Source organism: Nicotiana sylvestris, chromosome 8 (genome assembly GCF_000393655.2).
Source record: "Nicotiana sylvestris chromosome 8, ASM39365v2, whole genome shotgun sequence".
Classification (NCBI taxonomy): domain Eukaryota; kingdom Viridiplantae; phylum Streptophyta; class Magnoliopsida; order Solanales; family Solanaceae; genus Nicotiana; species Nicotiana sylvestris.
Window position 1 is genome coordinate 81781778 of NC_091064.1, and position 72089 is coordinate 81853866.

The following is a 72089-nucleotide window of genomic DNA, read 5'->3' on the forward strand; positions in this document are numbered from 1 at the left end:
GGACGAAGAGAAAAAGAGTGCAGCACATACTTTCAGTATCGATTAGGATCTTCAATAGTAATACCTTTTTATATGAATCACATTCTAATTGCTTGGTAATTTTGCTCCACCTTGATTTTCCTATTAATATTAAACTTTATCGGTTATAGCAAAAATCTGGTAAGGTCCTTCCCACATTAGTCCTAGCTTCCCAGCCTCTGGTGTACTTTGAGTCACCTTCAGAAAATCTAATACTCTAAATTTGAAATATCGAAGATTTACTTTATGGTTATAATATTTTCTGTCCTTTATTTTTGTGCCACCGTCCTCACATATGCTAAATTTTGACACTTTTCAAGCAAATATAGCTTAATCTGCATTGCTTCATTATTTGCCTCCTTGTTTACCCAGGAATACCTTATGGTTGGTTCCCCAATCTCCACCAGAATCAAAGTTTCCGCACCACACTCCCGTACTTGACTTTACTATTGTTCGATATGCCCATAGCACTCCCCATCGCTCTTCTAGCCAATTGCATTTAGCGTCCTCTAATTTCTTTTTGGTGTTCTAAATTATCACCTTGTTGGTTGACTTTGGTTGTCCATTAGCACTTGGGTGATATGGAGAAGATGTAATCTTTTTAATCTTCAATCCTTCCAAAAACTTTGTGACTTTGGAACCTATAAGTTGTGGCCCATTGTCACAAGCAATTTATTTTGGTACTCCGAACCGACAAATAATATGATGCGAAATGAAATCAATCATTTCTCACTCTCCAATCTTTTTGTAAGCACTTGTTTCAACCTAATTAGTAAAACAATTAGTTAAAAAAAATTACCTGTCCGGGCCCTTGAGGCAAAAGACCAACTATGGCCATCCCCCATTTCATGAATGTCCATGGTGACACCACCAAATGCAGAAGCTCTGCCGGATGATGCACTAATTGCGCATGACGTTAAAGCTTATCACATTTTTGTATAAATGCCTTTAGGTCCTGCTCTATCCGAGGCCAATAGTAACCAGCCATTATCAATTTAAGAACTAATGAGTCCGTACCAGAATTATTTCCACAAACTCCCCCATGAACTTCTCTAATCACATAATCAGCCTATAATTTCCCTAAGCACCAAGTCAATGGTCCTTGAAAAGACATTTGATATAATTGATGATCAACAAGATAATAACAAGTAGCCTTAGTCCGTAGCGCCCGAGGAGCTTTATGACCTTCAGGAAATTTTCCATGACTTAAATACTCTACGGCAAAGGATCAATATTGTCCCCGTGCAATCGAATATTATTTAAAAGTGCCCTCTGATATACTATTTGGTCAATTATGACCCTACCATTATAATTTTATTCAGATCTACCCCTTATTCAGAGGGCTGGCCACATGTCACTCTCAAATTCAATTAGCCTATTCCCAATTTAAAATACCCGATTCCTCTCTTACCCAACCCATTATCCAACCCTAAAACTCCCACCAAACATAACTCTACTAAATACGAGCAGGTTCCGATGTTGTTCCAAAGCAATCACCAAAATAAATTTTTCGCATTGTTCCTAGCAATTATTATTTGAGGTCATCTTTTTTCTAAGTAGAGGTTAGAACAAATAAATAAAAATGAGATTAAGTTGAGATAACAATTGAATAGATAGTTTATCACGTGATTGTGCTTCCTTGTTAGCTAAAGTCTAAATCAAAGTTTTGCACAGTGGTAACATGAAAAAATTTCTAAAGGTCACCGGAAAATATTTTTATTAACATGAGAAGATATCTAAAGGTCACCGAAAAATAAAAAATAACGAGAAGATCCGAGACGAGGATCCATTATCCGACTAAGTTCATAAAGTTCTGGAACCTCCTAAGTTGTTATATCTAATAAACTGCAAAGAAGAAAGAGAAAATGAGTAGAAAAAAATGATGGAGGAGGGGGATAAGGCAGTGATATTTTGGCAATTTATGGTCAAGATCTATAATGGATCTTGTCAGTTTTCATGGTGGTTGAAAAAATAAAACGGGAAAAAAGTGAGAGAGAGAGTAGAGGAAGACGATGGTGGTGGACTTGTGTTTTTTCTGCTGACTTTTGCCAGTTCTGTTTTCTGGTATGATGAAACGAGGTTGCTGTTTGGATGACAAAACATAAACAAGAAGAAGATAAAGAGGGGATGGTACAATGGAGGTTAGTACTTCCTAGAGGATTTTTTGGGGTGGTTAAACTGAGCCAAAGATATGGCATAAACAAAGGTGACAGACTTCACAGAAGGGGGAGATAATCAATTACTGCTTATTGAGTTTAGTACAGCCATAAAATGAGGATCACGAAAAACAAAATTTAAGCCTGACAGAATAACTTATTGCGAAGAGTGGCAAAATGGATACATTGTCCTTGAGATAGTTTGAACGATAGAATTGTTCGGGCCTGTTTTAGTATATCAAACTATGAATCGTATTTTAACACACGATAATGGGATTTAAAAATTTCAAGTCAATGGTGGGGGGTCTTTTTGCAAATCTTTCCCATGAAAGACGTAATGAGATTGTGCGACAAGTTAACTAAGATTAAAGATTCATATCAAATTATTCGAAGTACAAACCAAATGACATATGAATTAGAGTTGCCCTCGGAATGAAGTTTCATTCACCCGGTTTCCATGTCTTTGTGTGGAAGATATCCATTGAAATTTCCCCTTGGTAGTACGGATAGATGATATGCATGTAGCGGAGAATTTATGGTATAATGAAGGGAACAAGAAATGTAATCCCATGAAATCTTGTAGCACCCTAAGAAGGTGGAGGAATTACATAGGAATCGAAAGTCGAAAGGAGTTAAAATATCCTCATTTACTTCAGTCTGAAGATTCTATTTCAATGTGAGTATCTCACAAGAAATAATAAAATCTAAGAACCCTCAATTGCTTCAAATGGAAGGTTATACTCTGAGATGAGACATTATATCATTTTTGGGAGCAATGAGACATTACTATTTGTTTGTGGCCCTATGAGATATATGCCATGTTGTGTGGCGGCTTGATAGGTTTGGGATAGTCAAATTAATAAAGGAGCTCTGCCGAACTTTTCAGTAAATCTTTTTTTAGAGAGAGTTTCTCCTCTCAGATGCCTTTACATTCGAGGATGAATGTTCCTAAGGGGGAATGATGATACACCTCATACTTTCATGTTAGAATGCATCGCATGTGAATCAATATGAGCTGGAGAAGTTAATGACCTTTACGAAGAAAGTGATGGGTTGAAACAAGTGTTAAGGAATTATCGAGAGCGTTGGAAGTTAAACGAATTAAAAATATTATAATCAGTGCTTTTGAGAAAAATCTAGGGGTGATTAATATGATAAGGAGGTCATGTTTTGAGGTATTTAAATCATATAATACGTGTATCATATTTTTTGAATTTAAGCAAGTTGTATGACAAAAGTGGGAAAAATTTATCGCAAGTTACCTTCATAATTCTATTTTGAAATTTGGATCTAATGTCACAGAGAATTTCTCCCAATATAATTGGAGTTATGGAATGTTCCGTCTACTGAAATTGAAGGTCTAAGAGTCTAGTTTTCAATACATTAAACCGTTTGTCAATACGATATTGAGTGGAGAGATATTCGTATTTTTCCGAGACTACGCAGTCAGCCCACGTACCCACTTGAGGCGATGGAAATATATTGATATATATGTGATACCTACAACTCCTTTTCACTCATTATTTTTCACTCCCTTCATACCCTGGACACTTAGAAACCTTCTCTTAAAGTTCTCTCATGATCCAAGACCCAAACAAAGGACAAACAATACAAATCAAGTGTTAAAAATCTCATCATGTTAGTGAGTTTCTTGTTCCTCTTGTGGTTGCTGATTTTTGTGTGGTTCCAGCTCATGTTGTAGGGGGAGGGCTGTTTTAAGTGTTTTAGGTTCTGTAAAACACTCTCCCAAGGGTTTCATATCAATCCTAAGTGATTTCAAGTACTTCAAAACAATTCTAGTGCCGAGAAACCCAAAGTGCTTGCTAGTTTCTCTTCCTTGTTGTTGTGGCTGCGTTGGAAGAATACTTTATGGTGAAGTTCTAGTTGTTCTATCTGTTTGAAGGTAAGTAACTTTTTACTCTACATGTATTTAAGTTTTTAGGAGCTATGGCTAGCTCGTATGATTGAAAACCCGTAAGATAAAGGTCGAAAATCGTTATTTTGTTGTCGTTATGTATTGAATTGTTTTGTGAGCCCCCTTATGATATTTTATGGCTGTAAATTCATGGAATAAACTAAGTATGTTGTGGTTGTTGTTTATCACATATTTTTGAAGGAAAAGTGGTTTTAATTCATAGTTTTGTTAATCGTAAATCGAGTTTGCCACTCGTTGTACTATTGCTTGAGTTGGTATTATTCTTACATTGTTGAGAAGCTTGATGGATGAGATTATTTATTGATATTGCTAATGCTGTTGTTTGGTGTTGTTTTGAAATTGGGAAAGTAAGAAAATATATGGTAAGTGTTGCCTAATTTTCTATAAGAGAGCTACTAGCTTAAAAATGTATTTTAAGTTTGTCCATGGCATTAACCATAGGTTATGTTGTCTCGGTGGAGATTGAAGTGCTACGGGAAGTTATGCGATGATTAGTTCAGTAAATGACAAAGGTATGTGCGACTATTCCTTTTTTTCCTTTGCACGACTTCGATTGTACATAATGTAAATGAACGAGCTTTCATAGATGCTCCACTCTCAAAATCTAGCAGTATGTACATCGCTTCCCTTCTTATGGAACTATTGATGCTGATTTTGATTCTCTTATTCTTATGTTATCAAATGTTATTGTATATCCTTATTCTTATAAGATTCATGATGACGTGTTAGCTCTAACAACGTATTCGGAAGTTACCGAACTTAACACTTCGAAAAGGTTCAAAATGTGATTTCATGAGTCCAGATATATATATATATATATATATATATATATATATATATATATATATATATATATGTGTGTGTGTGTGTATATATATATATATATATATATATATATATATATATATATATATATGTATATGTGTATATATATATATATATGTATATATGTATATATATATATATATATATATGTATGTATGTATATATATGTATGTATTTGTTTACTTTACCGAGCCGCGCTATAGTCGGCCGGGTATGGCACCTATTGTGCAACCATTGATCAGTTGGATTTTACCGAGCCCTGATGAGTAATGATTTCACCACTCATTCTAGTCTCTTTTCTTTAATTTTTATGTCCTTTAACTATAATATGATGTTGTTATGGTGTGAATTATTAGATTTTAAGGTAAATGATGTCATGAAGTGATTTGAACTCAATTAAAGTGGAATTGAGCAAAAAGGGGGTGAAAGCAATGCAAAACTCCCCTGTGATTCCGCATCTGCGGAAGAGTGGCCGCAGAAGCGACCCCGCATCTACGAGAAACGTAACGCATCTAAGGAGATAAGGTATCTTGCCAGAAACCGCATCTGCGAGCAGATAACCGCAGAAGCGGTTGCGCATCTGTGCTTGGGAGCCCGCATCTGTGGTACCAGAAATCCCTTCAAGTTTTCGCTTATGCGATAAGGTATCAGCATCTACGGAGCCGCACCTGCGTGGATTCTTCTGCAGGTGCGGCCAACGGGCATCAAAACTGGGCTGGATTGACATTCACATTTTCTTAATTCCAAACCCACAAATACACGACCAAACCTATTGGGAACATATCTTTTGGCTTATTTTCAGCCTTAGGGCTAGAGAGAACAAGGTTGGAAGTTAGGGTTTATGCAGTTACACTTGGATTTTGAAGATTTGAAGATTGTGGTTAAGAATTTCTTACTCATTTATACTCATTTCTTCATTTCTTTATTTTGTATTGAATATCTAAGTGTGTAGTATTGTATTCAACACTTGAATCTTGTTTATAGAAATAATCATATTTAAAGTGTGTATTAAATACCTTGTTGTGCTTATATATTAAATAATTTTTTTATCTTTTATGAAGTGAGTTATTGTTTCTTTAATTATTCTTGTACTTTAATATTTCCAAAGGGATTAGCTAACCCTAGGACTCGCCCATTAACTCCGATTTAGTTTTGGGAAAGATTATTTGGGGTTGAGAAAGATTAATTAACAAGAACTTGAGGCTTTACCCCTTATTTTATAGATTCTACCTAGGGATAGGATTGAACTACTTATAGCAATAATCGGGTGTGCTTACTCTCTTAATTGATTTAGGGATAATTCAATTGGGAAGTCTTGTTAGTCTTTGGAAGAAGCTAATATAGAATTTATTACACGTGGCTAATTCACATAAACTCACTCATATTTGTAAAATCATGAAATACATTGAATCGTTACTTGAGTGTAATTCCCGATGCATCCATACTGTAGCCATTGATCATTTTACTTGCCTTTTAGATTAGTTTACATTTCCATATTTAGGTATAAATATTTTCTAAAAACAATTCTAAGTGTTTGGCATTGCATAACAAGTGATAATTCTCTTGCATTCCTAATCGCCTACATATTGTCTCTATGGGATTCGACCCCGACTTATAGTTGGGTAAATTATATTGCATGCGACCGTATCCATTTACTTTTTAGTAGTGGATTTGGACGTCATCAAGTCCCACATAGCCGGGTACAATTCTACAGAACCTTATGATGGTCGGGTACATTTTTACCAAGTCTGTTATGGCCGAGTATGGTATAATGATGATGCCCCTATTTTTTCTATTTTAATTGGGTTATTATCTATTAGACTGAAAATAAATAAGAAAAAATGTGGAATAAGAAAATACTACTGAAAGTTTATATTTTTTAGTCACTATGATTTTTATGTGAGTTAGCGAAAGTTTTATGATTTTTATGTGAGAAAACATAGTTATATGACTTTAATGAAAAAAGTCATTAGTTATATAACCATTTGTGAAATTTACCTTAAAATTCTTATAACTCTAAGAAATTTAACATAGTAAACTATTTAAAAACAAAAAACACTAAAAAAGAGTTATAAACTAAATTAATTGACGCTAACGTTTAGAATAAAAGATATTATATGCCAAACTAATTTTCAATATAGCACAAATTAATAATTTCAATATAAACTGAACTAGAACTAAATTAACAAATTACAAATAAAGTACTCTCATGTTTTAGCAAAAATTATGAAAGAGAGAACCAAGCTTTCAATTTTTTTGCATTAAAATTAAAATAGAGTTTAATAAGAGTGGTTTTTGTCGGATTTCAGCAAAGAAAATAAAGCATAAAGAGAAGTAGGAAAAGAAGACAAAATAGAAAATAAGAATTGCAAAAAAAGAGAACACGCATAATAGAAGTTTATTGTTTTAGCAGATATTTGAATTTGTGACCTCAGCTGCATTTTGAATTCTCTTGACTACTATAAGCGGGTTGAAGTACCATTATATTTAAGTATTTCACATTTTTAAAGATGAAATTCACATGTAAAAATAATTAATTTTTTTAGAGGAAGAGGGTTCTCCCCTTCCTCCTATAAGGTGGGTCTCCCCTGCTTGTAATTGATGCCATGTTATACATGATCATGACATTCTAAAAGACCGCCAACCTCCAAACTAGAGAGGCCACAAATTCAGATCCACCTTGTAAAGTAAATAATAATAGGTTTGGTGTCATTCCATAGTGCAACAACAACAATAACAACGACCCAGTATAATCCCACAAGTGGGGTCTGGGGAGGGTAATATGTACGCAGACCTTACCTCTACCCCGAAGGGTAGAGAGACTGTTTCCAGGAGACCCTCGGCTCAAAAAAGCAATAGGAGATGATATATTAGTACCATAAAAATGCGTAATAAAAATAACAACAATATATAAGAGATATAAAATATGAAATACAGAATACGAAATACAAAATATGAAATAGATGGCTGGTATAGTACAACTAGAAGGTAAAGCCCTGCTTCAATAGACGACCAATGACATTCCTAGTCAAACTCCTAACTGGATAGTCTCACTCTATTGTGCTGTAGAAATATTCACACTCTCCCCTAACCTACAACCTTAATGCTCGACCTCCATACTTCCCTATCAAGGGTCATGTCCTCAGTAATCCTAAGTCGCGCCATGTCCTGTCTGATAACCTCTCCCCAATACTTCTTAGGTCTTCCTCTACCTCTCCGCGTGCCCACTACAGCCAGTCGCTCACACCTCCTCACCGGTGCATCAGTGCTCCTCCTCTGAATGTGCCCGAACCATCTGAGTCTTACTTCCCGCATCTTGTCCTCCATGGGGGCCACACCCACCTTCTCTCGAATATCTTCATTCCTAATCTTATCCATCCTTGTATGCCCGCACATCCACCTCAACATCCTCATCTCTGCTACTTTCATCTTCTGGATGTGTGAGTTCTTTACCGGCCAACATTCAGTTCCATACAACATGGCAGGCCTAACCACTGCTCTATAAAACTTACCTTTTAGTAACGGTGGCACTTTCTTGTCACACAAGACTCCCGACGCTAACCTCCACTTCATCCACCCCACCCCTATACGGTGTGTGACATCCTCGTCAATTTCCCCGATCCCCTGAATAACCGATCCAAGGTACTTGAAACTACCTCTCTTGGGAATGACTTGAGAGTCAAGCCTCACTTCAACTCCCGCTTCCATCGGCTCAACTCCAAATTTGCACTCGAGGTATTCCGTCTTCGTCCTACTCAACTTGAAACCTTTAGACTCAAGAGCATGTCTCCAAATCTCTAGCCTCTCGTTGACGCCGCCTCTTGTCTCGTCAATTAGAATAATGTCATCAGCAAATAGCATGCACCATGGAACCTCCCCTTGAATATGATGAGTCAGTGCATCCATCACCAGGGCAAATAGGAATGGGCTGAGCGCAGACCCTTGGTGCAACCCCGTAATAACTGGAAAGTGTTCAGAGTCGCCTCCTACTGTCCTAACCCGAGTCTTAGCTCCATCATACATGTCTTTAATCACCCTAATATAGTTACTCGGGACCCCTTTATCCTCTAAGCAGCTCCATAAGACCTTCCTAGGAACCTTATCGTACGCTTTCTCCAGATCAATAAACACCATGTGGAGATCCTTCTTCTTATCTCTGTACTGTTCCACCATCCTCCTAATAAGGTGGATAGCCTTCTGTGGTAGATCGTCCCGGCATGAACCCGAACTGGTTGTCTGAAATAGACACCGTCCTTCGCACTCTCATTTCTACCACTCTCTCCCAAACTTTCATGGTATGACTTAGTAATTTGATGCCCCTATAGTTGTTACAGCTCTGGACATCACCTTTGTTCTTATACAACGGGACCATTGTACTCCACCTCCACTCTTCAGGCATTCTATTAGTCTTGAATATAACACTAAACAATGCAGTAAGCCATTCCAAGCCTGCTCTACCCACACACCTCCACAGTTCAACCGGAATTTCGTCTGGCCCGGTAGCTCTGCCCCTTCTCATCTTACGCATTGCCTCCATGACTTCATCGATCTCAATGTCCCTACAATTACTTAATTCATGGTGACTGTCGGCATTCCTCGATTCCCCAAGTATAATATCCTGATCCCCTTCTTCACTTAGAAGTTTATGAAAGTAGGTCTGCCACCTCCTCTTAATCTGGTCATCTCCCATCAAAACTTTGTCGTCATCATCTTTTATGCACCTCACTTGGTCCAGATCCCGAGTTGTCCTCTCTCTCGCCTTAGCGAGTCGGAATAACTTCTTCTCCCCACCTTTGTTCCTTAGTTCCTCATACAGACGAGCAAAAGCTGTCGTCTTAGCCTCCGTCACTGCCATCTTCGCCTCCTTCCTAGCTACCTTATACCTTTGACTGTTCTCTCTCTTCTCCTCCTCGTCAGTGCTCCCTACTAACCTTAGGTAAGCCGCCTTCTTTGCTTCCACTTTACCTTGGACAACCACATTCCACCACCAATCTCCTTTGTGTCCACTATAGTGGCCTGTAGATATCCCTAACACCTCTCTCGCCGCCTTTCTTATACAGTCCGCCGTCGTCGACCACATTGTGTTTGCGTCCCCACTACTTCTCCAAGCTCCCATTACCGATAACCTTCCTTCCAACTCTTTAGCTTTATCCTTAGTTAAGGTGCCCCACCTAATCCTGGGGCATCCTTGTACTGACCTCTTCTTCCTCCTTATCCTAATACAAATGTCCATCACCAAAAGCCTATGCTGCGTTGAGAGGGTCTCACCTGGGATAACCTTGCAGTCCTCGCACAACCTTCTGTCGCATCTCCTGAGGAGGAGATAGTCAATCTGAGTCTTCGCCACCGAACTTTGGTAAGTAACCAAATGTTCATCCCGCTTCGTAAAACTCGAGTTTGCAATGACTAGATCGAAAGCCTTGGCAAAGTCCAACAGCGCAATGCCCCCTCCGTTCCGCTCTCCGAAACCAAATCCGCCATGCACCTCAGTGTACCCACCTGCAGATAACCCAATATGACCATTGAAATCTCCTCCTATGAATAACCTCTCGGAAGGCGGTATACTACGAACAATCTCATCCAACCCCTCCCAAAATTGCCTTTTAATATCCTCATCCAAGCCTGCTTGTGGTGCGTACGCGCTAACAACATTTAAAGTACCCTCACCCACCACCAACTTAATAATCATTAGCCTATCATTCACCCGTCTGACCTCTACCACGGACTCCCTAAGATGGCTATCTACCAGGATACCCACTCCATTTTTACCCCTCAGGACACCAGAGTACCACAACTTATACCCATCCACGTTTCTCGCCCTCGATCCGACTCACCTAGTCTCCTGGACACACGCTATATTAATCTTCCTCTTCTACAGGATTTTCGCCAACTCTATGGATTTACTCGTTAGTGAACCTATGTTCCATGACCCGATTCTCAACCTATAGGCTCCATTTACCCCTCTACCTCCCCTGCTACCCGACCCACCCCCTGAACCCCGCCCCACACTCTGCCCCACCCGAGGACATGCCCTTATTCTATCATCCCAGACTGCAGCCACTACACCTACAACAATCTAGAGAAGACTCGCTAGTGCACAACGTACACAAATCAAACTAGAAGGAAACACGTGGTAACTAGTATCCTAGTTGAAAGGTTTAACTATTGCGAAGTAAAGTAACAGTAATTTAGCTAACACCAAAAGGGAAACAGTAAAACAGGAGGTACCAACTCCCGATAACAAAACCTGTGGCTGATTTGTTGTGCTCGATGTAGTTGTACGCTCCCACCCACTTCCTACCACCCTTGCTGACACTCGCCCAGGTTGCTCTCCTTTGCCAGTGCTCGTGCGCCCAACTTGTCTCCAATACTCCGAGAATTACACCAAATAATTATGCTGCATAGATACTGTCAGGGTATTATGCGGAAGACTTACAGCTAAAATCAGTTTCTCACGGAGTGCTTTTTGCTCGGAGATTTTTTCGCTATAGAAATCACCAACTGCCGAGCTCGTGGGTTGAATAAGACGAGTTGAGCAGATAGTCTGAATGTTAGCAAAACGGACACAGATCTTCTGGAGATCTCTCACCGGACGACTGGATCTAACTGTAATAGGTTTAGCGGAAATTGTTGAAGATTGAGAAGTCAAATTCCTTATAAGATGGAGAGCACCCAGATGCTTAATTTGAAAGCTGCCGGCCGCCGACCTTAAGTCTTAGTTAATCCAACAGAGTGACAGCAACAGATTTTTCCAATAGCTCAGTTTGCGAAGTGCCAAATTAATAAGAAATCCAGAGAACAAAATTAAAAAGAGATTAATTAAAATGTAGAAAAAAAACAAGAATTAACAAGTAATAATTAGTTGTCATTCCATAGTGCATTCCCAGCTAATCAATCTGGTAAAACTTTTTCATTTGGTGCAGCTAGAGTCCAAAACCACTAGATGAAATTTTGATAAAAGTCATTCAATGGGTTACCTACTGCCTACATCATGAAAATCTGTTGCTTTTCAATTAGCGAAGAACCAAGTTTATCATGCAAGGACGAAGCACATTGATGTTCGGTATCATTTCGTACGAGAAATCATAGAAGAAGGTGGAGTCACGGTGAAGAAAATTCATACTACAGAGAATCCTGCTGATATGCTGACAAAGGTGGTGACTGCGGTCAAGTTTCAACATTGTTTGGATTTGATCAACATTGTTGAACACTGAAGATTGAAGATGAAGACACAACCAAAATTTGTTATTGAGAGAGAATTGAAAATGTGGAATTTTGCCAAGGTGGAGATTTGTTGAAGTTTGGCAAAATGCCAAAGTCCCACATTGGTTGGGAGTTAAGTTTGGAGGGGATTTTTCCCCTATAAAAGAAGGCCTAATGTTTAGGATTGAGACACACCTCTCATTTGCCTTCTCATCTGTTTAAGGCATTTGTATCTTCTCTCTTTAGTATTATTTCACTTGTATTTTTGGAGTGGAATAAAATATTGGTTGTGTCCGAGGAGTAGGCAAAATTAGCCGAACCTCGTAAATTCTGGTGTTTCCTTTATTGTTGTTTTATTGTCTTATTTATTATTTGGTGGCTGTCATAATTTTTGGTATAGTAGTTGTGACTTATTCACACTATATACATTTGGCTTCCGCAACAATTGGTATCAGAGCCAAGGTACTGTCTAAGTATGCTCTGTGGTTGCAGCATAGTCTGATCTTCCACATCAGAAAAGATTTATCTTGGTAACTGAGTCAAGGTTCTGTCTGAGTATGCTCTGTAGTTGCAGCTTAGTCTGATCTTCTACATCAGAAAGGAAATAATCTTGATTTGTGTCGTCAGCTATTAAATAATATTTGTGTCAAATATGGGGGACAATAAACAAGAAGAATCTACATCAAGTGTCAACAATACGTCATCATTGGCATCTTCGCTTATGACAAGAATTGTGTCAAATGCGAAATTTGCGGTAGAAATTTTTGACGGGTCCGGACATTTTGGGATGTGGCAAGGCGAGGTTCTAGATGTCCTTTTTCAACAAGGGCTAGATCTGGCCATTGAAGAAAAGAAACCAGATGTTATTGGAGAAGAAGATTGGAGAATTATCAACCGTGTTGCTTGCGGTACCATTCGATCCTACCTTGCTAGAGAGTAGAAATATCCATACACAAAGGAAACTTCTGCAAGTAAATTATGGAAAGCACTGGAGGATAAATTTTTGAAGAAAAACAGTCAAAATAAATTGTACATGAAGAAGAGACTGTTTCACTTCACCTATGTTCCTGGTACCACGATGAATGAACATATCACCAGTTTCAATAAGTTGGTCACAGATTTGCAAAATATGGATACAACTTATGATGATGGTGACTTGGCCTTAATGTTGTTGGCGTCACTTCCTGATGAGTACGAGCACCTTGAAACTACTCTACTCCATGGAAATGACGAAATTTCTCTCAGAGAAGTTTGTTCAGCTTTGTACAGCTATGAACAAAGAAAGCGAGAAAAACAGAAGGGCGGAGAAGGAGAAGCACTGTTTGTGAGGGGTCATCCTCAAAATCAAACGAGGACAAAGAAGGGAAGATCCAAGTCAAGATCCAGACCCAGCAAAGATGAATGTGCCTTTTGTCGAGAAAAAGGGCACTGGAAGAAAGACTGTCCGAAGTTGAAGAATAAGGCCAAACATAACAATGGAAAGGCTATTATGGATTCAAATGTAGCTGATTGTGATGATTCAGACTTCTCATTAGTTACAACAGAGTCATCAACATCATCAGACATATGGTTGATGGACTCGGCTTGTAGCTATCATATGTGTCCCAACAGGGACTGGTTCGTGGAATTTCAAGAAGGAGAATATGGAGTCATCCACACAGCGGATAACAGCCCTCTTACCTCATATGGCATTGGTTCAATACGATTAAGGAACCATGATGGAATGATCAGAACATTGATAGATGTTCGATATGTACCGGATTTGAAGAAGAATCTCATCTCTGTGGGAGCCCTAGAATCAAAAGGGTTCAAAATCATTGCAGAAAATGGAGTGATGAGAGTATGCTCCGGTGCACTAGTGGTAATGAAGGCTAATCGGAAGAATAATAATATGTACCGCTATCGTGGCAGTACAGTTATTGGGACAGCGACAGTAACATCCAGTGACGACAAAGAGGCAGAAGCAACCAAGCTATGGCACATGCGCTTGGGACATGCTGGAGGAAAATCCTTGAAAACTCTATCAGATCAAGGATTGTTAAAAGGAGTAAAGGCTTGCAACTTGGAGTTTTGTGAGCATTGTGTTAAAGGGAAACAGACAAGGGTTAAATTTGGTACAACGATCCATAATACTAAAGGCATTTTGGATTATGTACACTCTGATGTTTGGGGTCCTTCCAAAACACCTTCATTGGGTGGGAAGCACTATTTTGTAACCTTTGTTGATGATTTTTCCCGAAGAGTATGGGTGTATACAATGAAGAGCAAAGATGAAGTGTTGGGAATTTTTCTCAAATGGAAGATGATGGTGGAGAATCAGACAGGCAGGAGAATCAAGTGTATTCGCACAGACAATGGAGGTGAATACAAAAATGATCATTTCAATAAGGTCTGTGAAAATGATGGCATCATCCGACACTTCACTGTTAGACATACACCACAACAGAATGGAGTGGCAGAACGTATGAACCGGACCTTGCTGGAGAAGGTACGGTGTATGTTGTCCAATGCTGGCTTGGGCAAAGAATTTTGGGCTGAGGCAATTACATATGCATGCCACCTCATTAATCGTCTACCATCTGCTGCTATTGATGGCAAAACACCATTTGAAAAATGGTACGGAAAACCTGCTGTAGATTATAACTCTTTGCACGTGTTTGGCTCAACTGCATATTATCATGTGACGGAGTCAAAATTGGATCCAAGGGCAAAGAAGGCTATTTTTATGGGAATTACTTCTGGAGTCAAAGGATATCGCTTATGGTGTCCTATGACAAAGAAAGTAATGTTCAGCAGAGATGTTACCTTTGATGAATTTGCTATGGTAAATAAGGTAACAGAAGATACCAAACAAAATGAAGGTGCTTCTAAGCAGGTGGAGTTTGAGGGAAAATTTATTTTTCCTACACAAGAAGCAGAGGAGGAAACAAATGAAGATTACCCTCTGGAAGGAGAGCCAGTAGAGGAGATTCCAACTCAGGAATCTCAACAACAACTTGAATCAATAGCAACCAGCAGGCCAAAAAGAACAATAACGAAACCTGTTCGTCTCATAGAGACGGTTGCTTGTGCAACCTCAATTGTAGCTGATGATGTTCCTACTACTTACAAAGACGCTGTCCAAAGTTCAGAAGAAGATAAGTGGAGGATTGCCATGAATGATGAAATACAGTCCCTTCATCAGAATCATACATGGAGATTGGCCAATCTCCCGAAGGGAAAGAAAGCAATTGGGTGCAAATGGGTATTTGCAAAGAAAGAAGGATTTCCTAACCAATTAGATGTTCGCTACAAAGCAAGATTGGTGGCCAAAGGATATGCTCAAAAGGAGGGAATTGATTACAATGAAGTGTTTTCTCCAGTTGTAAAACATTCCTCCATTAGAATTATGTTGGCTTTGGTAGCACAATTGGATTTGGAACTAGTTCAGATGGATGTAAAAACTGCGTTTTTACATGGAAACTTGGAGGAGGAAATCTACATGACTCAGCCAGAAGGATTCAAAGTTGTTGGAAAAGAAAATATGGTGTGCAAACTTGAAAAATCGTTGTACGGATTGAAACAATCTTCTAGACAATGGTACAAGCGATTTGACGAGTTTATGTTGCGGCAAGGGTACAAGAGAAGCAAATACGATCATTGTGTGTATTTGCACAAGCTTAAAGATGGTTCCTTTGTATATCTTCTCCTATATGTTGATGATATGTTGATAGCTTCCAAGAATTTGGAAGAAATTGATAAGTTGAAGATTCAACTGAAGAAGGAGTTCGAGATGAAGGATTTGGGTGAGGCAAAGAAAATTCTTGGCATGGAGATAATTAGAGATAGACGTTCAAAGAAACTCTGTTTATCTCAAAAGGAATATTTGAAGAGAGTACTTCAACGTTTTGGCATAGATGACAAGACTAAGCCAGTTAGTACTCCACTTGCTTCCCATTTTAAGCTAAGTACTACTATGTCGCCAATGGATGAAGCTGAACGAGAGTATATGTCAAAGGTACCATACGCAAATGTTGTTGGTAGCTTGATGTATGCAATGGTTTGCACAAGGCCTGACATTTCACAAGCTGTTGGAGTTATTAGCAGATATATGCACAATCCAGGGAAGGAGCATTGGCAAGCTGTGAAGTGGATTCTACGGTATATTCATAATACTGTAGATGTCGGGTTAGTTTTTGAGCAGGAAGACAATCAGTCTGTAGTTGGATATTGTGACTCAGATTTTGCGGGTGATATGGACAAACGAAGATCAACTACTGGTTATGTGTTTACTTTTGCAAAGGCACCAGTTAGTTGGAAGTCTACTTTGCAGTCAACAGTTGCTTTGTCTACAACAGAGGCAGAGTACATGGCTATTACAGATGCTGTGAAAGAGGCAATTTGGCTTCAAGGATTGCTAAAGGAGCTTGGTGTTGAACAAAAAGGTATCACAATTTTTTGTGATAGTCAAAGTGCTATTCAATTAGCGAAGAACCAAGTTTATCATGCAAGGACGAAGCACATTGATGTTCGGTATCATTTCGTACGAGAAATCATAGAAGAAGGTGGAGTCACGGTGAAGAAAATTCATACTACAGAGAATCCTGCTGATATGCTGACAAAGGTGGTGACTGCGGTCAAGTTTCAACATTGTTTGGATTTGATCAACATTGTTGAACACTGAAGATTGAAGATGAAGACACAACCAAAATTTGTTATTGAGAGAGAATTGAAAATGTGGAATTTTGCCAAGGTGGAGATTTGTTGAAGTTTGGCAAAATGCCAAAGTCCCACATTGGTTGGGAGTTAAGTTTGGAAGGGATTTTTCCCCTATAAAAGAAGGCCTAATGTTTAGGATTGAAACACACCTCTCATTTGCCTTCTCATCTGTTTAAGGCATTTGTATCTTCTCTCTTTAGTATTATTTCACTTGTATTTTTGGAGTGGAATAAAATATTGGTTGTGTCCGAGGAGTAGGCAAAATTAGCCGAACCTCGTAAATTCTAGTGTTTCCTTTATTGTTGTTTTATTGTCTTATTTATTATTTGGTGGCTGTCATAATTTTTGGTATAGTAGTTGTGACTTATTCACACTATATACATTTGGCTTCCGCAACACCTACTACCTCATACCCACATACGTATCATGGAGCTCTGTGTGCCAATGTTTAAACAATAGAAAAATTCACCTAACAATTTAATTTCTTCAAACCAAATTTCATAACACCAAAAAATAAAACTAACCTTATATATAACTGATAATTGAAAAATATGCCACAGATTCGATTCAAAAGTAATCGAAATTTAACCACTATTTCATGTAAAGATATAACTTAAACAATAACACTCTTAAAAATTCGAAAACATTCCAACATAGTATGCTGGAGTTTAGATTTTTTACATATGAGATTCTAGCATAATATGCTAGAGTTCCAACATAATATGCTGGAATTTTATACACAGGAGCTCCATAATTCAGTATATGATGTTGTAACGTTCCGCGTTTTAGCTAAAGTAGTAACAATTTTTCAATGACTTTGTAAACGTTAAATATTTTTCGATTACCGGTCCGAAAACTGGCTAATCCATGCTATTTTCACAAGTGAACCTGCTTGTTAGCTTGCATTACGTGGCCCAATCTGAGTTGTCCAATGCCCCAAAAGAAAGGAGTGACTGGCTAAAACTCATCACTCACGTGCATGCAGTGAGTTGCACAAAATGCATGAGAGAGAAAGAGAAAATAAGATAGAGAAGAGGGAGAAAGAGAGAGAGGGGGAGAGGGCCCCAAAATTTCCTGACAAAGCTGATCATGATATACCAGCAAGAGAAATAGAAAAGAAATCAGCATAATCTAGCCAACCAAAGAAGAAAATGAAAGCTACACATACAAGAAAAAGAAGTGTGCAAGGGAACATGGTTAAAAGTCTCCCTTCTAACACCACCTTTTCCTCTTAACTCTTTTAATCATCTAAGCCGCTCGCGTCCCTTCCCCCTCTCTCTCTCTCTCTACATCTTCATATGTAAAGGTGTGTGTCTGCCTCACTCCATACGCTTAATTGAGCACCTCTATGTTTCAAATGCTCAGTGGATGAACCAGTAAAAAATCATGTATGAAATTTAAGTAGCATATAGACTGCTAATGAGTTGATATGCAAAGTTATCAACCATCCATTTCCCTTTTTCCTAATCGTATTTCTGTAGTTTTCAGATTCATTTTTCCGCCCAGAAATTTCAGGTCCTTTAGTTGCTAGCTCAATCATGTATAGTTTTCCGTATTTTTTCAGGATACAGTAAATTTAGATGGAAGCAGCTGCTCTTTTCAAAGTTGTTGAAGCAGTAAGCTTTTGAGATCTTGGGAGTGGACTTGACTACCTCTGTTAGCTTCACAATGCCAGTTCCTCTTGCCCCATATCCTACACCACCAACGCCATTTACACCGCCCGCTAACGGTACAATATTTTCCATTCACCTATTTCTGCTTGCTAATAATAATAATAAGACAAATAAGAAGGATAATATTGATGGTTGTAGTTGGAAGATCAAGAGTTCTTATCTAAATCTCCAACTCTAGAATCCAAATCTAAGTTTAATTTAGCATTTCTAGATGAAGTGTATTTATTAAATAGACCAAAATCAATTAACGTCATGGGCACCAATACTTTCTTGACTAGTAACTTGTTAATTGCTTAATAATTCTGAATTCAACTTCAACTTTCTGATGAATCAGTCTTACAGTTCAGGAAAAGTGACCACTTTATAATAATGCGAGACCTGTTTGACTGTAGAATATGGTGACTGACAGGTACACAGAGCCAGCTCGTGTGCTCTGGATGTAGAAATCTTTTACTCTATCCAGTTGGAGCAACATCTGTCTGCTGTGCAGTTTGCAATGCAGTCACAGCAGTACCACCTCCTGGTACATGTTCATTGATTGAACATTCATTTAAATCTTTAAGCTCCTAAAGTCCATTTACATGGTATGAACCTTAAACAGGCACTGAGATGGCTCAGTTGGTTTGCGGAGGCTGCCACACATTACTAATGTACATTCGTGGAGCAACAAGCGTGCAGTGTTCTTGTTGTCACACAGTCAATTTAGCTATGGAAGGTAAAATGATTCTCCAGCTTTTTGAAATATATTCCATATATTACATATCCTTGCTAGTACAAGTAAGAATAAAATGGTATTGTCACAGCAAATCAGGTAGCACATGTGAATTGTGGCAACTGCCGCATGCTGTTGATGTACCAATATGGGGCACGATCAGTGAAATGTGCAGTGTGCAATTTTGTGACAGCGGTAGGGGCAAGTATAAAATTCTCTTTAGCATTAAGTCTTTAAGCTTTTATGCTGCAGCCAATGATGAACTAGTATTCTGACACTACCAAAATTCTGCAATTCAAAGCCTAATTACCAGGATTTAATCCTTCTACAACAGGAACAACCTCATTGTTCATCTCGGAAACATGGGACAGAAGATACTGAAATGTAACATAAAAGGAGGGGGAATTTCTAATCAAGCACCTTATATAACTAACCTTTTCAAAATAGAACACCAACTAGGACCTGCATATAGATTTTAAAGCTTACAAAAACAACCAAAGGAATTAAATGTAACCTGTTAAGCTTGTTTCACAAGAGCAGGACTTGACGACCAAACAATTTATTTAAAAAAAAAAAACATACCCTGTATTTTCTTTATGGAAGAATCATATACCGAAGTTTAACACAAAAACTAAATAATGAGCCTGAGCACCTTTAGGCCTTCCAAGAAAAGAGGCACCACATTTTCATTTTCTTTGCTCCGTTTTCTTGAATATTCAGAATAACTTATGACTAAGCTTCAATGGAGCCACTACAAACATGTATATACATGTTACTCCAACTTTTGTGGACCACATTTCTAACTGGCAATTCTGAAGCAGTTTAGTAGTTTGCAATAAATATCTCTAATTTGGCACATCTTATAAAGGTCTAGAAATGTAATTAAAAAAATCTGAAATGTCTGCAAAAAGTTCCTGAAGTTTAAATCTAGGCAATATTTCTTTTCTCAAGCAGTTTTTTTTTTGTTGATTTCCATTAATCCTGCATTGTCAAGTATAACCTGATCCTCGGAAGGAAGTGTTTCCTTTTCTCTTCTTCTCCCTAAAAACAATTACAGAAATAGTATTAGTAATAGTCTTGGCAGCAATAGTGGTGATGGTAGCAATGTGCATATGTACTGTTTCTTACCCTTACGACAGGTCATGTCTGTTCAACTATAAAAGATTAACTACTCCATGGTATTACGTCCATTACGTCCACTCCCAGATTCGTTAGGACTAGATATATGAATCCTCTGTGTTCATGTGGCTCTACAATATTATTCCACTCTATCCAAAATTTCAGTGTGATGGAATTTAATAAACCTATCAGTACAAGTAGCAATGAAACCAGTAATAATTTACTTCCACAAATTTCTTCTATCGGACTGTAGTGTTCTTGTAGATGTACAGTCAGTAATTATTACAGTTACAATCAATGTATGAATATACAAAAAAGTTCTACGGCCTTTAAAGCATTCCTTAAGTTTTTAAATTTTATTTGGCAAAGTGTTCGCTGGATAATACAGGTTTCAACGAGCACAACTGAGCAAAAGCTTAACAGCTAATTTGAAAGCAGCTGAGCAAGTACTACAAACTTCTATGACTGAAGTTGTGTTATGTCTCAGCACAATTGCAACTACCATCCACCAGAGGAAATTTCTACTTACTACAAGTATAGAGCTACTATAGAGCTATATTTCCCTCGCGTATCTGTAATATGAATAAGCAGTTTTGCAGGTTGGGCCTACAAAAGGTTTGTATATAATGGTATTGCGTTTGTAAGTCTAGTTAAAAAATCCTGGAAAGTAAAGCCTCCTTTTCACCTACCATCATATCATTTTGATTTTGGGAGGCCTTAAATACAATTTCAAAATGTCTCAATTGAAATAATTTCAAATTGATGCAAAAAAAGCATCCAGATGAAAGTCATCTTATGACTGTCAAATGAACTTTCTGGACTAGATTCATATCTACCATAAAAAAGAAACAAAGGGAAGATATCAACATTTCATTGATCAGTTTTGATCAAGAAATTAAAAATGAGTGTTTAAGATATGACTATTGAATTGCAAGAGCTGAATGTCAACATCAGACATCTTAGTTTAAACAGAAGAAGATCAATGCCTCCACCGTACTACAAAAAGAGTTGCTGAGGGCTAAAGGAGGTTCAGTACTTTCAATTAGATAGGCAATCCAGCCTGGTTTCCCTCTGCCACTGGTTCCTTTGCTAGAACCCACAGAAACAGAGAGGAGGTATATCTCAAGTTTCATCACCCCATGAACTAAGCACAAAATTAATGAGAAAATAATTTAAGAAGTCACTTCAATATACACATGTTTTCAGAAATTACCCACTTCAACCACATCATTTAGTTGCTTGTATGAGTTGTCTCCCGTCATATCTGTAACCACAAGCTTTCATTACTTTCTTGTTAGCCTATGATGCCCTTCTTTTCCCATAATTTCGGATAACATTCACTAATAATGAAATCTTCCCTGATATTACCAGAAAAACCATTGCCGAGATTCCGAAGTAAATGTTGCACCCAGCTATTGTGACCACATGCAACTGACACCAACATCGAGTCACATTCATTTCCTTCCACAAACCATTTAATTGAGGGAGCCACAAAGTTAAGCTGTTAGAAATTTGAACTAGTCACACCGCTAGACAAACCAAATAGGAACTCAACATCCTAACTAGTGCTACTTTTAGCAGTCTGCAAAGATTTTATGACTTTAAGTTTAAATCATACCTTTTGGAATCAGAATGCAGTAAGAAACCTCTTCATGAGGAACATTATGGGAGTCCATATCTATTTTCTTTTCTTAATAACTATAACCACAGACAATATAAGGACATGACCAGCCCTGCTAAAAAATTAATCGTGCCATTCAAGAAACTAGCTAACATGGTGTGTAGCCTATGGATGTATATCAACACCCAGTCTTTGTCCAAATGAAGATATAAATTTAAAATATCTACTAATACATGATTTCCACATCAATGAGAACTTCAGGACAATTTAGATGAAAATGTTGTGCTTGATTTTCCAGCACATGATAAGACAACAGGAAAACCTTAATTTGTCCATAATATGATCCTTTCACATGGGTGATCTGGGCATTTTGAGCTCTCAAAGCTACACCTTTGATTTTAAAAGAGAATCAAACTAAACAAAATATACCTTTTCATCAAAAATTAAAATGATATCTTCACATAGCATGGAACTGAAATGGTCTGTAGAGGGTTCTTCCGTTTGCCCCCTAAGAGATAATCCCTGTATAGGCTACGTACTCGGCCCTTTTCTGAATGAGCAAAGACTAGAGTCAGCACTTCATCATGACAGATGTTCCAGCTGTTAAGTTTTTTGCGATTATGTACTTCGCGAAGTTGTCACCATCTTATCTAATGATGACTAATGGCTCAACTTGTCGATGCAATATAGGGCATATGCAGGTTCAGGTTACATACTTCTTTTTTTTATAAGATAAACTTTATTAAATAAAATGTGAGTGAAAAAAAATAAAAAATAAAAAAGTCCATACCAAGAAGGTAGTGATAGGCAGAAAATGTATACAAAAAGAAGTTGGATATTCCTTCACTAATTATCTAGAACATCTATGAGAATTTATTATATGCATTTACGTCATATCCCATCTCTTTCCTGTTTACCATTCTTATTCCTTTTGGACAAAAGGATATGCGTTTAGTAGATACGGGTGCCTTCCTAGGTTTTCTCCCTTGACAATTGCAAGAGTTTTAAGAAGAAAGAATAAATATCTTAAGATAGTTTACTATCTCAATCTGCCAAATCGAAAAAAAGATTATATACAGTGGAACGAGATACTGCAATAATTTCTTCATCTAATATATCAAGATAGTATAAGTGTTTTTCTTAATGACCGAGAAATCCTCGAGGGCAAGTGGCACTCGGTTCGAAACCCCACAATGGGTCTTTCCTTTTCGGGATGGCCTGCAAGTTTGGGTTATAATTTTACATCTTGCAACAGTAAGGATGTTAGCTGAACAACCTAAAATATTTCAGCCTTGAATGCATGCAGTGGTGCGACGACCATTTTCATTACTTTTTAAGGAGAATGACTGTGTCACTACATGTTCACTTAAATTTCATAAAGGAGGACTCCACTATCAAATCTGTTTTTGGACTTCACCAAACGTGGTATCCAATACCCTGGTTAAGCTTAATTTTCTGGTGATAGTATAGGCTAATTTCATTTAATGCTTCAGATCAAATGTTATTAGGCAACACAGTATTCGGAAGAAAAGATAAGTCCTTTGCTCTGCATCAGAAATAACCTTTTTTTAATTATTATATTTGCATAATCTATGTTCCATTCACATGGGTGGTAATAAGTCTGATTCAAGAAGTTTGTTTTGCCGGTCAAACCACCAAAGGGAAGAACATGGGACCTCTGGAGTAAGACAATCTCATAATTTTAAAAGTTTTCCTCCATTAGTTGACCAGAGTTAGGTGCTCAACAATGGCTCAATAATTAGAAAGTACTCTAATTCATTCCGAAGAAAGTGCACCTCATACAGATGTCATCTTCAAAACTTCAAATACATTAAGGGCATAACAAGATGTCATTAAGCAGGCTCCTATCTGACAAGGAAGAGAACATTAATTTTTATTCATTATACTAACGGTACAAGAGCACGGCCAACCCAATGAGGAAAAGGCAATGGAGAGCATATTACCCCAGATATACAACGAGAGGTAAGAAAATTACACATTTGTTTTTGACTTCACATTCTCTAAACTCTTGACAGGTTATTCATCTCCCATTGCTAATTCCAATGCATAATCATCTCTCTCCTGCAACAGGGAAAAGTAAACCTTAGGAACTTAGAGCAACTTGTATTACTTGTCCTTTCTTACATCATCAGTATCCCCTCTCGACTGCTTTCTTACATTAATAGGAAATTACAGAAACGTAGAACTTACAATAGGTCCTCGAAAAAAATATCACCCAAATTGAAGCCAATATACCTGAATATACCACATGATGTCAGGTCCGTGGTAGCATAATAGATCAAAACTACACAATTGATCATTTGGCTAAAACTTCAGAGGGGAGTTCTGAAAATAGCTGTCAGTACCTTTACTGTAAACCCCACCATTTCAACTACAAAAATATCAGCAAAGCTTCATGCTCTACTGATATAATTTTCTATCGAGGTAAAGTTTCCATGAAAATACTACATGTAATAAGCTAAAATCTCTAAAATGTTCAAAGAGGAAAACATGAATTCCATCTGGTTACTGGGAATACAATACTCGTAACTTTAGTGTCTCGCGGAAAATAAAGCAGTCAGAAAGGTTAATACATCTATTGAAATATGAAAAGTTTGTTGCAGGCTCATCTGAACATCACATCTCGCAAAGAACGTATGCCAGAGCAACACACTATAGAAGAAACTGGAAGGCCAAAGAACAAACATGTTGCTGCCTTTTTTGCTTAGCCCTGTTCGAACAGAGTCACAAATCTGCTTCTTGTCTAGTCCTCTAAGAGATCAATTTTTTCTTTCTAGCCATTCGTTTAGAAAATGAATACACTATAAACTGAGCAGTTAATCGCAGTCATTTGGCGCTCTTAACTAGCCTTGCATCTGCTGCATTTTTTGCATAAATTGAGGCTATAGATTTTTGGTCAGGCTTGATGTGACAAATGCACGGGCTGAGTGGGAATGGCATGAGTTAAAACCAAAACACCTCATTGTTAGTTCTCATAATAAAAAGCCCCACCGTTAATAGGCTAAAAGTAGGTTGGGCTAAAGGGTCCAGGTAATTCATTATTGTTATTTAAGCACTCATTAATTCATTTTTGCTAATCTCATAGAGCAACAATTTCTCTATATTTTGTTTTCTTTTTTGAAAAAGCTTCTTATCAAAGGAACCACATGCATCCTGCTTCTACAAAAGGGAGGGTAACTGTCTTTTATAGAAAGTGAGAAAGGAAGAAGTTTAGAGGAGTAAAGAATGTGTATTGCACATAACTCTTTCAGGTAGTGTGTCAGCTGCATGGATATGGCAAGTATTATTGCTGATGATTCAAAGGAAAACTTTGGCATTAGGCATGCGCCTAAGATGAAAAACATGGTGTGCCCTTTGGTTTCAATCTAAGTTGCTCCGACGGCATTTAGATGCCGCACTCATGTGACACGACACTAGTATGGGTGTGGGTATGGGATCTATACGGGATGTGGTCAAACAATTTTGGGCACTTTAACCATGACACTGGGTTTGTTGTTGTTGTTGTTGTTGACCATGACAGACGGAAAAATTCGAAACGAGATACAATTGATTCGATATCAAAACCGAAACTAGGGTAAATTTGAAGAAAATAACATATCTTATTTAGGAAATCAATTCTATACTTATCTACAACTTGAGAATAAAAAAAAAAATCCATACTTTACAAGTTATACGTTAGTATTCCACAAAATTTCTCATAATTTAAAGATATTTTTATATTTTTTATTTTTTGAATTATTTTTAGTCTGATCCTGGCACTCGCATCCGTACTAGGAACCGTATCCCCGAATTTTAGAATTTATATCTCGAAGGATCCGACCTCTAAATCCGCACCCGTATCGGATACCCGCAACCATGTCCGAGCAACTTAAGTTTCAATTGCTTAAGGGCATGAAGTTGAAAAGACAGAAAAACATAAGAAGAAAATTGGGACATCGTCAGTAAGTATCCAGAGAGGGTCATCAACTGTTGATTCCTAACAAAGGTATGAATCTAGTATGCAGCCATATATTTTGTACCCATGCTTCATAGGCCAAACTGAACCTATAAAAGGTGGACGTCAAATGATTATTTAGATGGTAATGATTGGTCAAATAGATTTGCTCTTTATTGCCACCCAAAGCCAAACTTTTGCAATTCCAAGTGGTTAATTACCTCAGCTTCATCCTGTGTTTCAACTTCAAGGTCAGATAACGGAAATCCCACACAAAGAAGTGCATAACCCTACAAATCAAAGCATATTCGATTAATCCTGGTAAAAAGGTAGAAGAAGACAGGTAAAATGAAGACCGTCACTTCGCTTATATCTAGTTCAAGATACAGGTAAAAAGCCAGGACTTCTTTCAGGTATTAGCAACGCGGACCTCTGCGAAGAGCCGAAGACCCTGTACCTCATCTGTTAACCTTAACTAATAGGTCTCAATCATTGAGATCCGAGCCTGTATTTTTGGCTCATAGGATTTGACAGGCTAATGGCTACCATCAAATCTCTTATATAAGTCTAATGAAAGAAGAATTAATGATAAGACCAGTTTTTTTTTTTTTTTGAGAAAATAGGGAGTTGAGCATGGAAGGTACATCTCCAAGTCATGGCCAAATAGTTGCAAAGAGGGATTATTAACGAACTGATGAAACATTTCGTCAGTCATCTTGTCATTGAGTACCACATGAAAACAGTGGAGTTACTAGCTTGAGCTGGAAGTTTATGAATTCCATCTTCCAAAACCTCGAGGAACAACATCTCTTTATTGTTTTGTGGACAAATAACGTGCAGATGAAGTTCACATGCTTCATCCGTCTTGACTCTTGAGACCAAGAAATTCCTAGTTACATCACATATATGATTTTTTAAATAAGGAAAATGAATTGCATCACATGTATGATGTCACGAGGAATTTCAAAACATTCAAAAACCTTTTGGAATAAAAGCTCGTCATTGTTTCATGGACAAATAACATGCAGACAAGGTTGGCATGCTTTATCAGTCTCGAGACCAAAAAATTCCTTGTCACATCACATAAATATCATTTCTTTTTTGATAAGTTACATCAAATATATTAGCATAAAAAAGAGAGAAAAATTACATTTAAGGTTTAACAAAGGAGAAACAATCAAAATTACCGAGACTCGACAGTCAAACAGTAAAAGCGAATAAGAATTGCATCCACAGAAGCTCAACGTGATTTAAAGTACCTTAGACTTCAACTCTGCAGAAATCCCCAGTGCCTCCGGTTGTCTAAGTTCCCCTGATTTTACACGAACAGCACAGCTCGTACAACATCCTTCAACATATTGGATTGTTAAATTAGAAAAATGTGATATAACAAGACCATCATACGGAGAAAATCTGATGAAAAAGAGGCTAACGGTTAAAGGTCAAAAGTTACACAACCAAACCCCAATGCATTTGACCCTAGATCAAAGAGAAATGTGCATTTTCTGAGAAACAAACGAAAGAGAACCTTAAGGTTAAAACTGTTGGGATATATACTATTAAACATGAGTTTGGTTTAGATATAGTATTTATTATGAAATAATTGTTTATTCAGTTTAAATAAAGTTTTAAATAAATCATATATTAGTCTCTGTCCTTTGCTTATATAGTAGATGATTTAGTGTATAAAGTATAGTTTATACACAGAAGATTAAATCATTGGTTCTTATAAATATAAAGTTTGAGTTCACAATCTAATGATGGAATTGGACAAATCATTAGGAATGACTGTAGCACAAGATTAAATATAATTTATCTTAATTATGGAAATGGTTTAATTCCACCATCTTGTGCTAGTACATTTTGTATGTATTGAACGAACCAAGTAGAGATACGTATTTTATACTGACTAATAAAATAAACTCTCTAGCCAATAAATATATTTATACTCTTAATCTTGATATAATTATTATTAGCTGTATATATTATTATTGATTTTATTTATTAAAAGGTGAGATTCTTTCATGGGCCAATATGTCTGGTAAGTTGGAAAATAGTAATGTTCATTGGCGAAATAATAGTTAGTTAATGAAATCCATGTCTCGATTTGAGATTGATGATACACCTTTATGAAAGCTCATATGTTTTCATGTGTAAACCCGGTCTGTGGATTTTGTATCCTACACATGAAATAAGTTAAGCGAAAGTCTAAAAGAAATAATCAATAAATTAAATCGTCAGTAATTTAATTTAATTGATTAGTATCTGAATCTTAACATTGGGAGTTAAATAAGATTTAATGGATGAATTTCGTAATTGAATAAAGAGTGCAATAACAGGTTTTTAGTGGAATAATTCGCAATTAATTATGGTGGATATTAATTTCGTAAATTATAAATTAATTCCATAATTGGAAGCCTTGTTAATTAAATTCTGTGGTCCCTGCTGTGCTAAATAACAGAAAATAAATGAATCATTTTTCTGGTGTAAAGGAAAACCTAACACGTTTTGGAAAAGGGTTTTAACCCTTAAAAGTTGTGCTATAAATACACGTCGGAATTGGCGTTCCATTACATTTAAGTAGTGGGAGAACGTTAATAGACATAATTTGCCTTTATTGAGTGGGAATGATGTTTGAACAGTGAACACTATAGTAAGAAGTCACTAATATTTCAGTGGGAGAATGCTAAAGAAAATCATAGTTCAGTGTATACTATTGGGATAGTTTCGGTAACAGGGTCCCTGAAGAGTTTAATACCAAACTAGATAGTTACGACAAAGCACTACTGGACAAAGATTGCATCAGAAAATAACTTGGCAAGATTCTTTAATAAAACCTTATTTGGTGAAGTCTTTTAATAGTCACGAAAAAGAATGCCTGAGAAAGTTGTAGATGCATGGTTATGAGTCTAAGTGGGAGATTGTTGGGGCATATACTATTAACCATGCATTTGGATATAATATATTCTAATAATTATCATGGTTAAAAGTCTAAGTGGGATTGTTGGGATATATACTATTAAGCATGTGTTTGGTTTAGATATAATATATATTATGAAATAATTGTTTATTCAGTTTTAATAAAGTTTTAAATAGATCATATATTAGTTTGTGCCTTTTGCTTATATAGTAGATGATTTAGTGTATATAGTTTAACTTATATATGGAAGATTAAATCATCGGTTCTTATAAGTATAAAGTTTGAGTTCACAATCTAATGATGGAATTGGACAAACCATCAAGAATGATTGTAGCACAAGATTAAATATAATTTATCTTGATTATGGAAATGGTTTAGTTCCACCTTCTTGTGCTAGTACATTTTGTATGTATTGAACGGACCAAGTAGAGATAAGTATATTATACTGACTAATAAAATAAACCCTCTGGCCGTTAAATATACTTATACTTTTAATCTTGAAATAATTATTATTAGCTGCATTTATTATTATTGTTTTGATTTATTAAAAGGCGAGATTCTAAATTGGACAATAATAATGTACATTGGCGAAGTAATAGTTAGTTGATGGAATCCATGTCTCAGTTTAGAGATTGATGATACACATTTATGAAAGCTTATAAGTTTTCATGTGTAAACCCGACCAATGGATTTTGTATCCGACACATGAAATAAGTTAAGCGAAAGTCTAAGGAAAATAATCAATAAATTAAATCGTCATTAATTTAATTTAATTGATTAGTATCTAAATCTTAACATGGGGAGTTAAATAAGATTTAATGGATGAATTTCGAAATTGAACAAGGAGTCCAATTATGAATTTTTTGTGGAATAATTCGTAATTAATTATGGTGGATATTAGTTTCGAAAATTATAAATTAATTTCATAATTGGAAGCCTTGTTAATTAAGTTATGTGGTCCTTTATGTGCCTAAATAACTGGAAATAAAGGAATCATTTTTCTGGTTTAAAGGAAAACCTAATAGGTTTTGGAAAAGGGTTTTAACTCTTAAAACTTATGATATAAATACAAAAGGTTTCCACCTAGAGAAGAGAGAAATAATGGACGAATTTCAGCCATATTTTCCTAGAAAATTTCGTCCACACGAAATTACTATTTTCGGAAATTATTTGGGTAACACAGTAGAAGATCGTGGAACGTTCGGAGATCGTGATCGTGCGGATGGTGGAGATTTCAACGAGATGATGTGAAATTGAAGGCTCATGTGACTGAAGAATCGTGTTCACGCTTCAAGAGATAACCCGTGAAATCCCGTTTATACTAGTTATCTAGATTACATGTGATTTTGATACTGGAATTATTTCCGCTACTCATAATAATCCATCAAAAACAAACCACAAACAAAGTGCATGGTACTCCTTAGTGGAAATCAAACCCGCTACTTTTAAAGTTAGCAGAGAGAGATAACAGCTTCATTAATAGGTTTAAGCATGGAAAGATCCTGACAAGTCAAATCTTTGTGTAAAAGTTGGTGGAGATCATAGTCTGTTAGTAGTTCAAGCAGTATCATAAAATAGCAGCTTAAATATGCAAGAAGAAATAGACTAACATATAAATGGGGGGGGGGGGGGAATGCTATTGTAAATTATTGGATATGAACCAACACCATACCTGCAAGCGAATGAGAACGCAATGTCCTAAGCCTTTGCTGTATGCAATATATATTGGTCATGCATTCCAATTCAACTCTTCAAGTAACAATTTTAAATATAACGCACGAATTTAGCAGGAAAAAGTTTTTGGAATTAGTAACCCGGGAACGAGGAATTCGTGAACCACGGCACGTGGGCGGTTGAGAACGGTGACTTTATGTGTGGGAATTGAGGGAGAATAGCTGCTACCATTTTGGCCGGCGACGGGAGTTTGAAATTTCGAAGTAGTTTTGTGGCGGCATTTGACGGAATTCAAAGAGAAGTTGATGGAATTGAGAGAAGATAGTCGTCGGAGAAGAGGGGAAATGCAAACGCTACAAGGAGGTTGAGGAAGATCCATTGACCGAAGAAGAGGTTCTGTTGTTTGTGTTTCAGGGGGCAACTGGATAAAGGTCAGAATAATTAACTAATGATCTTCCAGTGTTCACTATTTGAGCCTTTTAGCAAATACTGTCCCTTATTCCAAAGTATGTCTATTTTTGTCCTTTAAATATTGCTCTGGACATCTTTAGTCCCTTATATTTGTTAAAATAAAGCATATTTGGTGTTACTAATGGAACATGGTTAAAATCTAACTATTACTACGCATGCTACTTAGGTGTCACCGTTAAAAATTAAACTCCTAGTCTTGAACTTATTGTCACGACCCAATCCGATGGGTCGTGACGGGAACCCGGTACCTTACTGAACCGAGTACCATTGTAACGTATCTTTCTTATTACATCATCATATACACATGACATGCGGGCCTAATAGGCCAACATGATCATTGGATATGAACCAATACCATGCCTGCAAAAGAATGGGAGCGCAATGTTCTGAGCCTCTGCTGTATGCAGTATATATTGGTCTTGCATTCCAATTCAACTCTTCAAGTAACAATTTCATATATAATGCACGAACTTAGCAGGAAAAAGTATTTGGAATTAGTACCTCGGGAACAAGGAATTCGTGAACCACGGCACGTTGGCGGTCGAGAACGGTGACTTTATGTGTGAGAACTGAGGGAGAATAGCTGCTACCATTTTGGCTGGCAACGGGAGTTTGAAATTTCGGAGTAGTTTTGCGGCGACATTTGACGGAATTCAAAGAGAAGTTGATGGAATGTAGAGAAGATAGTCGCCGGAGAAGAGGGGAAGTGCAAGCGCTACAAGGAGGTTGAAGAAGATCCATTGACCGAAGAAGAGGTTCTGTTGTTTGTGTTTCAGGGGGCAACTGGATAAAGGTCGGAATAATTAACTAATGATCTTCCAGTGTTCACTATTTGAACCTTTTAGCAAATACTGTCCCTTATTCCAAAGTATGTCTATTTTTGTCCTTTAAATATTGCTCTGGACATCTTTAGTCCCTTATATTTGTTAAAATAAAGCATATTTGGTGTTACTAATGGAACATGGTTAAAATCTAACTATTACTATGCATGCTACTAAGGTGTCACCGTTAAAAATTAAACTCCTAGTCTTGAACTTATTGTCACGACCCAAACCGATGGGCCGCGACGGGCACCCAGTACCTTAATCAACCGAGTACCAATGTAACGTATCTTTCTTATTACATCATCATATACACATGACATACGGGCCTATTAGGCAAACATGATCATTTATAAACTGAAAACGTAGGCCGACAAGGCCGTGCAATCTTTCACGTACACGACATATGTCTACAAGCCTCTAAGAGTACATAAATATCATAAAGGTCGGGACAGAGTCCTGCCATACCAAACAATACATGTCTAAATCATACTAATCAAACACGCAACTCCGAAGCAAATGGAGCGCACCAATATCTTCCGCTGAGTTGATAGCCTACTTGGAGGGCTCTCGACCTGTCTATCTGGACCTGCGGGCATGAAACGCAGCATCCCCAGTGAAAAGGGTCGTTAGTACGAAAAATGTACCGAGTACGTAAGGCACATAAACAAGTACATAACAGACATGGAAGAAATATGGAGTACATGACTCAACCTGTAAGTCTGAATAACCTTGTAATCATGAAATAATTATAGTATAATGCATATGCGTATGAATGTCATGTCGTGCATAGGTATATATTTCATAACATCATTAGCCTCTGAGGGCATCCCATCATATCATATCGGCCACTGTGGCAAAATCATCATCGTATATCAGCTGATCAGGTGGTGGTGCGTATATAACGTCGTTTGAATCATATTTCAGCCACTATGGGCAACATCATCATCATATACCAGCTGATCAGGTGGTGGTGCATATATAATGCCGTAACCTTTTTCCTGTATCCCATATAAATATAATATACATATATACGCGTATATAACGCCATTTGGTCATGGGTCAATGCACATGTATAAAATGCATGAAAAATACGTAATAATCTGAATATTTCTTCCGGATAAATTTTTTCAACTACATATTATTCTGAGACCCATGAACAGAAAATAATAATAATTTTCATGGGGAATCAAGAATATAGATCCCCCTACTATTTATATGAATAGAGTAATTTATGGAAACTGTGTGTTTGCTCGTTTCCTTAGTATCATATAGACCATGCCAAAAGAAAGAAGAGAGGACCTTAACATACCTAGAGTAGAAAAAACTCTGTATAATATCTCGTTGGAGAACCTTCGTTAAAATATTGGATGAAACCGGTTCTGCTCTTTTGAACCTAATGAACGAAATAGGCTTCCTCTAGTTGAAGAATTGAAATTGGACAAAATTTTTCTAAAGAATGTATGTCTTCTACATTTCCTTAATACAAATTGGTTTCTGAATTCCAATCTTAAGGAAGGAATCTTTCTTGCACTCTTTTGGGAGGGGGTAACGTTACTTTCTTGTTATGCATGACTTTTTCTTTGTCAATTTAGTTTTTAAAAATTTTATCTTGTAAAATGAATTACACCCCACGTTAGATGACAAAGAGATAAGACTTAAAAGTCTTATTTTGATAAAGTTACTTTATTTACTCCTTAGGTGTAGACACATATGTATGATTTGTTATGAGTCATCTTGTAATTTGGTGGCCTTGTGCCACGTGGAGAGTGGGTGAAGATTAATAATCTTTACCCACTTATTAGTTAACTGGGTAATGTCCCGTTACCTGGTAATTATTCAATTACCCGCATAATTAAGTATTATCTCAAATTACATAAAATACTACTCAGTTTTAATACACTTTATAGACCTTACTATCATAGCCATATGGTACCTTGTATGACATTAGTCCATAAATACCGGGTATTTTAGCTCGGGCCATATTTTATCCCAAATTGTCAAACTTCGACGAAATTTACTTTCTTCGACTTTCTTATCTTCTCACCTTCACGAACTTACTCTTCACTTTCTTGAAATAGCATAATGCTTATAATCTCAAAATAATCCCATTCCCGAACTTACGTGGATTAACTTACGACGAAACTTTAATGTAAAAAAATGTGGGATGTAACATCTCATTTCCGAGTTTTCATCAATTTATTTATGGCATACTTTCACGTAAGAAAATATGGGGCGTAACATCATTCCCCCTTTTGGAACATTCGTCCTCGAATGTTGACTGATGCACTTATCATTTTCATAACTTATGTCTTCCGAATACTTTAATACTCTTCTTACCATCTAGGCAATTGTTTTGTGAATAAATCAAAAGGCCAGGGCATTCTACCCATTAGGCCTCTTTCTCACATCACAACTCGTGATCGGAATCCTTCCAATCTTGTAACTGATGCTACCTTTTATCATGCAGCCTGTACGACTCTAACATTATAAGTGCGCCTATGCGACTCTTCTCTCTTTTTTCCTCCATCTTTTAGTCAATCTCTAGGCCTTACTTTGTAATCATATACAGAGCTTAGTAAGATGTCTCTCTGGGAATCTATACTGAAGTTCTTTGCTCGATACTTTGTTGAACTTACGAATATTGTTATACCTTATTTCATAGATCTGTTAATCCATCCGTATGACTTTACTGCCATAACTCTTACATTTATTTATTATTACTGAGGTCTACTACCAAACTCTACGTTACTCTCGTTGCTTATCCTATATGTATAAATCTATGCCCTTTAATGCCTCCTCATTACAGTTCATCGTAAGAATGGCGGCCTAATCTTACCTCATACTTTGTGACTTCTGTTCAACCATTGTTGGTTCACCTCGATGTTGATCTACAATCTTTCATTGATATCATGAAACTTCTTACGTAATACATTGACATTAGGGCTTATTCCTTATCGGGGAAAATCTAAAATGATTAGACTGATCCACTTGGGGCTATACCAAGCTTTAATAATCTTATCTCATAGCATTCCAATGTGATTCACCTTACGCGGGTATTTTAATCCTATACAATTCATGAGATCCCCTTCCTTTATTTTTCTTCTTCAAATCATTACTCAAGAGAAGGCCCAAACGTCATCCTTTATTTATCATAATTAAACCCTCATTCTGCTACCAGGGCAGCATTCTATCTCTTCTAAATGATATTAATCTTAGACTCCTTTGAGTTCATTTAGGCTATACTGAACTTTCTGTAACTTAGAGAAACCATTAGCTCTCTTATTTTCATGGGCTTAATCCCGAGGACTTATCCGTTCTTGTCAACTTTTCATTCGCCCTTTCTTATCCTTACTCTTGTCTTCCCAAAACTCTATCGCCTTATCATACTTTAGCTTGGAACTTACACACATCTATTTATACTACTCGCAACCTCCTTTCAACTTGTTTGAACCATAGATTTCCTTATGTTATTCTGGAATATCAAGCGAGACATCACATCGTCTCTACCTCTTCTTTAATCTCTTAGTCAGGCTTTTCGATACCCAAATCATAGGCTGGAAGATATGCTACTGACGATGCCGCTATTATTCCTAGATACTGAATCCCCGTGCTTCTAGCCTTTTATCCGAAGTATGGACTATTCAAGATCTTATGCCTTTGCGTATCTCGTACGTTGTTCACCTTTACCTTACTTGCCTTAAAATCTCGCATCATATATTCTATCTCTTTCATGACCTCCCTTCCACCTAGGTGTAATTCACATCCATAACTTGAAGCTCTATTATAATACTTTCACCTTTGGTGCGTATACAATCCAGTGGGAGCTTCATGTTGAATTCTTATGAGGCTGATACTCTTTTCACAGGCTTTGTCATAGAGCCATTATAAAATATGGCTACTGTACTATCCCTCTTGTACCTCTGATATTAAGAGTGATTCTGCAATGTTCTCAATCATGATGTCTATAATTTTTCTGGGTCCAATAACCAAACTCCTGATTTACTTCGTTGATGTAGCTCTTTAGTTTCGTCCTCCTTTTGATCAGTCTTTATGTAGGCTTAAGTTATATTCCAATCTGCGGCTCCTAGTATTAGTTATTACTTTGGCCTTTCATGGGTATTATGGAATATCCATGATATAAATTTTAACTCTTTGTCTATGACCTGGACTCAATTCCTTTTTTTAACTTATACTGGAGTCTTCTATGGCTGTATGATTATCAACATATTTGCTGCATGGTAATACTCCAAAATTTTAAGTGCATTCATAACGTAACTAACTTCGGATCATTGATCAAATAATTCCTTTCGTTCTTTCTCAGCTTTCTTTAATCGTAAGCTATTGCGTTTCCTGATCTTTCTGCCCCTTGTTACGTGCATACCTAGCTTACCTTAGTGCCCACACACATTGGAATTCCATAAAACTCATATGACCGTGAATATCACTTCGGATTTTACTTCCTATTCATTAGCCACGGTAGGAGCCATTTTCTTATGGAGTGCATACAATGTTGTTGTGAGACAATTGTTATAAGACCATTTCCTTCTTAGGTTAATGATCTTAGGTCGAAGCCTTCTTCCTTACTTCCTCAGCTAGTCTTTCATTGTAGTACTTAGGGAGGATCCTCTTACTCTTGTAAAGCTGTGAGTTTATTACATTTCATACTCGATGGAATTTTTTTGATGTCCTTCCTCGCCTATAATTATCCGTAGTTACTTACCTCCATGAACTTGTGCTTGTAGGGTTGCTTCTGAACTAATATTTTGACTGCCTTCCCAGTGTCACTTTCTTTTATTCCCATAACATTCATACAGTACCTTTAACTACCCCAACTCCTATTTGAATATTTTTCAAGTATTACAATGTCATAACTGTGGTGTTAAATTCACTATAATGGGTTTTACTATCTTTATCTCGCACGACCTGCTGTCTTGTATGTATCCTCTTGACTAGCCATGACTAGGCTCTTCTTGAATCAACTACTAACTACTTGTTGGCCCATTCTCATGTCAATATTCCGCGGAATCTTACTTGGGTTATTTCCTTGTTCTTAACTAACTACTTGTTGGCCCATTCTTATGTCAATATTCCGCGGAATATTTCTTGGGTTATTTCCTTGGTCTTAACTTACTTCTCGCGCTGGCTCTTTAATTGTCAATAACATCTCGGGCAGGAACCCTTACTTCTTTTACTTGACGTCACGTGTACATAATGTTCTGGAATCGTAGCATATCTGTAGCATTTGAGTAAGTGCAATCTCATCCTTTTCTCATTTTTATCGCTTTCTTCCTTTTATCATTCCATATTCCCCCTTTAGGGGAGTACTAAGATTTGGAGCTACGACGACCTTCCTATAGATGTTTCATCTTTTCATCTTTGGCATCCTTTCACATCATCGATAACCCTTACTCGCCTTGAGGTAATCCTTCCGTACCAAGGATAGCAAAATTCCTTACTCACGAGGGTGAAACTTAGTATAACTGGCACATATAGTCCCTTAAGCTGAACGTTGCTCACATTGCTTGCTGTAGTGAAGCGTCTTCCTGAATGACCATTCTCTGAATTTCTCATGAATCTTCTTTTGTCATCCATTCTATTATTGGCAAAATAAAATCTTAAATTCTTATGATGGCGACTATCATCAGCCACTCAGTCCCTAATTCATGTGTTAGTTTATCTTGTTCACCAATCCATATTGGTTCTATTACTTTGGGGTCTAACTTTTCCTTTTGGTAATCTCGCTAGAGTTGCGAACTTATTTCTCAAAATGAGGACATGATTGTATGGCCTATACTCTTTTGTTGTCCAAAGGCCTGTCACTTCTCGTTTCTTACTTCACTTGACTATAGATTTTGTAATATTGTCATCTTTTGATCTACCGTTGTCATCCATGTATCACATCTTACTCATAATGCTTCATTAACTCTTTTCTTATTTCCTGCTAATATTTATGCCTATCACTTTATTCTGAAAACTTAAACAAGACATTCTTTTGCTTTTTTCTTCCCTTTGCTCCATCCAATGTCTCTTCAAGTTGCTTAACGTTCTCGCTTTACTAGGGACGCGAGCCACACTAAGGTAATATTTATCCCTTCAAAGCTTATAGTACATGTCTTTGTAGTACTCTTATCTGGCTGCACTATTTCGGAGTGCACCATCTGGGTGTCTCATAAAGAGATCTATTAGCATATCTGCAATATCCTTCGGAAATGTCAACTGACACAAACAATTCATCCATCATATCTTCTTATACTACTTATGTTAATACCCATATGGCATAGCTGGAATGGGTGCGACCAATTGTATATACCTCTGTTACTATTGAATATAACTCAAAAATCTTATGTTCCTCTGCCTCAATTATAAATGATGTTAACCTTCATTAACTGGGCGCCTCGTACCCTTCTTTATCTTTCTTCTTATGCTTGTTGAAACTTGTATTTATCTTCTTTATCTCTCATTGTCTTTCACCATAAATATGGATAGGAATTCTTGCCTTAAGGCTTCTTATCAGGAAGCTTACACCTTTCAATACACCCATGATCTGCTAAAGACCTCATATTTATTTATCATAGGCATCATACAAAAATCCAATTCCTTTGACTCAGCTCTTCCACAACTATCTCTCTTTCTAACCTTCTTTCCGGATGTAGGCATCGTCTTATTACGAATAAAATAGAATTTCAGAAGTTGAATTCATATAAGTGAGCTCTACCACATGATCTGGAGTAAGAAGAAATTGTCACAGTCCTAAATGCCCTGTAACCTCCTGCTTATAAGTGTGGTGCATGACACACCCATAAACAAGACTCAACTAGACACGACTTGTAGACTTCCTAGGACAGAACTACTCTGATACCACTTTTGTCATGACCTAAACCGATGGGCCGCGACGGGCACCCGGTACCTTACTCAACCGAGTACCAATGTAACGTATCTTTCTTATTACATAATCATATACATGTGACATACGGGCCTAATAGGCCAACATGATCATTTATAAACTCAAAACATAGGCCGACAAGGCCGTACAATCTTTCACATACACGACATATGTCTACAAGCCTCTAAGAGTACATAAATATCATAAAGGTCGGGACAGAGTCTTGCCATACCAAACAATACACGTCTAAATCATACTAATCAAACACGCAACTCCGAAGCAAATGGAGCGCACCAACATCTTCCTCTGAGCTGATAACCTACTTGGAGGGCTCTCGACCTGTCTATTTGGACCTGCGGGCATGAAACACAGCGTCCCCAGGCAAAAGGGACGTCAGTACAAAAAATGTACCGAGTATGTAAGGCACATAAACAAGTACATAACAGACACGGAAGAAATATGGAGTACATAATTCAACCTATAAGTCTGAATAACCTTGTAAATCATGAAATAATTATAGTATCATGCATTTGCATATGAATGTCATGTCGTGCATAGGTACATATTTCATAACATCATTAGCCTCTGAGGGCATCCCATAATATCATATCGGCCACTGTAGGCAAAGTCATCCTCGTATACCGGTTGATCAGATGGTGGTGCGTATATAACGCCGTAACCTTTTCTCATATCCCATATACATACATATATACGCGTATATAACGCCGTTTGACTCATATTTCAGCCATTGTAGGCAACATCATCATCATATACCAACTGATCAGGTGGTCGTGCGTATATAACGCCATATCCTTTTTCCCGTATCCCATATAAATATAATATACATATATAGGTGTATATAACGCCATCTTGTCATGGGTCAATGCACATGTATGAAATGCATGAAAAATACGTAATAATCTCAATATTTCTTCTGGGTAAAGTTTTCCAACTGCATATTATTTTAAGACCCATGAACAGAAAATAATAATAATTTTCATGGGGAATCAAGAATATAGACACCCCTACTATTTCTATAAATAGAGTAATTTATGGAAATTGTGTGATTGCTCGTTTCCTTATTATCATATAGAGCATGCCAAAAGAAAGAAGGGAGGGCCTTAACATACCTTGTTTACCGTGAAAATGGTAACAACAATTAAATTTGTAAATGGGATTTTAAAAATATGTGATCTATTACCTAGTTTTTAGGGCAGTCGATGCCAGAAATGCTAAGTGTAAAGATAAGATACGAGCTAAGATGAAGCAGTAAGAAAACCGATGGGGCCTGTTGCCCGGGCGCGGAGTAGATCGATGGAGGCCTCGGGGTCGAGGCTTAAGCTGGGATTGAGCTGTTGGGGACAGTCGAGGAAGGGATAACAAGCAGAAATACGATTATGTAAGGCTCTTTATGGCCAATGTATTGCTAGAAGGGCAGAACAAATAAGAAAACAATAGATGCGAGGTGGACTTGGGTCAATAAGAACAAATGACTTAGAAGAAAGAAGAGAGAGAAAGATATTTGCACTTGTGGAGAAATGGAGAAATCCGCTTTACAAGGTAGGGTGAGCCCCCTTTATATCGGAGGAGAGACTCGATCATAAACGTGTAGAGACAAAACATAAAGTACGGAGATGGGATGACTTAATGTGATGCCTCAGCACATGCTCTGGATAGGACGACCTTTGTTAGGTGGAGTCGTGTGATTCGGGAACTTCCCCCTTGCTTGTTACAGCCTATTGTATTAGTCGAAATGCAACACTTTCCGGATCAGATTGAGGCAAAACCCAGGGTGAGTCTTGACCATATCTTCGAGCTTAGAAGGTCATGACTACGAGATAGCCCTATGTTAGGGTATCTGAGCCCCCAGATTTACCGTACATAGATAGTCTCCGCGTTTCTCAGAGTAAGGGCGACGCGAAGCGATGAGAAACAATTCTGAACTCTTGCTTCCTCCGGCGTCCTTGCGAGCGGCTATGGGTTGCCAGGGCGTGCAATATGTGTCATTACTGCGGATTTCACCATTGGCCGCAGTGGTTGGCCTTCTTTAATGTACCCATGATGTTCTTATAAATATTCGCCTCTCCCATTTCGAGTCTTTTCTTGCATCCAGAACCCTTTAGTGAAGTTTGTTTTCCCTTGCCTTTCGCTTCTCTTTTTAGGAATGTGACTCCCTTCCCTTTCTTCTTCTCTTAGACTTTCTCAAGGTTGGCGAATACTTCAACTGCTGTTTCTCAGGCGATCGCGGGCTCGTCTTCTTCATTCCTCTCCGAAGGTGAAGTGACCGCTCCGACTCGCATCGAGGAATGTGTCCCATGGCCTTTTGCGATGATATCAGATTTCAGGGTTGAGAGACCCTCCTCGAAGTTAGGGAGTCGCGAGCCGGTAAGTAGATATGTCTACTCCATAACGGATATCGAGAGAGTGAGGGCCGATTGTTACTGGGGGGATTCCGTGCTTGTGGAGATTCTTGCTCAGGATGAAGACATCACTGCTCATAGGGTCGGTTTTCTGAGTGTGTACACCTATCCATTCACTTTGGGGCCAGCGTGACCGTCTTTACCCTTGATTGACCCGGTGATTCTTGAATTTTGCCGGAGCTACCAGGTGACTTTGGGTCAAATTCATCCTTCGTTCTGGTGCGTGGTATATATGATTAGGCATTACTCGAGCATGGCGGAGGGAATTCACTTCACTCTAAATCATTTGTTCTGGATGTATAGTCCTCGTCTCCTTCGCATGTGATTAATCAGGCTTTGCTGCCGAGCCCCGAGATCCCTTTTTGCATGTACCGAGGAATTTTGAGATGACGGATGGTTGAGTCGGTTCATCCGGGTGAGGACGTCTGATTTGATTCTTGTGGAAGGGATGCCGTTCCCTGAGAAGTGGAACACCGGGCGTAACTGAATGCGGGCCTTTGTTTCCCTTTGATGTTTTCTCTTTATGTCCCTGAACCCGTTGTTTCTTTCCATTTGTTTTTTCAGCCATAACGATCTATCCTGAAGCGGTGCCGGATCTTCAGAGTTGGGTTAGCCATTTGTACTCAGTCTGACCGTACAACGATCACACCTGGCGGGATTTATCTCGGGCTCGGTGGGAAGCAAAAGACCAAGGTGAGTTCTGAGCTTTGATGCATCCGCGTTTTTAGCACAGCTTGCTTCTAGCGTCTCGGTATTTTCTGCGCATTTGACCTCCACATCTATGCAGGCCTGGGAGGAATTTTACTGACAAGGGTGGTGCCGCCTATTGGAGGGGACATTCTGGTACCTGGAAAGGAAAAGGAAAGGCAAAGGGGCGTGTCGGCCGAGCCACCGAAGTTCAAAAGGTTCAAAGTGGAGAAGTCTAAAGTTGATTCACCAGTCCCATCCTCTAACGTGATAAAAAATCCTCTTGCTGAAGGTGAGGGGGAAAGTAGCTTTTCGACACCCCTCGAAGGTCTTTCGAGATTGTTGCCCCTCGGGCCGAAGGGACAAATGCTTCTGGATAGGAGTCTGATGCTTACGAGACCCGTCCTTATGGTGGTGAGGCAATGGATGGGCTATCGGGCACTGGCCTTGACTCGGCGGGTGGCCAGAATCATTCTCGAGCTGGGACGCCCTCAGCAGGCGATCTGGAGGAGCTTCGATTGGAGAACCGGGATGAACGAGGGGTGGAAATTCTGCCTAACCCTACAAGCCCGATGATTATTGTTGATTCTTTAGAGGGGACGTGCTTCCATCCCCCGGATTGCAAGACGAGCCTCGCTGGGGTCTTTCTGAGGAGGGAGCGCTGATCGAAGGCAGAGACGCCCTCGGGAGTCCGACAACCGTTGTAGAGGGTAGCTTAGGTGTCACTGCCTCCTTTATTTTTGGCGAAATGGGCAGGCTTTGTGAGCGGGTAACTTCTCATGTAACTTCACCTGTTTTTATTTGGTGTTTTGGGCTGCTCCAATCATCATTCTCTTGACCTTTTCACGTGATTTTAGGCCGAAGCACTTTATAATCAGACCTTCGCCTAGTATCAAGACAAGGTGAGCCGCCGGGAACATGATAAAGCCTTCTTAACCGAACATGTTATTCATCCCCCGTTCTGATTACTATTTGAGTTTCTGCGGGATTTTATTGTTTCTAACCCCTTGGGCCCTGATTCATGCAGTTTAAGAAGGAGAAGCTTTTACTGATGGGGGAGCTTCGAGCCAAGGATGCTAAAATCTTCGAGCTCGGTCGTCGTGTGGACGGGGTGGTCTTAGAAAGCGACAGCCTTAGGAGGAGAGTCACCTCGATTGAGCGTCAGCTTTAGGATGCAATGGAGGATAGTGGAAAGTACAGGAGTCTTTGTTCCGGGCTGGTGGCTGCACTGCTTCGGATTAGAGCCGAGGCCGAGGCACTTGTATATTTACACGGTGAGGGAGCGGTCGCTGACAATTCTTGTGTTGTGAGGACCCTTGAGGGGGCAGACCCAGTTTTTCCTTGAGCCACGGACTGTGTTCGGCCGACCTTTGAAAGTTAACCATCAAGGGAACGTTGGAAGGCAGCTCGAGTGGTGTTAAAAATAGGGGTGAGTCCCCGGAGAGAGGGGATGCTGTCGAGAAGGGATCGATAGAGGATCCGTGACTGCTTGGATGCAACCTTTGAGGCTGCCGATCTGGTGATAGATTTAGACTATGTTGTTTTTTCCTATTAATCTCCGTGTTTGTATACAACACTTTTATTTTGGCGTATGTATAGAGAAGAACCTTGTGGATTTATCCTCCCTTTTTGGCGAGTGAATATCGGACTCGCGGTGTTACTTTACGGCCTGCTTAGGCTTGTCGATATGGCATTTATGCCATGCCTTTAGGCTTGTTGTAGCTCAATTATTTTCATGTCTAGTCTTCGAGTCGCATCGCGATTCGAGCTGTAATCGACCCTTGAGTTTTCCTGATTCCCTGGTCGGCGATAATGGCATTTATGTCGTGCCCTTAGGCATATTACAATTTTCGGGCCCAATCTCCGAGTCACGTTGCGATCTGAGCTGTAATTGGTCCTCGAATTACCTTAAATTTTTGGTTGGCGATAGTGTCTTCTCATTCCCGCCCTTGGGCGTTTGGCAATTTTCGGGCCCAGTCTCCGGGTCGCATTGCGATCTGAGTTGTAATTGGTCCTCGAATTACTTTAAATTTTTGGTTGGCGATAGTGTCTTCTCATTTCCTTCCCTTGGGTGTTTGGCAATATTCAGGCCCAATCTCTAGGTCGCATTGCGATCCGAGCTATAATTAACCCTCGAATTACCTTAAATTTCTGGTTGGTGATAGTGTCTTCTCATTTTTCGCCCTTGGGCGTTTGGCAATTTTCGGGCCCAATCTCCGGGTCACGTTGCGATCCGAGCTGTAAATGACCCTCGAATTACCTTACATTTCTGGTTGGCGATAGTGTCTTCTCATTTCCCGCCCTTGGGTGTTTGGCAATATTCGGGCCCAGTCTCTGGGTCACATTGCGATCCGAGCTGTAATTGACCCTCGAATTACCTTAAATTTCTGGTTGGCGATAGTGTCTTCTCATTTCCCGCCATTGGGCGTTTGGCAATTTTCGGGCCCAATCATCGGGCGATGACAATGGTACTTACGCCATGCCCTTAGGCATGCTGCATTTTACGGGTCTAGTCTCCGAGTCGTGTTGGGATTCGAGCTATAATCAACCCTCAATTTTTATTGAGTTTCTAGCGACGTGGTCCTTATGTCGTTTGGTCGTAGAGACCTTTTAATATGTGGCCCGTAGGCTTGCATAGTTAACTATTTTGGATCCGGTCTCCGAATCGGGTTACGATTCGAGCTCATTTTAATCCTCAAGTTGTCAATATTATTTAGCTGGCGACAATGGCTCTAATGCTATTTGGTCGTAGAGACCTTTCAATATGCAGCCCGTAGGCTTGCTTAGCTAGCGACAATGGTTCTTACGTTGTTTTTTGCCCGTGGGCTTTGTGTAGGATTTGTATCTGCTCATTAAGGTCTTTTTGTAGTATTTTTTCCTGACCCTTCGTTGGTTCCAAAGGAACCTCGATTTTAAGTCGTTGTCGGCGGTGTTTCGAGCATCTCGTAAGGTTCAAAGCTCGTAGGTCAAGTAGATCGACGCTCTTGCATTTTGGAGCCTACTTTGTCGTAGCTCACTTTTTCCTGTGGAGGGAAGCCTATTTTAACCGGTTCTTTCCGAAGCATATCGGAGTAATGGCCTGCAATTTTTTAGCAACAGTCGGGCGTCCCCGAGTCGCGTTATTTGGGATGTATTAGCCATTTCAATCGTAGTTGTATGCGTTTGGCTGTAGCCATTTTCGATCTCTAGTGATAGTTTAGGCGTCTACATCGAGGGTATGCCCTTTAGGGATTCTTACAAATGCGATGTATAGCCTAAATATCGGGATTTTCATGCCTATTGAGGTCTTACAGTTTTTGTCATGCCTGTTGAGGTCTTACAGTTTTGTCATGCCTGTTGAGGTCTTACAATTTTGTCATGCCTGTTGAGGTCTTACAATTTTGTCATGCCTGTTGAGGTCTTAAAGTTTTGTAGCGTAGATCTGGTGATGTCGAGGTTGCCCGTTAGGGTCTGACAGTTTTGGATCTTTCCAGTTGTATGGCGATTGATAGCACCCTTTGAGTCATTGAGTTTGTTTAAGCTTGAAGACAGCTTCTCGTGAGCTCGGAATTGCCTTCCAGGGGCTCGATGAGCCCAGAGTTCTAACCCTGGGGACATGCAAGTTGCCGAATTAAGTCTCCGAGTATTTTGGGACCCATTTGATGGAGATGCATTTGCTGCGAATGCGTCAGAATAGCCTTTCTCGAAGTGCGAAATGCTGGAAAAATATTCTTTATTGCTTGGCGTAGATACAGGCTGTAAATACATGTTGTCTCGTTGCAGTGAGCTCGACTCGTGTGGTCATGGCTCCTTAGACTGCTTGGCCTGGTGTGTTGTCTTGTTAGAAAAGTCATGTCAGCAAGAAACCCGTTTCGGGAAAAAAATCTGTTCGCGGATAAGAGAGGGTGATGCTTGCTTGGGGGCTCTCGTGTGGGTTTCATGATCGGAGGCCATAACAGTAATATCGCTTGAGCATCGACATGTTCCAGTTGTTGGGAAGCTACTCGCCTTCCATGGTACCAAGCTTATATGAGCCTTTTCCAACTATCCCGAGGACACGGTACGACCCTTCCCAATTCTGGCCTAGTTTCCCTTCATTGGGATTTCGGGTGTTGCGAGTAACTTTCCTTAGGACCAAGTCTCCGATGCCGAAGTATCGGAGTTTCATTCTCCTGTTGTAGTATCTTTTGATTTTCTGCTTCTAGGTGGCTATCCGAACCAGCGAGGCCTCTCGTATCTCGTCGAGCAGTTCAAGGGTTGTTGCTATGGCCTCGTGATTTGACCCTTCGCTGCGTACCAAAATCTGGCACTCGATTCCCCGACCTCTACTGGTATTAATACTTTAGCTCCATATACTAGAGAGAAAGGTGTTTCCCCGGTGCTTGATTTTGAAGTCGTCCGATATGCCCACAGTATCTCGGGTAGAGTTTCTCTCCATTTTCCCTTAGTGTTTTCTAATTTCTTCTTCAGGTTTTGAATGATGGTTTTATATGTGGATACGGCCTGACCGTTCACGCACGGATGGTATGGCATTGAAAGGATCCTTTTGATTTTGTTGTCCTCAAGGAACTGTGTTACCTTGCTCTCAATGAATTGTCTCCCGTTATCGCATGTTATTTCGGATGGGATTCCGAACCGGCATATGACATGTTCCCATATAAAGTGGATGACTTACTTCTCTCTGATTATTTCGAAGTCCTGCACTTCTACCCATTTTGAAAAGTAATCAGTCATAAATAGAATGAATCTAGCTTTACTTGGTGCCATTGGCAAAGGGCCAACGATGTCCATTCCCCATTTCATAAATGGCCATGGTGATAGGACGAAATGTAGTTGTTCGCCGGGTTGGTGAATCATGGGGGCGAATCTTTGACACTTGTCGCATCTCCGGACGAACTCTTTGGCGTCCCTCTCCATGCTATCCCAGTATTAACCTACTCTGATTACCTTTCTGACTAGGGAGTCTGCCCGGAGTGGTTTCCACAGGTGCCTTCGTGGATCTCTCGAAGCACATAATCTGTGTCACCTGGTCCTAGACATACTACTAGGGGGCCGTCAAACATTCTCCTGTATAGGGCCCCATTTTCATCGAGCGAGAACTGGGCCGCTCTGGTTCTTAAGGCTCTTGATTCTTTTAGGTCGGCGTGTAGTTTCTCATCCTTCAGATAAGTGATATATCTGTTTCTCCAATCCCATGTCAGGCTGGTGGAGTTGATTTCCGCGTGACCTTCTTCAACCACGGACTTGATTAATTGGACCACAACCCCGGGGAGCAGGTCTTCCTCCTCGACAGATGATCCCATGTTCGGCAGGGCATTAGCCTAGCTGTTCTGCTCTTGGGGTACATGGATTAAGGTCCATTCCTTTAAGTGGCGGAAGGTGACTTGGATCTTATCCAGGTACCTCTACATTCAGTCTTCCCAGGCTTCGTAGCTCCCATTTACCTGACTTACCACGAGGAGAGAATAGCATTTTGCCTCGTTGACCTCGGCCCCCAAGCCCTTGGCCAACTCCAAACCTGCAGTCATAGCCTCATACTTGGCTTCATTGTTAGTTAGCTTTGCAGTTTTTATGGATTGTCGGATCATGCCGCCGATGGGCAGTTTTAGGACTATACCGAGTCCGGATCCTCTGACGTTCGTGGCACCGTCCGTGAACAGGGTCCACACCTCGGAGGACGTGCCTAACTTTAGTAAAAGTTCCTTTTCTACCTCAGGGACGAGGGATGGCAAAATATCGGCCACAAAATTTGCTAAGATCTAGGATTTAATGGCCGTCCGAGGTTGATACTCGATATCATGCCCTCCGAGCTCAATGGCCCATTTGGCCATTCGACCCGACAACTTAAGTTTATGTAGTACGCACCAGAGGGGATAGGTTGATAGGACGCAAATGTGGTGGCACTGAAAGTAAGGCTTTAGCTTATGCGAAGCACTTATTAGTGCGAGTGCCAATTTTTCTAGATGGGGGTACCGGGTTTCGGCGTCCCCCAAGGTTTGACTTACATAATAAACAGGAAATTGCGTACCTTTCTCTTCTCAGACTAATACACCGCTCACAGTTATTTCGGACACGGCCAGGTACAGATACATGGTTTCATCCTCCTTGGGCGTGTGCAGCAAAGACAGGCTAGACAGGTACCGTTTCAGTTCTTCCAAGGCGCGTTGACATTCCGGAGTCTATTCGAAGTTGCTCTTTATTTTGAGTAGGGCGTACAAGTGATGGATTTTGTTTGGCGACCTTGATATGAATCTGCCCAGGGCCGCGATCTGCCCAGTCAGTCGTTGGACGGCTTTTACGTTGTTTACCACTATGATTTCTTCGATGGCCTTTATTTTGTCGGGGTTGATCTCAATCCCCCTGTTTGAGACCATGAAACCTAGGAATTTTCCCGAGCCTATGCTGAAGGCGCACTTTTCGGGATTTAGCTTCATGTTGTAGCTTCTAAGGATGTTGAAAGTTTCCTGCAAATGGGTCAGATGGTCCTATGCGTGCAGGGATTTAACTAGCATATCATTAATGTATACTTCCATTGACTTACCTATTTGATGCTCGAACTTTATTAACTAGGCGTTGGTACGTCGCTCCTACATTTTTTAGCCCGAAGGGCATTACGTTAAAACAATATGTACCAATTTTCGTGATGAACGAGGTCTTTTCCCTATCCTCGGGGTTCATCTGGATCTGATTATACCCCGAGTAGGCATCGAGGAAGGTGAGGGTCTCGTGGCCGGCCGTGGCATCGATCAGATGATTGATATTAGGCAACGAGAAGGAATATTTGGGGCACGCTTTATTTAAATCTTTATAATCTATGCACATTCTTAGCTTATTCCCTTTTTTTGGTACTAGTACTATGTTAGCTAGCCACTCTGGATACTTTACCTCCCTGATGGATCCGATTTTAAGAAGTTTCGCTACCTCCTCTTTGATGAAGGCATGCTTTACCTCGGACTGCGGTCTCTTCTTCTACATTACGGGTTTGAATTTGGGGTCATCGCTCAGCCAATAAGAGGTTATTTCCGGAGGGATACCTGCTATGTCTAGGTGGGACCAGGAAAAATAGTCGATGTTATTAATAAGAAATTGAATAAACCTTGTCCTGAGTTCGGGGGTCAGCCCCGTTCCCAGGTATGCCTTGCGATCTAGGAGGTTCTCGGTTAGAACAGTCTTCTCTAGCTCCTCAATCGTCGACTTGGCCGCATCTGATTCTTTAGGGGCACGAAAGTTCGGGGCACGAGGAAATCTTCCTCGTCGTCTCCTAGAGTCTGCCCGCTGCTTTCATCGTTTGAGACCGAGTGCGTGAGGGTCAGCGTCTCATGGTGGACCGCGAACATCTCCCTTGCTGGCCGCTGTTCTCCGTGTATCGTTGTGATGCCATCTCTTGTGGGGAAACTTATTACTTAGTGCAAGGTCGAGGGCACTGACCTTATGTTGTGTATCCAAGGTCTGCCAAGTAAGGCATTGTACCTCATGTTGCCATCGATGACCTGAAACTCGGTGCTCTGGGTCGTGCCAGACATGTTGATCGGGAGGATGAATTCTCCTTTCATTTCTTCCCCCACCATGTTGAAACCATGGATGACTCGGGGGATGGGGATGACTTGCTTGAGTAGCCCTAGCTGTTCTACTACTTCTGACCTGATTATGTTATCCAAACTGCCCGGGTCTACAAGCACGCGCTTTATCCTTGTATTGTTTAAGAGAAATGAGATCACTAGCGGGTCATTGTGCGGTTCCCCCATGTCCTCGAGGTCTTCCTCGACGAATATGAGGGTTTCTTTGGATAAGCATTTTCGGGCTGATCCCTCTTCTGTAGCGGATATTTTTGTTTGTTTGGACACGGGTCCTTGGAGGTATCTAGTTCCTCCGATAATCATGTGGACGCTATGTTGGGAGCCCCTCCATTTTGCTTGAATTGGACTCGGGGAAGCCTCGAACTTTGGATCGGGCATGTCCATTTCCTTGTGGCTTTTGAGGTCTCGGTTTTCCATCTCACTAGCTGGGCCGGGCGTTCTACCCTAAAAGCAAAGATATCGGGCAAGAAGAAGTGTGAGAGATAACGTGCGTTTGGGTGACAAAACAAGCAAGAAAATAATCACTATTATTTTTAGCCCCACGGTGGGCGCCAAACTGTTTATTGTGAAAATGGTAACAACAATTAAATTTGTATATGAGATTATAAAAATATGTGATCTATTACCGAGCTAGTTTTTAGGGCAATCGATGCCAGAAATGCTAAGTGTAAGGATAAGATACGAGCTAAGACGAAGCAGTAAGCAAACCGAAAGGGCCTGTTGCCCAAGCGCGGAGCAGATTGATAGAGGCCTCGGGGCCGAGGCTTGAGCCGGGATCGAGCTATCGCGAACAGTCGGGGAAGGGATAACAAGCAGAAATACGATTAAGTAAGGCTCTTTATGGCCAACTTATAGCTAGACAGGCAGAACAAATAAGAAAATAATAGATGCGAGGTGGCCTCGGGCCAATAAGAACAAATGACTTGGAAGAAAAGAGAGAGAGAGAAAGATATTATTGTACTTGTGGAGAAATGGAGCAACCTGCTTTACAAGGTAGGGCGAGCCCCCTTTATATAGGAGGAGAGACTCGATCATAAACGTGTGGAGACAAAACGTAAAGTACGGAGATAGGATGGCTTGTTGTGATGCCTCAGCACAGGCTCTGGATAGGCCGGCCTTTGTCAGGTCGAGTCGTGTGATTCGGGAACTTCCCCCTTGCTTGTTACAACATGTTGTATTAGTTGAAATGCAACATTTTCCGGATCAGTTTGAGGCGAACCCCGAGGGTGAGTCTTGACCTTATCTTCGAGCTTAGAAGGTCATGACCGCGAGATAGCCCTATGTCGGGGAATACGGGGCCCCGGATTTACCGTACACATGCCTGGAGTAGGAAAAACTCTATATAATATCCCGTTGGAGAAACTTCGTTAAAATTTTTGACGAAACTGCTTCTGCTCTTTTGAACCTAATGAACAAAATAGGCTTCCTCTAGTTGAAGAATTGAAATTGGACGAAATTTTCTAAAGAACGTCTGTCTTCTACGTTTCCTTGATACAAATTGGTTTCTGAATTCCAATCTTAAGGAAGGAATCTTTCTTGCACTCTTTTGGGAGGGGGTAATGCTACTTTCTTGATATGCATGACTTTTTCTTTGTCAATTTAGTTTTTAAAAATTTCATCTTGTAAAATGAATTACACCCCAGTTAGATAACAAGGAGATAAGACTTAAAAGTCTTATTTTGATAAAGTTACTTTATTTACTCCTTAGGTGTAGACACCTATGTATGATTTGTTATGAGTCATTTTGTAATTTGGTGGCCTTGTGCCGCGTGGAGAGTGGGTGATGATTAATAATCTTTACCCACTTATTAGTTAACTGGATAATGTTCTTTTACCCGGTAATTAATCAATTACCCGCATAATTAAGAATTATCTCAAATTACATAAAATACTACTCACTTTTAGTACACTTTATACACCTTACTATCATAGCCTTATGGTACCTTGTATGACACTAGTCCATAAATACAGGGTATCTTAGCTCGGGCCATATTTTATCCCAAATTGTCAAACTTCGACGAAATTTACTTTCTTCGACTTGCTTACCCTCTCACCTTCACGAACTTACTCTTCACTTGTTTGAAATAGCATAATGCTTATAATCTCAAAATAATCCCATTCCCGAACTTACGTCGATTAACTTACGACGAAACTTTAATGTAAAAAAAATGTGGGATGTAACATCTCATTTCCGAGTTTTCATCAATTTATTTATGGGTCACGTAAGAAAATATGGGGTGTAACACTTATTAACCTTTGATATAATAAGAAACTAAATCACGTTTTCCCTCCTAGTCTTGAAGTTATTCAACTTGATACTGATTCTTTTCTCTTTGTCTTGCAACTTCTCTATTTCAGCCTTCATATTTAAAATTTGAGAGATGCATTAACAACTCTTTCTCTTATCCAAAATTTGCAAGATTTCTCTTGCAATTATGGACGAATACTCGTCAAAAAATAAGATGTAACAAAAAAAATATATAGAATGATTCCCGATTAACGAGATAAAATAATAAGAACTCAATAGACGAGGATAATAGCCTATCAATATATAAAATTATAGATGGTCAAGCAGTAAACTAGAAAATTTGATTTAGAACCCAATTATGAATATACGAGGTCCTTGTTTTAGGGAGCACTTTGCAAAAAGTCCATCTTGTAGTAGCATAGTTCATAACTTCATATCCACACTATATCAAGTGATTTGTTTTTTAAAAAGGCAATGGCTTTATAATGCTGTTGTGGGCTTGGGTTAATAGGCATTAGGACTGCTTTGATAGAATCTCTATTTCTACGTCTTTTTTTCAATAACTATGGGATTTTTAAGGGAAATTAATAACTTAATGGCAAAATTTTAAGGAAAGAAAGTAGATTGCATGCAAAATCAGTCCACAATCTCACCCACATAACGTAGCAAGAAACCTAGAGAAGCACCATGAAATTTTTGAATGATAAATACTTATCCCATATTAGATACAAGCTCAGTATCTTTGTATATGGTCAAAATCAGGTATGCCCGATTTTGTGGGCTCGAAGGTCACTTCGAGGGTAAGATTGAAATAGACCTGGCGCGAGCCCGATGGCAAAGTGCAAGCTTCGAAGATCGAAGTGCTTGATGAACACCGATGCCAAGTATGACCGATCTCGAGATAATATCGTTATGGTTCCATAACAGAAAGAGCGAGATTATCGCAATGGCCCTAAGATCACGACGTAAATTTCTGAACGAATTTGTACTAGGCGGTTAGACAGCTATAGAATAAGATTCCCTACTACAATTAGAATGGTACCTTATTTAGGATTCCCCTACTATATAAAGGGGATCCCCAATCATTTGTAACGCATCAATCATTGAGAGGAGAATATACATTTTCACTTTATTGCTTACTGTTCATCTGAATCATCTTATTATTATTCTATTGTTGTTATTGTTCTTGTTGTTCTTGTTCTCTTACCTCGAGGTCGAGGTCTGCTTAAACGACTAATTTGATTTGCCTTACTCTTAAATTTACACATTAGATTCCTTGTTTATCAATTAGTATTGGATTAAACCACATATTTTTAAAACCACAGAATAAGTTTAATTGTTACTCGAATTTTAGGGTAAACAGTTTGGCGCCCACCGTGGGGCTAAAGATAATAGTGGTTATTTCAGTACTGATTCTGATAACACACGTTATTTTAACACTTGTTGTTGTCAAGAATTTTTGTTCTCAGGTTAAAACATATCAAACTCGCTGTATATGGTAAAAATCAGTGGTCCGATTTTACGATCATTAAGGCGCCCGAGGGTTCCCAGTGATCGACCTCGAGGGTTCTCAGTGATCGACCTCGAGACAGTGTAAACAACGATCGGCCTCGAGGTAGTGTAAATCAGCGGCTACGTTTGGATCGATATGAGGTTCCCAAGGCACGTTACTAGAGCTGACAAAGTCTATTAGGCTAGTTCAAACCCGTATCATGGTATTAAATGGCTGTACCAGGCCCATATCTTTGTAATAAATGCATTTGTACTATATTGGGATTCTCCCTCATATATAAAGAGGATCCTTGTCATTTTGTAAGGGCGATTTGATGCATAATATTAAATATACAAGAACATTCTCTCTTCTCTCTAACTCAAACATACTCTCTGTTTGATCCCGTTGCTTACATTTATTGTCTTGCTCATATTTCTTACATTCCATTATTTATTCTTCATTTATTGCTCATTATTGATCATAAAGAGCCGCCATCAAATTTATCATAACTGTTAATCCTCCATCGACTACCCTTAGCCGGACATCCGACTCGACCTCGAGGCCTCGTATACGCAAGCTCGAGGCCCCGATTTCCAGTCATTCGGTTTGATTATTACATCGTCTACAAGCTATTATATTATTTATCTAATCTTTCACTTAATATCTTATGCCTAACAACTAAAATAAAAATAGATCACATATTTTAAGAACCACAAAATAAAATCTAATTGTTATTACCATTTTCAAGGTAAACAGTTTCGCACCCACCGTGGGGATAAAAATAATAGTGATTGTATTCTTGTTGGTTCAAACACATAACACAAGTTTCAGACTTTTTCTTGTCCAAGAATATTTGATTTCAGGTTAAAATGTCTAACTCAGTGAATGCATATAAAAACAACGGTCTTGAGAACCATGGAGAAAATGGTGTTGTTGTTCCAGGTATTGGCGCACCACCACTAATCCCTGAAGGCGCGCCAGATCCAATCCCCACGGATGTGGTCTCACGCGATGCCCAACACGTCGATATAAGCTCCTACACTAACAGGAGCGTACGCCAAGGAGACCAACAAGAAGCTCATAAAACCCTAGCTAGGGAAGAATGAGAAGTTAGCCTTCATGTTATTTTTGAAATGTATAGACAAAACAACTGGCTATTGCTCAACAACAAAGCAACCAGAAAACTTTCAGCATGGTAGCACCGGAAGCGGCTCCCCAAGCCGAGCAGGCACCAGATAGATCAAGCAATAATGGGTCGGTAGCCAACCCACCATCATAAATATGCTCTGGGACCTCACAAAGAGGATCGAGTCGAGCGAGAAGAAGATAGAAGCCAACGACAAGAAGGTAGAGACCTACAATTTAGGGTCAATCAAATTCCGGGCGCACCTTCGATCTTGAAGGGTGAAGATTCGAAGAAGTTCGTACAAAAACCGTTCCCACAGGAAGCGGCCCCAAAACCCATTCCAAAGATGTTCAGAATGCCCGACCTCCCAAGTACAATGGAACCTCGGACCCCAACGAGCACGTCACTGCTTACACCTGTGCAGTGAAGGGTAACGACCTAAAGGACGACGAGATCGAATCTGTCCTACTAAAAAAGTTCGGAGAGACACTTTCAAATGGGGCAATGATGTGGTATCACAACCTAGCCCTAAACTCGATAGATTCGTTCCCCATGCTGGCAGATTCATTTAGAAAGGCACGTGCTGGTGCCATTAAAGTAGCTACAAGGAAATCCGACGTCTTCAAAATCAAGCAAAGGGATAACGAGATGCTGCGAGAATTCGTATCTCACTTTCAAATGGAACGAATGGAACTACCACCAGTCTCTGACGATTGGGAAATGCAGGCCTTCACTCAAGGTTTGAATGAGCGAAGCTCGGTAGCTTTGAAGCAGCTGAAGCAAAACTTAATCGAATATCCCACTGTGACTTGGTCGGACGTACACAATCGGTACCAATCAAAGATCAGGGTCGAACACGACTAACTAGGAGCCCCCTCGGGCTCGGTATATCCTAGCAGGCTTATGGTAAAGGAGCCAAAGACAAACAAAGAAAGATACCAACCATATATTGAAGATAGAAGAAATGCCCCGAGGTGCAACATACCCCGCAATGACCGAAGGATAGGCCGAGGCCCGAACCCTTGGGGACTTGTTAATAGAGCTGGAGTCGATAGGCACACAGGGCCGATGGAGGCACCCTGCTTGTCGGAATACAACTTCAATGTCGACATTTCAGATATCGTATTCTCCATTAGCAAAATCAGAGATACTAGGTTGCCGAGGCCTGTACAATCAGATCCTTCGCAAAGGAACCATAACTTAGTGTGTGAATTTCACGGCACACATGGTCACAGGACTGAGGATTGCCGACAACTTTGGGAAGAAATAGCCCGACTACTCGACAAAGGTCGCCTCCGAGAATTCCTTACCGATCGAGCTAAAAATCAGTTTCGGGAAAGAGAGGCGTCCAAGAAGAATGAAACAAATGAACCACAACATGTCATCCACATGATCTTTCGAGGCATCGATGCCCCACAAGAACCCATTGTCAGGAGAACAAAAATATCCATCACCTGGTAAAAGCAAACTCTAGGTTACATACCCGAGGACGCCCTCACATTCAGCAACGAAGACATCAAGGCTCTATCTCAGCCTCACAACGACGCATTGGTAATTTCTTTTTTTGTAAATACATTTCAAATTAAGCGTGTGCTTGTGGATCAAGGTAGCTCAGCCAACATTATCAGGTCGAGGGTGTTGGAGCAGCTCGGACTGCTCGGCCAGATTGTCCCGCCTCTCGAGTCCTCAACTGATTCAACATGGCAAGTGAAATAATGAAAGGAAAAATCACCATCCCGGTCAACGTGGCTGGCACAACCCAAAATGTCAAGTTTCATGTCATTGAAGGAGACATGAGGTACAACGCATTGCTTGGACGGCCATGGATACACTTCATGAGAGCATTACCATCCACCCTCCATCAAATTATGAAACTTCCGACAAAGGATGTGATAAAAACCGTCTATGGGGAACATCATGCAACAAAATAGATGTTTGTAGTGCATGATGTGGCACCGACGCCAATACCTCCACCATCAAGGGAGCCAAAGGATAATCAAACATTAAAATCGCAATAACAAGCTATATTATCGGCTACACCCGACTAAACAAATCAAAGGACCGTACCTCGTCCTCAGAACAAACAATTGAAACATATCGAGGCCCAAAGCGCCGTCCGCACTAAGGTATGATCATCTCCTTTTTTTAGTAGTTACATTTTATACTAACCTAAGTGCAGGTATCCGATCGAAATGGCTGAAGTGCTTTCCAACTCGAAGGCCTTAGGTTCCAAAAGCGTACGTAGCACTCTTTTCCTTCGACTGGGTTTTTATCCCAAAAAGGGTTTTACCAACAAGGTTTTTAGCGAGGCAACATCCATATGCTACCTAAGGAAAACTCAACAAGTATTCAAGGCTTCTCTTCAATCAAACTCGAATACTGGGGGCATCCCCCTGGAAGGTCACCTCCTCGGAGAAGCCAAGATGTGCTAAATGGGGTCTCGATAGGAAAATGATGTACCGGGCCAAACGGTCGAACGAGCCGTGTCCGTACAGAAAAACCGAGCCCTTGACAGCAAAAATGTGCATACTTGTACCAAGTAATCAAAGAATACTTTCCCCTCCATCAAAGCATTTAACGTTTCAAAGGAGTTCAGTATTTTTTACAAAAAAAACTCCAGAGCCAAAAATGTCTCGAACACTCGGGGACTAACGTCAAAAACTTGAAGCCGTATGACCTCCGGGTCGTAAGCTTCAAACTTGTAATCCCTCGTTGAGGCAACATCAAGGATACAATAATGTTTCCAGAAGCCATGAACGTCCCGAACACTTGAGGGCTGACATCAAAAACTCGAAACCGTATGACCCCCAGGTCGGAAGCCTCAAACTCGTAATCCCTCAATGAGGCAACGTCAAGTCTACAAAAACGAATCCAGAGCCAAGGAAACTTTCAATGTCTTGGGGACTGCCGAGGCCATAAGACCCTATACGGGCAACCTCGACCTCGTAAGACCTTTATAAGGCAACACCAAAAACTGTAAGACCTCAAGCATGGCATGAACCATACTTGTGCCAAGTAACAAAAACTATAAGACCTCAAGAAATGCATGAACCATACTTGTACCAAGTAACCAAAACTGTAAGACCTCAAGCAAGGCATGTAAAAATTATAAGACCTTATAAAAAGGCATTACCCCGATCTTAAAGTTAAGTCTATATATTTGAACTTGTAAGACCCCTAAAAAGGCATACCCTCGATATAGACACCAAAACTACTTCATTAGGGAACTAAAAGGCTACGACCAAACATAAATGACTACGGTCATAAGGCTCCGGCCAAACTAACGCGACTTCGGGACGCCCGACCATCGCTATAAAATCACAGGCCTTTAATTACTTTTAATGTATTTCGAAAAGAACCGGTTAAACAGGCTACCCTCGACATAGGCAAGAGATCTTCGACCATGTCAGCTCCAAACTATAGGCTTCGAAACACTTAGCCACCGAGCAAAACCTCCCAAGGTGCTCGTTCATCGCCACATAATGATTCACAATCAAGGTTTTTATCAAACCGTCGAAGAGTCAGGCAAACACAATTTCAAAAAGTCCTTAACGAGGGAAAAATAAAAGCCTATATTAGAGGTCATACCAACCCAATGCGTAAGAGGCTCTGTTGCCAGCCCATATAAAGGGTCGTACCCACCCAATGCGTAAGAGCCACTGTCGCCAGCCCATATAAGAGGTTGTACTGACCCAACGCGTAAGAGCCACTACCGCCAGCCCATATAAAAGGTCGTACTGACCTAACGTGTAAGAGCCTAAGGGCCAACTTTAAATTTAATAACTTAAGGGTCAATGAGCTCGAGTCGAAACCCGGCTCGGAGATTGAACCCAAAATAGTTAACTGAATATGCCTAAGTGCAAAAGCTTAAGATCTCAAACATCGGCTTATGCTAACAGGTCGTACCGACCAAATGCATAAGAGCCTACGGGCCAGCCCCACGAGCCCCAGGGTCATACTACAAACCTAAGGGTTCTTCTTAACTCGAAGACCAGTTCAACCTGGCTAATGACTAACAAACATCAAAGCAAAGGGAAATGCATGAAAAATGAAATCACAAGGCTTCCTCTTATACGTATATGTGAAAAAATACAAAGCTCCATTTACAATGTTCCTTAAAAGCACTATACACAAAATTAGAAAAGAAAGGCCTAATCTGCATCCCCCTCGGGGACTATGGCCCGTCGGCCTCTTTCTCACTATCTTCAGCATCGAACAGAAGGAACTTAGCATCATGTTCGTCCGCCTTTGCCTGCTCTATCTCTTTCGAGAGATCGAAGCCCCTAGCATGGATCTCGTCGAGGGTTTCCCTCCGAGATTTACACCTAACATACTCTTTGCTCCTACTCTCCCGATCAAGGGCCCCTCTCAGCTCAGCTCGAGCGTCGGCAACATCTTGCAAATATATGACAACTTTCTTATCAGCCTTGGTTTGGATCTCTTCAGCTTCAGCCCGAGCATCTACAACCTCGGACTTCATCTTTAGAAGTTCATACTCGAGCCTCACAATCATGCTCATTCGAACCGAGCTGTTCGCACGAGCATTCTGAAGTTGCACTTCGAGGGCGGAAGCTTTGGCCAAAGCATCCCTCTTGGCCACAACTTAGGCATCTGCCTGAGCCTTTAGCTCGTTACACTCATACTTAACCCAGCCAACTTGGCCCCAAAGTCGTTCCAACTCCTCCATTTTACTCTGTAGCTGAAATATTGGAATATTAATCTCTGAAAGTAGAATGGAGAGCATACATCGACTCGAAATAAAGGTTACCTGTCTTTCGAGATAGCTTTGGTAGTTTCGACTTCAATCCGCCTCGTACATCAGGTGGTTCAACTCATCTCCCCTCATCTTATAAAGAAGCCTGAGGGATTTCTCCCCATCCATAGCTTTCCGCAACTTGGCTTCACGACGAAGCAGCTCAGACTTGAGTTTGTCAAAGGCCTGTGAAAAAGGAGCTCAATAAGAAAGGGAAGGCACGAAACTAAAAAAGCCAGTACCGACTACCAAAACTCACCATGGAACTGAGCCACTGAGCTTTGTCAAAAGTCGAGCACATATTTACTGGCTTGGCCTTATCGGCCTCAGTAAAAATATTCCTGATGGGAGTGCGATCGCCCGATGTTCCACTCGATTCACTCGGCCCCTGGCCTCAAATTTCCCTCGAAGTACCTTCGGAAGGGGAAGGAGAAGGCGACAGGAAACCCTTGTCCCTCGAAGTACCTTCGATGGGAATGGGAGATGGCGGAAAGAAAGGAACTATTTTTCCAAAAATAGAGGATTCAGAGGCCACAGGTTTGGCCGACACGTCTCTTTTGAACCTCCGAGCAGGGCTCGCCCTGCTGCGAGCATCCTCGCCCTTCGAAGACTCCTTCCATTTGTTATCAATCCTCGGCCCCGAGGTTGGCAATCTTTCCTCCTCCCCGAGGGGACACGACCTTATCTCCGAAAATTCCCCAACACCTGTGGTGGTAGAGTTAGTGCGACAAAAAGAAAGTACCTTTATGAGAAAACAAGCCACTAAGCACCTACCGTGATGTTTTGCCTCCCATCTCCCCTTGTACAGGTCTTGCCATTTGCACTTATCATAAGTCGAGCAAGCTACCAGCTTACGAAACCATTCAGCCAGGTCAGGAACCTTGTTCGGGAGCCAAGGGATCGCTAAATAAAATAAAAAGGAAAATATCTTTACGGAACCCAACTCCACTATGGACAAAAACAATAAAAACACAAGTGTACTACTTACGTGTGAAATTCCATTTCTCAGGAAATGGCAGAAACTCTCCAGGGATAATATCGACTGTCCATGCTCGAACAAATGGCCTGACCACCCTCGGTCCTTGTCTTCATCGTCGTTAACGGCAAGTGATTGGGTGGATCGATATCGTAGAATAATAAGGCCCCAGTAATGCAAAGGCCGATATAACCTAATGTGATGACTAAGGGTGAATTCGAGCCCGACCTTATCCGCAAAGTACCTTATCATCAACACTATCTTCCAAAAGGATGGGTGAGCCTGTGCTAAGGTAACCTGATACCTTCTACAAAACTCGAGCATGACCCTATCGAGAGGTCCCAATGTAAAGGGGTATGTGTGAGCACGTGATTTTTGCTTCACGGAAATTACTCCAAAAAGAAATCGAAAATAAAACAAGTTACATTCGGGTACAATTTTGAGAATTTGCGTGACATTTTTGATAATCATTTTTGTCCATAAATGTTTACTTTTTTGTAGTTAATCGCTAAATATAAAATAAATATATTACATGCTTATTTAGGATTTAATTGTACATTTAGGAATTAATTAAATCATAGTTTGATTTTTAAAGAAAAATCGCAAAAGTATGCTTTTCGTCTTATGTTTTGTTTCCATGGTGTGATTTTACCTATTTAAATATTTTAATATGTGTGTGATAATTGTGTTAAGTGTTAATTAATATGTGTTTAGTTTTACTTTAATTAGGTATTGTGTTTTAAATTAGAAAATAAAAGAAAAAGAGTGCAAATTGGTCTAAAAATCGGATTGGGCTAGTTTCTTTAGGAAAATTCGAGGCCCAAAAGCAGCCAAAGGCAGCCGGTCCAAGAGACCCATCTCCCAGGCCATCAAACGACGTAGTTTGATACCAAAACTACGTCGTTTCAAGAACAACCCATCTCAGCCGTTCAAACCAAGTTGATCTAACGGCCCTCGTCCCATATTCCTTACCCATTACCTGACCCGACCCACTGAAACCCGGCTTGATCTATTCCCAGCATGAGACCAAACGACGCCGTTCCCTTCAGTGGAAAGATCACGGCCGTTGATCATTGGCGATCCAACGGCCAATATCAAATCACTCACCCCGTATATAAGCTTACCTCCTTTCACCCCGCACCCCCGAGCTAGACCCCCCTCCTCTCACTGTTCCTCCGTCTCTCTCATTTCAGAGACGGACCTAGGTTTAAACCCTAGCCGCCTTAGCCCCCTTCCATTTGAAACGCGGCGGCATCAACGCCGCCGGCCACCATCTTAACACCCTAGGACCACTCAACCACCCTGAATCCAAATCCACAAACCGTTTAGTTCGAATCAATCCCTAGATTCTCGAATCTTCATTTGAAGATTCGAACCAAACCTTGACCTACACCAAACCCCCCCAAATCCATGCCAGGTACTCCCCTGACCTCCCCCGTGACCAAACCAGGCTTGGTTTAGTCCGAATCTAACTACAAAAACCTGAACCCCTAATCTGAGCCCCAAGAACCCTAGAAATCCAGAAATCAGGATTTTTGTCCTAATTAGCAGAGGTTTGAGGGTCTAATAGACCTTAGTCAAAGTGTTATCTGCTGAGAACACTTGATTAAGGTCCATTCGACCTCAAAAAGGTCGAGTCTGTGTTCGGGTCCGTTTCACCTAGTTTACTTGAGGTATTCTTTTGTTTCTTTCCGTTTGATCCATTGTTGTTTGTTTGTTTGTTTTGTTATTCGTTTGTTGTTTAGAATGATTTTATTTCCAATTTATTCGCTTTGTTCTTCTTTTTCTCTGAATCAGACCTTTTATTTGGTCGAATTATTTCTGTTCGTTGTTCAAGTATATAACAGGCTATGTAATCGATTCGATAAGTTTCGTCGATTAATTAACTTTCCTTTTAGCCCCTGTTTTGTCAATACCATTGAAATCACAAGTCTACCTGTTTGGTTCTGATTGTTTGTTGCCAGTCGTATGTTATACACTACGTAGTCGATTAATTAAGTTTCGTCGATTAATTGTTTGTAGTTTATTTGTTCCCTTCGAACTGTTTGGTGCCAGTTTTGTTGACATTCCCTGATTCAGAGTTTCCTGTTAGTTGATTCTGCTGAATATATGTACATAAGAATTCATGCTAGTTTCGAATTGAACCAAAGCTTAGTTTGGATTGATATTGATGTGCTGACCCTGTTTGTGCACATAAGATGGAGATTACTAGCCTTGTTTATTCACTTTAGATTTAGGAAATCAGAAAGCACGACAATTTGTAGTTCTTTAATGAATTAAGGGTAATTGGACAGCATGTGCTGTCAGGGTATATTCCTGCTGCCCATGTTTGCTTAGTTTAATAAAATGATAAACCATTTTAATAATGAAAAAGAGGTTTTTGTCATGGAATCTCATGGGGAGGGCTTTTCTTTTAAATTTGTAAGTGGAAAAATAGAAAGGACATGGGGTGAGGTCAGTTTTATATGGGTTTTAATAGGCTGTTTAAAGAGGGGATTTTGGGCTATAAAAGGGGAAGGTTTTAAAACCAACAGGAAAAAAAGATAGAGGACATTAAGGGTTCAGAAAAAAAAGAGAGAAAAGAATTAAGGGAGATAGAGAAAGAAAATCTCTGCTGCTTGATTTAAGTTGAAAACTCTAATTTTCCTCACCTTTTTCTGTTGAAAATTAGCATTAACCTGCTATTTGTTCTGTCAAAACTTAGGGTCCTTCCTTTGAGTGTTTGAGAATCGGAAACTGTTTTCCATTGTTGTTTCGGTTTCACCTATTTCGGCCTGTTGATTAACATTAGTATTTCCGAGTCTCTACTGAGTCTGCTGAGTGTGATTGATTGGGTACTGCGTACTTGTTTCATTGGGCTACTTCTGGTTTGTCCATCTGGGGTTGATTCTGCTCTACTGTTGCTGCTGTATTAGTTGTTGTTGCTGCCATTCTGGTTACTGCTGCTGACTTCTCTACCTTCTTCTTCTTCTTTGCGTTTCAACATCCAGGTACACACTAGAATTTCACATTGTTGTAACGGTGAAAGCATGAAATGAAAGATGTGAAGAAGTTCAATCATTTGCTGCGTAATTACAGCTTTGTAGATGTTGTTAGATTTGTACAACTTGTTACGTTGTAACTCAATAGCATAATACAGTAGCTAGTTTTTTGTACTCAATTGAAGCTTAGTCGGTTTAAGTATTGTGATTTACAGTTTGTTTGGTTGTACGAATGATATAATCATACAATTTGTGGAATGCACGAGTTAGTTGGCATAGTGAAAACTAGATTTCCTCTTAGCTATATGTTGCATGTATAGCGTTATAAAATGTAGTCTTAATCTTCCGAGTTTTAACTTTATCGGATCCTGTTAGGCATTTATAGGACCACGTCCGAATCCCATTGGTAGCAGCTTCTAGTAATCAATTCTATTAATCTAGTTAAAAGTTAGCTTAAATTTAAACTTGAAAGATGTATAGCGTAAGCTTAGCATGCTATTTACCTTGTATGCAATTTCTTTTATCAAATTGAAAGCATGTTCAATAAGGTACAAAATTCCCCACCTCGCAGATAATTAATCTGATAATTACTAAGAACCCGGAGTTGGCCAAGCATGTAATTTAATTAGCATGTATTTTCTTTCTTCTATTTTTTTAGAGACAAACAAATAGAAAATGTGGTCATTGTAGGGTACCCTTCTAAAATAATGAGACGAGCCTCGCCGAATAAAAAGGCAAATTGCGGGGCCCTCAATAATTGGTCATAATAAATACTTAGAATTTGGGATGGACTGTTTAGTGAATTCCACTGCCTTCCCCAAAGATAATAACGCGTTAGACTTTTTAGGCGCGACTTAATTAAATTACATTCTTAAATTCGGGTGCGCATTTATGTGACCCAAATTCAAATCTCAACGGAGTCGAAATGTGTTAACAACTACGGGTGCATTGATTGTGACGTGGTTCGAGATGCATTTTCACGACGTTGCAATTCTATAAAAAATAAATGATAATAATAAAAGCGGTTTAAACTTAATAAAAGCACATAAGTCACAACATGTATTTAAATCAGATATTTAGCCATTATAACAATTTAAGCGACCGTGCTAGAACCACGGGATTCGAGGGTGCCTAACACCTTCCCTCGGGTCAACAGAATTCCTTACTTAGAATTTCTGGTTCGCAGACTTCATTTGAAAAGTCGAAAATTTCCTCGACTTGGGATTCAAGATAAACCGGTGACTTGGGACACCAAAAGCCAAACCTTTCCCAAGTGGCGACGCTGAATTAAATAAATAATCCCATTTCGAATATTGTCACTTAAATTGGAAAAAACTCCCTCGCGCATTTTACCCTTCGGGGCGGGCGCGCAATAAGGAGGTATGACAGCTCTGGCGACTCTGCTGGGGATAAAACCCAGAACCACTGGTTCAGGGTTCAAGAATTCGAGCTTAGAATAATTGTTATATTTTGCTTTATTATCTGATCTTTATGACATGTTTCGGCATAACGTGCTAAATGTTGTCTTTTACCACTTTGATATTATCTGAACTGTATATAAACTATGCCGAAACCCTTCTCTCTTCACCTCCGGGGATGTGCTTACTGGTTGAGACTCCCTATTCTGTTAGTGTCATACCTTGAAATAAAAAAGAGGCTCGGACAAGTTACGAAGCCGGATGACCTTTTGGTTCCCGGTAAGTTGCCCCCTCCTCGACTCGAGTTGTCCTCTCAGGTACACAGTCTAGAATATATACCCAGTTTATAAACCTAGTATGACAAAACCTCATGCCGGATCCCTAGTAGGAACGCTTATTTGCATCATGTTGCATTTGACATAGGGGACTCAACACAGGGGTTGGGTCCGTCTAGGACAGACAACCTGGAATGAAAAGACCATCCTGCTGCATCCCGTTTGTTTGCGCATTTATTTGCTTCAGTTCTGCATGCTGACCGGTTTCTAAAAAAAAAAACTTTTTTAAAAAAAAATAGCAGCGTAGGGAGACAATTACTTATTTTTGAAAAAATAAAACCAATGTCCAAGTATTGTCAAAACCTCGCCGGAATTTTCTTAAAAGAAAAAAAAAATGAAAACATAATTTGTCTTTTAGTTTGATTTATTAAAAAAAAACATATAAAAAAAACAATTTCCTTTTAATCACTTTCAAAATCCAAAAATATATATTTATTTAAAAGTAAAAAAGAAGGGAAAATTTAAAATTCAAAAAAAAATGTTGTTTCTTTTGTAGTATCTCTTTTATAAGTTCAGACTAATAGTCCAAATACTTCCATAAAAGATTTTTCGAAATTTCAAAAAAAAAAGGGCAAAAACAAAACAAAATATAAAAATCCAGAATAAATATTTTTTCCTTTTTGTATTCAGGGGGGGTTTAGTTTATTTCCTCTATTCCTGATCACCCGAACTACGCCGATTTGATTCTCATAGGGTGTTAGATACGTAGGCAACCCTCATCGGGTCCAACCTCCCCTTTTTTCAGAAATAGCCAAAACGTCAGAATTTTAATTTATGAGTCAGGTGACGCTATCTTGTCAGGAATAGCCGAATATACCCGAAAGGGATGCCGGAAGGCTAACTTTGCATAAATAGCCATTTTTGGTCATTTTTTAAAATTCTGACCAAATTTCCAAATGGCCTTAGGATCCTCGTCCCCGAGGCTCTGCGATGCCATATTCTCAATGGCGGGTCACCATTCTAAAAAAAAAAGAAAAAGAAAAAAGAAAAAAGAAAAAAAGTCATAAATAAATCAAGTGATGTTGTTGTTGTCAAAAACGGCCAAATGTTCCCGAAAGGGACGGCGGAAGACTGACTTTGCGTAAACGGCCACTTTCGATCATCTTTTAAAGTTTTGATCGATTGACCCTCACAACCTTAAAATCATTCATCCCTGAAGTGCTGAAAGACCGTGTTCGAAAATCGGATCTTTCTTTCTAAAATATAGTCAAATCATTTTTAGTCAAATCATTTTTGCTTAAATCCCTTTAATAAATGTGCAGGATGGGCACAATGCAAAATGAACACCTTTTAACAACAAATGTCCCGAACTACGCAAGATCTGATTCACGCGGCATCGTGATACGTAGGCAATCCACATCGGATCCGGTCACATTTTTTAACTGCAAATAATGAAAACAATAATAATAGGAAATAATATATATATATATATATATATATATATATAAAATAATAATAAATATATATATATATATATATATATATAAATATAAAGGGAAGCCTAAAGAGAAGCCGGAATGACGCATGTCTTCGTTGCAAACATGTAGAAACTCGCTTTACTGTATAGGTGCATCACGCCCCAATGTGAGATTACCTATCTATTATTTGTTTCGAACTAACCATTCGCTTGCTGCTGAGTACCTCCAGGTTTTTAGAAGAGGTGGTTGGTTTGGTGGAGGTCTGGCCTCACATTCATACTTCACGAGGTCGAAAGGGAGTGTTCAGTCACCCGTTGTTAAGACAAGAGGGAGTATTCACACTTACTTCACAAGATCGAAGGGGAGTATAGAGATGTCTTCGGAAATTCCTTTGCCGCCGATTCCCGTCTCTGAGGAGAGTTCAATCTCGGCCGTCCTGACACCCGAGTCAGCAAATGCTGAGGAAAACAGAATCCTGAGGCTCCGCATGATGGAGATGTTGGATGACTGGAATAATGGAAAGGAGCCACCGTGTGTAATCCCTGGGTTCCCTGAGTTGTTCTCCAGGACAAGTGGGACTTCCAACATCCCCATAAGCTATCCAACTACCCCATTCGGGCACCCGGCCATTTCAGCCCACTCTGTGGGATCACCCTCTGCGACTTGCCCTTGGATGTCAACGACGGATGTAGCTACAAGCATATTCACCGCACCACCCTGTCCAATCATGGCACAACCTGCTACACACAAACCAAATTTTGACTCATCCTCATTCACATTCCAAGCCCCATCCTTCTCATTGGAACCAACTCGGTTCACTACCAGCACTCATCCTCAACAACCTCAATACGAGTTTGTACCTGGGCAAGATCATGACCCTAAAGCTGCTGAACAAGATGAGATGGCAAAAAGAATGAGGAGCCTCGAGCAGAGTTTGAAAAATATGCAAGGTTTAAGCGGGCAGAAGAGTGTCTCCTATACCGATCTATACATGTTCCCTCACGTGCACTTACCTGTGGGTTTCAAAACCCCAAAGTTTGAGAAGTATGACGAGCACGACAACCCCATTGCTCATCTCAAGAAGTATTGCAACCAACTGCGGGGAGCCGGGGCAGAGAAGAATTGTTGATGGCATACTTCGGGGAAAGTCTGGTAGGAATCGCCTTAGAATGGTACATGGACCCGGACATATCTCGATGGCATATATGGGATGATCTCGCCAGAGATTTCGTGGGACAATTTCAATATAATATTGACTTCACACCGGACAGAAATGCTTTGTCAAACTTGAAGAAGAAACCCCCGGAAAGTTTCAGAGAATATGCCATCAAATGGCGTGAGCAAGCGTCAAGGGTAAAACCTCCCATGGACGAGATAGAAATGGTCACTACTTTCCTCCAGGCTCAAGAGTCCGACTACTTCCAAAATATGATGTCAGCCATGGGAAAGCCTTTCGCAGAAGCGATTAAGATCGGGGAGATGGTGGAGAATGGTTTGAAAACGGGTAGAATTTTGAGTCAGGCAGCCATAAGGGCAACCTCCCAAGCCGCCCAAAGCGGGTCCGGAGGAGTGGCAAGAGGGAAGAAAAAGGAAGAGACATCCATGGAGGCATCAGAGGCAGAAGAATATCATAACCCCAGGCCCTGTTTTTCAGAAAGAACCCCGCAACATTATTTCCCCCACCAAAATGTGACCTATGCTCCTCAACCCTACATGGTCATGAGTACCCAGCCTTATGTCCAGCGGCCGCAGCAAGCCAATCGGGGCCAAGCTCCACATCCCAGAAATCAGCCTCCTAACCGAAACCACTACAATCCTCGACCTTCCCAGAATAATTTCCGTCCTCGGGAACCACCCAGGAGACCCAACTATACACCAATCGGTGAACCCTACTCCACCCTATTCCCTAAGCTTGTCCAGATGAATTTGTTGCAGCCCATACCACCAAACGGGCAAAACCCGGAATCACCATCATATCAGCGGGGTGTCAGGTGTGCATACCATTCAGGGGTAGAAGGGCACGATACCAACAACTGTTGGACATTGAAACCAGCGGTAGAGAATTTGTTAGAGTAAGGGAAAATTGTGTTGAAAGACGAGGATGTCCCGAATGTGACCAATAATCCGCTGCCCGCCCACAACAACGAGCCGATAATTTGGATGGATTGTGAAGACAAGGAATTTGATCCGGCGCTTAAGGCCATAATTGCTATTGCTAATATATAAAGGAAGCCCAAGGCAACCCCGAAGCAAGAAAAAGGAAAAGTTGATATATCCAAGCACGCCTATGTGGTATGGGGGACAATCAAACCACCTCGGTTGAATGAGCCGGTGGTTATTGGACGCATACCACAGAAGCCAAAGTACAATAAAGAAGAAGACTATGAGGTGTTCACGGTTGAAGAGAGTGAGGGAATATGTGAGGCGAGGAGGAAAATGCTATGCGAAAAACACATGGTCCAGCCAGGAGAGGGCACTAGCACCGCTGAGGTATCATACATGGGACCAAGCGCCAAGCTTCAAAACTAGAAGGCTACGCCATTCCTGATCAAGCGGGAGTCCTAGTAGACCTGTCCTGCCACTTTCTCTGCATCATGAGCTACCCCAGGGTGTAGCTCAGATGTTTTCTTTAGTTTCCTGTTTTTATTTTCCTAAATGTCAACCCTGTTTATCTTCCCAAATTCCAAGAAATGAAATCATGTTTCGTCGTTCACCTTCTTTTTCAGAGTTCTGCTATATTTTCTTTTTCTTCAATTCTGATGATGCAACTTTAAATAACATGACATGCTTGCGGACTTCATGCCCATATCCCAAGAACTCCGTCAGACTTCAAATAATGAGTCAAAATTTGAAATATAAAGAGTTTGAGAAAATAGGAACAACTAAAGAAAATTGGTTCATGGTTTGGAAAATGTCCGTCACTGAAGCAGAGTTTGAGGACATTAAGTGGGTTTAGACCCGTACGGAATGTTAACCTTAATGACTGCGGTTTGTCACGAGCAATTGTACCGACAAAGAAGGGTCCATACGTCATTGGAAAATATTGCCAAGAGGAGCATTTGTATCTGGGCGACATCGAAAGAAATGACGCCGACCTCGCTATAAAACCAGATGCAGTACTATGTCTAGATCGCTCCGGCGATGTCTTTGCACAGTTTGAGAAGACGAAGGCTTTCATTCTCGCTATCGAAACACTATCAACCCTTTGCAAACCCATTTGAGCCGGTTACTTTTCTTTGATTACCCTTTTTGGAACTTAAAAGTATTATTGAAGAAAAAAAAATAATAATAATAAGAAAATATATATACAAAAAAAGAGACAATAAAAATAAAAAAAGGGAAAGGAAGTTAAAAATAAAGCAAAACAGAAAAACAAAAAGAAAATCCAAAAAGTGGCACGAACTACGTCTGACTTGATTCCGAAAGGATACGTAGGCAACCTCTCCTTGGGGTTCAGTCACACCAAAGTAAAAATCCAAGAAGTCCCCCAAAAGTAAAACTGGGGCAGAAATGATAATGGTTCGGCAATGATCCCGCCCAAAAAGATCCAAAGTTGTAGTTCAATCCAAATTCTTTCACCCCAAACCTTGTCCAAGTCCTTCTGATCAATTGGCAAAGACAGGAAAATGGAAAACGTCATTGTTGGAATCCAATAGAAGCCAAATCGAGAGAAATAAAATGAGAGAGTCTTATCGGTGAAAACCTTTGGGCACCATGAGGCGATGAGAGTAGAGAAATCAAAAATGAGAGAGGTCGATTAGCGAAAACCCGCAAAGGGCGTGGTCGGCCGGAAAAAGGATACTTCATCACTAAAAGTCCTGGAAAGGTTCTCCGGTTTGGAAACACAGATCAATAGGTTCATGAGAAGCTGGAGTTTGATGCGGATCGGACATCCAGTCCAAAAAGCATGTCATGTCAGTTTGAAGCCAGCATGCACTCCAGATAAGTCCTTCTTTTCCCCCGAAAGGGACGCTTCTCTTTAAACTCATATGTTGTTTTTTTGCATAGTTTTTCTTTGAATCCCTTTCGGTCTAACTCTGATTCCGTAACAATTACAAAGAAAAGATGGCAGGACCGGTTTCACAGGGCCCCGCCTAGCAAGAGTCAAAGAAAATACACGGCCTCAATGGTGCGTCAGTCCCATCCCGACTGACCATGGTGATTGATTGCTTCCAGAGTAAAGACGTTCGAAAGATAAGTCAAAGGCAAAGTTCCTAAAGGCAGAATAAAGCAAAAGGACAGAGCCCACACGGGCGAGTCATCATGTAATCCTAAGGCTGAACCCGGTCAGTGTAAAGGCCAACAAGCAGCACAGTTCTCAATGGAAATGGGGACGGGATCAAGCGATGGAGACGATCAAGGCCGCGAAACTAGCCACCGTTTCATCTTATAGATTGTTCTTTGTTGAAACAGGTCTCACTCCAGGCAACCGTGCAAGAAGCAGGTATGGCCCTAAAGAAGTGAAATGCACGAACATTGAACCAGCTTTACAGCAGGAGAACAACCAAAAGTAAGTTTCCCCAGAATTCTTGCATGCATTTTGATAAATAAAAAGAAATAAAAGAAAAAATGAAAATCCCCAAAAGAAAAACAAATCATGGTAGCGTAGGACCTTATTCCCCAACTATCCCGGTATAAACCGCGGATCTCCTTGGCATAACCTGATGAATCTTCCCGGCATAACCCGTGGACCTTTTCCGGCATAACCCGATGAATCTTCCCAGCATAACCCGTAGACTCTTTTCGGCATAACCCGATGACTTCCCCAGCATAACCCGATGAATCTTCCCGGCATAACTCGTGGACCTTTTCCGGCATAACCCGATGAATCTTCCCGGCATAACCCGATGAATCTTCCCGGCATAACCCGTGGACCCTTTTCGGCATAACCCGATGACTTCCCCGGCATAACCCGATGAATCTTCCCGGCATAACCCGTGGACCTTTTCCGGCATAACCCGATGAATCTTCCCGGCATAACCCGATGAATCTTCCCGGCATAACCCGTGGACCCTTTTCGGCATAACCCGATGACTTCCCCGGCATAACCCGATGAATCTTCCGGCATAACCCGATGAATCTTGCCCGGCATAACCCGATGAATCTTTCCAGCATAACCCGTGGACCTTTTCCGGTATAACCCGATGAATCTTCCCGGCATAACCCGATGACTTCCCCGGCATAACCCGATGAATCTTCCGGCATAACCCGATGAATCTTCCCCGCATAACCCGATGAATCTTCCCGGCATAACCCGTGGACCCTTTTCGGCATAACCCGATGACTTCCCCGGCATAACCTGATGAATCTTCCCGGCATAACCCGTGGGCCTTTTCTGGCATAACCCGATGAATCTTCCCGGCATAACCTGATGACTTCCCCGGCATAACCCGATGAATCTTCCCGACATAACCCGTGGACCTTTTCCGGCATAACCCGATGAATCTTCCCGGCATAACCCGATGAATCTTCCCGGCATAACCCGTGGACCTTGTCCGGCATAACCCGATGAATCTTCCCGGCATAGCCCGATGAATCTTCCCGGCATAACCTGTGGACCCTTTTCGGCATAACCCGATGACTTCCCCGGCATAACCTGATGAATCTTCCGGCATAACCCGATGAATCTTCCCCGGCATAACCCGATGAATCTTCCCGGCATAACCCGTGGACCTTTTCCGGCATAACCCGATGAATTTTCCCGGCATAACCCGATGTCTTCCCCGGCATAACCCGATGAATCTTCCGGCATAACCCGATGAATCTTCCCAGCATAACCCGATGAATCTTCCCGGCATAACCCGTGGACCCTTTTTGGCATAACCCGATGACTTCCCCGGCATAACCCGATGAATCTTCCCGGCATAACCTGTGGACCTTTTCCGGCATAACCCGATGAATCTTCCCGGCATAACCTGATGACTTCCCCGGCATAACCCGATGAATCTTCTGGCATAACCCGATGAATCGTCCCGGCATAACTTGATGAAT

At 40.1% G+C, this 72089-nt stretch overlaps 1 protein-coding gene and 1 non-coding gene across 9 annotated transcripts; one reads left to right on the forward strand and one right to left on the reverse strand.

Annotated features, from left to right (window-relative positions):
• Window positions 1-17892: 17892 nt before the first annotated feature.
• LOC104236337 (protein LOL1) lies at window positions 17893-25081 on the forward strand. Of its 7 annotated transcripts, none has more exons than XM_070153368.1 (6): window positions 17893-18142; window positions 18401-18565; window positions 18919-19032; window positions 19111-19224; window positions 19313-19416; window positions 24586-25081. In XM_070153368.1, exons 2-6 carry the CDS (start codon window positions 18505-18507, stop codon window positions 24688-24690), a joined length of 498 nt encoding a protein of 165 aa, XP_070009469.1. In that variant the 5' UTR covers window positions 17893-18142; window positions 18401-18504; the 3' UTR covers window positions 24691-25081. The 7 variants fall into 7 exon arrangements, with proteins under 7 accessions (XP_070009469.1, XP_070009470.1, XP_070009468.1 ...); XM_070153369.1 differs by having other exon boundaries at window positions 17893-18224; window positions 18383-18565; window positions 24586-24890; XM_070153367.1 differs by having other exon boundaries at window positions 17894-18224; window positions 24586-24890.
• On the reverse strand, window positions 23741-27295 carry LOC104232181 (uncharacterized). Of its 2 annotated transcripts, XR_011401645.1 has the most exons (4): window positions 27176-27295; window positions 26138-26206; window positions 24173-24217; window positions 23741-24043 (listed from the first exon to the last, which is right to left on the reverse strand). It is a non-coding gene; the product is annotated as an uncharacterized protein (transcript). The 2 variants fall into 2 exon arrangements; XR_011401644.1 differs by having other exon boundaries at window positions 23741-24217.
• Window positions 27296-72089: the final 44794 nt, after the last annotated feature.

Bases quoted from the DNA above. Each gene is read 5' to 3' on its own strand.
- LOC104236337 (XM_070153368.1), top strand. From the start codon at position 18,505: ATGCCAGTTCCTCTTGCCCCATATCCTACACCACCAACGCCATTTACA. The intron at 19,033-19,110 runs GTACATGTTCAT...AACCTTAAACAG, and splicing joins CACAGCAGTACCACCTCCTG to GCACTGAGATGGCTCAGTTG. The intron at 19,417-24,585 runs GTAGGGGCAAGT...AGTTTGTTGCAG, and splicing joins TGTGCAATTTTGTGACAGCG to GCTCATCTGAACATCACATC.